This window comes from Sapajus apella, unplaced genomic scaffold, assembly GCF_009761245.1.
Source record: "Sapajus apella isolate SASKATOON/1434 unplaced genomic scaffold, GSC_monkey_1.0 scaffold26, whole genome shotgun sequence".
Taxonomy (NCBI): Eukaryota; Metazoa; Chordata; class Mammalia; order Primates; family Cebidae; genus Sapajus; species Sapajus apella.
This window is the reverse complement of record NW_022436966.1, coordinates 17,486,316-17,558,404: the sequence shown is the minus strand read 5'-3', so window position 1 is coordinate 17,558,404 and position 72,089 is coordinate 17,486,316. Positions and strand designations below refer to the sequence as shown.

The 72,089-nt window shown below is 38.9% G+C and overlaps 1 protein-coding gene across 3 annotated transcripts; it reads right to left on the bottom strand.

Annotated features, from left to right (window-relative positions):
* Positions 1–15,187: 15,187 nt before the first annotated feature.
* Positions 15,188–65,585, bottom strand: PNPT1 (polyribonucleotide nucleotidyltransferase 1). 3 transcript variants are annotated; one of them, XM_032292082.1, is made up of 28 exons: positions 65,341–65,585; positions 59,675–59,735; positions 59,012–59,086; positions 57,574–57,679; positions 56,685–56,734; positions 54,734–54,797; positions 54,590–54,637; positions 53,583–53,696; positions 48,165–48,351; positions 47,304–47,355; positions 46,615–46,672; positions 42,865–42,961; positions 42,311–42,413; positions 37,019–37,089; positions 35,575–35,611; positions 32,476–32,542; positions 32,266–32,355; positions 30,814–30,867; positions 24,978–25,084; positions 24,066–24,137; positions 23,920–23,983; positions 23,035–23,118; positions 22,636–22,719; positions 21,661–21,767; positions 21,504–21,559; positions 19,597–19,675; positions 16,735–16,782; positions 15,188–15,587 (listed from the first exon to the last, which is right to left on the bottom strand). In XM_032292082.1, exons 1-28 carry the CDS (start codon positions 65,499–65,501, stop codon positions 15,429–15,431), a joined length of 2,355 nt encoding a protein of 784 aa, XP_032147973.1. In that variant the 5' UTR covers positions 65,502–65,585; the 3' UTR covers positions 15,188–15,428. The 3 variants fall into 3 exon arrangements, with proteins under 3 accessions (XP_032147973.1, XP_032147975.1, XP_032147974.1); XM_032292084.1 differs by having other exon boundaries at positions 59,012–59,082; positions 65,341–65,516; XM_032292083.1 differs by lacking the exon at positions 30,814–30,867.
* Between the last annotated feature and the right edge of the window lie 6,504 nt (positions 65,586–72,089).

Below are 72,089 nucleotides of genomic sequence, written 5' to 3'. Positions count from 1 at the left end.
CTACTAGTCCGGGGAGCTGTGTTTTTTCTCACCATTGTATCTCTATTTGAACATAGGGTGTCAAACATAGCCGGTTCTCAATAACTATTGAAAGAATGAAACTTCCCTTAGAAGTTTACTACTCAGTTTGACATTCCCTTTAAAAGGCAATTTAATAGCTACCATATCAGACTTATATTACATCTTTGAAAGTCCCAGACTGATATCTCTTAATTTCTATCTCCAGGCAGTTAGTTCTTGACACACCAGTAAGTAAGATTCATGGAATAAATCTGACCATATTATATTTCCTTGGCATCTTTCAAATGTTCCTGATTTCTTTTAGGATAAAGTTTTTTATGATGGCATTGAAAGCTCTTCATGGTTTGGCCCCTGTCTGGCATTCTGTTCTCAAGAGCAAGGCTATAGACTTCTGGCCTTCTTCAGGGTGATCTTTCTCTTTCAGTCATAGTCCATCCCCAACCACTTATCAAATATCAGTTTTTAGAATTCTGTTCTCTGGCAGGGAGTAGAGAGGGGGCAGTAATAGTTTGTTCAGGAATATCCCCATATCCTTCCCGGGTAAAAGTATTCTAGAAGGAGGCAGAGGAAGGTTAGAGGTCCCACTGTTTAGCATTCGGCTTTCACTTAATGCTCACTTTAGCTCTGCTTCACAATCCCCTACTATCTCCTGTGACTAATATTCTTAAGTCAGGAGTCTCTCCCTTTCTAGACAATAAATCAGGTTTCTGGGATGGTGGTGGTGGTGGTGTTACCGGGGCATGTGTTGGGGGGGGGCGGTAGGAGGTGGCTGTCCTTTGGTCATATGGAATTGGGGGCTAGACCCAGGGCTGTAGCTGTTCTTTATGTAGACTCTCACCCTCCCCTCAAATTTTCTGCCATGATCCTTTCCAATTTTTTGTGGAAAGAATTAGCTCTCTGTTCTTCTTTAATCACCTCTGGGGGCTTTTATATTGTGCCTTTCGCTGTTAAGTGTACTACTACTCTTCCATCTGCTTGTCATACAAGCAACATTAGTTGAAATTTCTTTTGTATTTTGTTTGCCTTTTGGACTCTATACCTTTTAAAAATTTTATTTAGCTGTCAAAGAGATGACATGCTTGTGTGTGGTTAATTTTCCATGTATTCTAATATATTTTTATGGTTTTTAAATGTTTAGTTCTTTAATCCAGTTGGATTTTTAAAAATATATATGAAGTAGGATGCTAATTTAAATTTTTTTTTCCAAATGGATATCCAGTTGTCTCAACATCATGTATAGAAAAAACAATTTGAAAATGCTATCTTACATTATTTACCAAATTTACATGCACGCACATATACATACATACATATTTCCGAGTTTGAGTCTGACTTCATTACTGTTTCAGCTGCTGTCGCTGGTCAATTCTAGCATGATACAATTTTAATTGCTACAGTTTTGGAGTGATTTTGGGGTTATTTTTGAGACAAGATCTGGCTATGTTGCCTAGACTGGTCTCAAACTCCTGGGCTCAAGAAATCCTCCCATCTCAGCCTCCTAAAGTGTTCGGATTATAGGTATGAACTTGCCCCTGGAGTCTGTTTTGACTGTGGCCATAGAAGTTTCTACTCAGATCTTCAAGAGAACCTACTTTGGGGAGAACAGGTGACTGACAGCCAGCTGCCACCCCTTTGGACCTACCATGTATTCACGTCAAGGCCACGTATCTCTTGAGTTGCCTCCAGATAGTGGTAGAACACAGCAAGAGTACTAAACTTGTTCTTTCTTGCCCAATGCAGAACTCCTTTAATGGGCAACTTTGGCTTGAGGAACTTCTCATTGGCCTGGATGTGACTATCTTAGAACTACAGTGTAGTTGAGGCTCTTTCTACCCAATATTTCCTTTTCTTCCTTTTACAGAAGTCAGACCTGCACCATACTCTGAAGGCTTTCTGCCAGTTCCTGAGCCTCCCCACTTTATCCTTCACAAACATTTTCCCCAATAAATCCCTTACTGGCATCTGCTGCTCTGAGGGCCAGAACAGACAGGTGGTTTACCAAGTGGTGCAAGAAAACGGACAGTAAGATGGGGTTTGGGGAATGGCTTACTTGGTCCCTGGCACAAAGCAGCCATTTACGTCCTGATTTAGCCAGTAGTGACCTAGGAAAACATCCCAGAGAAGGGGAATACTCCTGCCTGTGCAATTCAGGCATTTAAAAGATACAGGGAATACGATGCCTACAAAGAGAGCAGAGCTGGCCAATTGTTACTAAGACAAGTAATGCCTTGCAGATGGATAATGAGAAACTGAGAGCACTTAAACAGTTAGAGGCTAAGTGCGGGAGCCAGGTGGCTTCTTTGGAGCTTAACAGAGGAGGTTTTATTTCCTGCAGTGGAAGAGCAGAAATGGGATTTTATAGTGACAGAGCTCTAAAGCTATCTGAATGCTCAGCATAGGGAGATCCACTATGTAGTCAGGGCCCTGGTTGGGGAAACCAGCCTGAAAGTTTGAACACAGGATGGGTGCCCCTGAGAATTTTGGCTCTGTAGATACCTCTGGACACTCAAAAGCTTGCAGAACTGGCTTATACCTCCTAGGAAGAGCAAGTTACAGAAAGACCTCTTCCATAATTGTTCTCAGTTCCTCTCCTGGCTGCCAGGCCATGGTAATTAGAATTACATCTAGCATAATCTGCTTAGGAACTGTTGGCCCTGATAAGAAAGGAAAAATTACACACTGAGAGAATTGAAATAAGTTAGCATGACTGTCAGGAACCAGAGAAGTACGCTTAGGATTGGATTTTAAGGTTGTTCAATTAAGGGAACTGGAATTTAAGATGAGATAAGCAAGACTTCATGGACTTGGGGTACATTTTTGCGACAGATTTAACCTCAGCAAGGACTCCCAAGGTTAGCTTTTCATAGCCTGGAAAAAGTGATGGCTTTGAAAAAGTGGGAATGAATTCACACCATGGCAGCTTTTAACTTGTGGAGAAGCTAGCTATTTATTTTGGCATACCTATGTGGTTACTGCTCACTTATGAGTCCCAATTGTTTTGTAACCTTTTTTTTTTTTTTTTTTTGAGGCAGTCTCATTCTGTCACCTAGATTGAAGTGCAGTGGTGTAATCTTGGCTCATTGCAACCTCTACCTCCTGGGCTCAAGCCATCCTCCCACCTCAGCCTTCTAATTTTTGCATTTTTTTGTAGAGATGGGGTTTTCCCCATTTCACCCAGGCTGGTGTTGAACTCCTGGACTCAAGTGATCTACCCATTTTGGCCTCCCAAAGTGCTGGGATGTACAAGCGTGAGCCACCACGTCTGGCCTGTTTTGTACCAATTTAAAAAGTGTTTGTTAGGCTTCACATGGTGGTTCATGCCTGTAATCGCAGCACTCTGGGAGGCCAAGGTGGGAGAACTGCTTGAGCCTAGGAGTTTGAGACTAGCCTGGGCAACAGAGTGAGACCTCATCTCTACTAAAAGTTAAAAAAAAAAAAAATTAACCAGGCATGGTAGTGCATGCCTATAGTACCAGCTACTTGGGAGGCTGAGGCAGGAGGATCCCTTGAGTCTAGGAGTTGGAGGCTGCAGTAAGCTATAATTGCGCCACTGCACTCCACCCTCAGTGACAGTGAGAGACCCTGTCTAAAAAACAAATGGTGGTTTTTAGATGATCATCTGCAAATATTTTTGTTCTTTCCCTGTATCCCTTTTTAATCTCATCACATTGATTAGGGCATCTAGAACACTGTTGAGAGTAAGAGTGGTGATTCTTGTTTTGTTTCTGACTTCAATGGCCATGTTTCCAGTATTGTATACATGTTCCTAATTTTTGATACATATCACTTATGAAGTTAAGGACATTTCCTAATATTCTAAACTCTCTAGGAAATGGATATTGAATTATAAAAAAATGTCTCTTTTTAGCCTGGGCAACAGAGTGAGACCCTGTCTTTACAAAAAGAAAAAAAGTTAGTTGGCTTGCTGGTGCATGGTTGTAGTCCCAGCACATCAGGAGGCTGAGGCAGGAGGATTGCTTCAGCCCAGGAGTTTTAGGCTACAGTAAACTATGACTCTGCCACTGCACGGCAGCCTGGACAACGGAACAAGACCTTGTCTCTAAAAAAGAAAAAGGAAAACAGGGCCATTTTTTGCATCTGGTGACCATATGGTTTTCTCTTAATGTTATGACATTTATAACTGTTCTCATACATGATAATGATCTATAAATTTTTATGCTTGCTTTTCTTAAAAAAAAATCATCTCTTCTAGGTTATGAGTCCTGGACAATAGCATTATATTTTATAACCACAATATAAAAACATTTATAGTCAACAACTCAATTTTGGTTTTCATGAAACACTGGGTATTTTTCAATGCTTCCCATCACATGAAGGATAAAGTCAGAGTTCTAAGTCTCATATTCTAAACTCCCGCACAATCTGACCTCTACTTATTGGCTTCTTCATCCAATGATAAAACTGTCCCTACTCCACAAGCTGCCTTTCCCTTTATAATCATCCTTTAAAGCTCAGCTCAAATATTAGTTATTATATTGAAACCCAGTTCAAATTCCACTTCTTAGAAACCTTCATTTTTCCTTCTAGTTTACCTCTTCTCTCACTATCTTAATAGCATGACCTTTTAAAAACCTTCATTAGAGTGCTCATCAGCCTGCCTTTCATTAATTAGTAACTCTATATTAGAATATATTTAAGTCCCTGAAGGAAACAAACTATTCCACAGCAGAATACTGTGCTTATAACAGGTAGTTTGAAAGTTATTACATTAAAATTAATTTTGTAAATTTCAGTTATAGTGAAACCTCTTGCGGTGATTTGAGATATGCTTGAGATGGCAAAACTGGGATTGCTTTAAGTATTACTCCTACAAAAGTCACTTATTCCAAATTGCTCTTTAGGTCATTTTACCTATATGTTGGTTGATGACTTCATTCTCATACTTAATGAAGCAGACCTCTCTCTCTCTCTCTCTCTCTCTTTCCCCCTCTCCCCTCTCTCTCTCTACCTCTCTTTCCCTCCCTTCCTCTCTCTCTCTCTCTCTCTTTCTCTCTCCCTCTCCCCCTCTCCCCCTCTCTCTACCTCTCTTTCCCTCCCTTCCTCTCTCTCTCTCTTGCGCGCGTGCTCTCTCGCTCTGTCTCTCTGTCTCTCTCTCTACAGGGTCTGGCTCTGTCGCCCAGGCTGGGGTGCAGTGGCACAATCACAGTTCACTGCAGCCTTGAATTCCTGGGCCCAAGTGATCCTCCCACTTCAGCCCTCAGCCTCCCAAGCAGGTGAGATTACAGGTGCACACCACCACACCAGGCTAATTTTTAAATTTTCTGTAGAGCAGGGTGTCACCATGTGGCCCAGGCTGATATTTAACCTCTGGGTTCAAGTGATCCATTTGCCTTGCTCTCTCAAAGTGCTGGGATTACAGGATGAGCCACCATACCCAGCCCATCTTTATCTTTAAAACTATTTTGTCAGGCAGGCATCATGGCTAACACCTGTAATCCTAGCACTTTGGGAGGCCGGAGGTGGGTGGGTCACCTGAGGTCGAGAGTTCAAGACCAGCTTGACCAACATGAAGAAACCCCATCTCTGCTAAAAATAAAACATTAGCTGGGCGTGACGGCATATGCCTGTAATCCCAGCTACTTGGGAGGCTGAGGCAGGAGAATTGCTTGAAGCCAGGAGGTGGAGGCTCCAGTGAGCCAACATCACACCATTGCACTCCAGCCTGGGCAACAAGAGCAAATCTCAAAAAAAACAAAACCAAAAAACTATTTCGTCCCTTTCAGTTTTTATTCATGTAACAGATCCTATTGTCCTCACAATCCTTGGGCTGAAATCCTTAGTCATAACTGCTTCTCTCTTTCCTTCACTTTCCATTCACTTCCCCCTATCTGTGTTATGTCTATCCATTATTCCTTATATTTGCTCTGCAACATCTTGGTATCTGCCCAGCCTGCTTTTTCTGAATACGTTCTCTTCTCAGAAGTGAGCTCTTGGTAATTGTCTGACTAGTTGTTTATACCAGGTTTAGGGCTACCAGATTTAGCAAATAAAAATATAGACAATTGTCTGACCAGTTGCTTGTATCGGGCTTATGGTTACCAGACTTAGCAAATTAAAATATAGGACATTCAGTTAAGTTATTTGAACTTCAGATAAACAATGAATAATTTTTTAGTATTGCATGGGACATACGCTGAACATTTGTTTATCTAAAATTCCAACTTAATTTGGCATCATTTTATCTGGCAATCTCAGTCAGGTTTAACACCTTTCCCAAGCTGAGCTTGTCATTTCCTCCAGAAAAACACAAGCTTAAGGACAGGTAACGTCCTGTGGGACAGACATCCTTTGCCCTATGCTGAAAAAACAGGTTTGCAGAGAATAAAAACAAAGAAATAAAAATTTAAACAAGCAGTCATGTGGAAAGAAGCACAAAAGAGAGGCCATGAGACTCCATCTTAAGCGGAAAGGAAGAACTACCTTGTTTGTTAGTCCTCATTCCAGTCTACCACAGGGTGTGACTTGGCTTCCATAAAATAAATTCGTGGTCCTGTGATCATTTCCCCTCTTGGCTTTGGCAAGAATCTTTAACTAAAGCAACTCTCTTTACATTTCCACTGTCTACCACTCTAGTCTCAACTGTCATGAGCCTGGAATTTTGCAAAAGCCTAGTAAACTTATCACGTGATTCCAGTGTCTACCCATTCCTTGTAAGTAACCAAGATATTCTTTCCTGATTAAATGCTTTGAAAATATCATCTTGTACTGACCATCTCGTTTAATATTTGTTAACAAACGTAGCTTTCTAATTTCAGTGAAGAAAAAGCACAAGTTTAAGTAGTAAGACTATGTGAAATTGGGTTATAAATTGAAAGGCTATTGGCTGTTGTATATTGTAAACATACAACACAATGTCAAGTGAAAATGAAGTTCTTAGTCCCTCTATCTGGAATTCTTTCCCAAATAGCTGGACATCTTTTTCCTCTGTTTTATTTAATTCTGTGCTCAAATGTTATCTACTCAGAGAAGCCATTCTGGATCATTTCATATTAAGTAGTAACTTTTCTTTATCACTCTCTCTCTCTATCCAGTTTTTTTGTTTTTTGGTTTTTTTGAGACAGTTTTGTTCTTCTTGCCCAGACTGGAGTGCAATGGCACGATTTTGGCTCACGGCAACCTCTATCTCCTGGGTTCAAGTGATTCTTCTGCCCGAGCCTCCTGAGTAACTGGGATTACAGGCATGTGCTACAATGCCCGGCTAATTCTATATTTTTAGTAGAGATGAGATTTCTCCATGTTGATCAGGCTGGTCTTGAACTCTTGACCTCAGGTGATCCACCCACCTCAGCCTCCCAAAGTGCTGGGATTACAGGCTTGAGCCTCTGTGCTCGGCCTTGTTTTCTTTCTTTCTTTCTTTCTTTTTTTTTTTTTTTTGAGACAGAGTCTTGCACTATCACCTGGGCTGGAGTACAATGGCACGATCTTGGTTCACTGCAACCTCTGCCTCCCAGATTCAAATGATTCTCCTGCCTCTCAAGTAGCTGGGATTACAGGCACCTGCCACCATGCCTGGCAAATTTATTTTCAGTAGAGACAGCGTTTCACTATGTTGGCCAGGCTGGTCTCGAACTCCTGACCTTGTGATCTGCCCACCTTGGCCTCCCAAAGTGCTGGGATTACAGGCTTGAGCCACCGCACCCAGCCTTAGTTATTTTTGTTTAAAGTACCTACCACCTTGTATGTTGTACAGTTAAGTCCTTACTTAATGTCTTTTATAGGTTCTTGCAAACTGTGACTGTAAGATAAACCACATAAAATGAAACCAAATTTACCATAGGCTAATTGATATAAACGAGTTAAGATCCTATGGCACATTTTGGGCCAAAAAAAATCATCAAACTTGCTAGTAAAGACCAAGGCATTTGTAATGTTAAACAATGAGGTAAATGTTAGCTGGACATTTAAGAAGGATGAATAAAAACAAGATGATTTATCAAATTATAACAGTTCAGGGTTATGGGTGGTTGGGGCTCATCCTGGCAGCTCATTGTGCTAGGTGGAACTGATACTGGGCAGGACAGCCATCCCATTGCAGGGTGCACTGACACAGACATCCACACTCACTCAGACTGGGACCATGTAGACACACCAGTTCACCTAATGTGCACAGCTTTGGGAGATGGGAGGAACCAAGAGTATGCAGAGTAAACATGGCTCCCCACATCCCAGTTGCTTCAGCTCCAGCCATAGCTCAAAGGGGCCCAGGTACAGCCTGTGCTACTGCTTTGAGAATGCACACCATAAGTCTTGGCAGCTTACACATGGTGTTAAGCCTCTGGATGTACGGAATGCAAGAGTTGAGGCTTGGGAGCTTCTGCCTAGCTTTCAGAGGCTGTATGGAAAAGCCTGGATGTTCAGGCAGAAGCCTGCTGCAGGGGCAGAACCATAATGGAGAACCTCTACTAGGGCAGTGTGGAGGAGAAATGGGGAGTTGAAGCCCTCACACAGACTCCTCACTGGGACACTGCCTAGTGGAGATATGAGAGGGCAGCCACCATCTTCCAGATCCCAGAATGGTATATCCGACAGCTTGCACCGTCTGCCTGGAAAAGCAGCACTCAACACCAGCCCTTGGGAGTAGCTTTGGGTACTGAACCCTGCAAAGCCACAGGGTCAGAGCTTCCCAAGGCTTTGGGAGCCCATCCCTTGCATCTGTCCTCAATGTGACACATGAAGTCAAAGGAGATTATTTTGAAGCTTTAAGATTTAATGACTGCCCTACTAGGTTTTGGACTTGCATGGGGCTGTAGCCCCTTTATTTTGGTCAATTTCTCCCTTTTGGAAAGGGGATAAATTTACCCAATGCTTATACCTGCATTGTATCTTGGGAGTAACTAACTTGTTTTTGACTTTACAGGCTCAAGGTGGAGGGAACTTGCCTTGTCTGAGACTTTGCAGTTAATGCTGGAATGACTTAAGACTTTGGGGAATTGTTTAGGCATAATTGTATTTTGAAATGTGAAAAGGACATGAGATTTGAGAGGAGCCAGGGCCAGGGTGATATTGTTTGGATCTATATCCCCACCCAAATCTTATGTTGAATTGTAATCCCCAATGTTGGAGGAGGGACCTGGTGGGATGTGATCAGGTCATGCAGGCAGAGTTCTCATAAATGGCTTAGCAACATGCATCCTTGGTACTGTAGAGTGAGTGAGTTCTCATGAGATCTGGTCATTTAAAAGTGTGTGGCACCTCATCTCCCCACTCTTCCTCCTGATCCAGCCATGTAAGATGTGCCTGCTTTCCGTTTGCCTTCTGCCATGATTAAAAGTTTCCTGAGGCCTCCCTAGAAGCCAAGCAGATGCCAGCATCATTCTTCTTGTACAGCCTTTGGTACCATGAGCCAATTAAACCTCTTTTATTTATAAATTATTTGGTGGTAGGGCATGGTGGCTTAAGCCTGTAATCCCAGAACTTTGGGAGGCAGAGTCGGGTGGATTACATGAGGTTAGGAATTTAAGTCCCGCCTGACCAACATGGTGAAACCCCATCGCTACTAAAAATACAAAAATTAGCTATGCGTGGTGGTGCATGCCTGTAATCCCAGCTGCTTGGGAGGCTGAGACAGGAGAAACACTTGAACCTGGGAGACAGAGGTTGCAGTGAGCCAAGATCGTGCCATTGCACTCCAGCCTGGGCAAAAGAGTGAAACTGTCTCAAAATAAATAAATAAATAAATAAAATAAATTATCCAGTCTCAGATTTTTTTTTTCTTTTCTTTTTTTATTTTTTTGAGATGGAGTCTCCCTCTGTTGCCCAGGCTTAAGTGCAGTGGAGCAATCTCAGCTCACTGCAACCTCTGCCTCCCAAGTAGCTGGGATTACAGCACATGCCACCATGCCTGGCTAATTTTTGCATTGTTTTTAGTAGAGACAGGGTTTTGCCATGTTGGCCAGGCTGGTCTCAAACTCCTGACCTCAGGTGATCCACCCGCCTTGCCCTCTCAAAGTGCTGGGATTACAGGTGTAAGCCACCATGCCCGACCTCAGGTATTTCTTTATAGCAATGCAAGAATAGACTAATACACTCCTGCAGACATGGGGAAAAGTGCAGACTCCACACAGACAGTAGGCCTGGCCAGGAATCAATGTTTTTTCCCTCTCAACATTGTAATGCAAATAGTGTTGAACAAAACAACGTTATTCAAGGACCTGCTGTATACTTATAATTTCCAAAAGCTAGAATATCAGCATTGGAACTTTAGTTGTTTTGTTTTTGTTCTTTTGAGATGGAGTCTTGCTCTGTCACTCAGGCTGAAGTGCAGTGGCACGATCTCGGCTTATTGCAACCTCTGCCTTCCGGGTTCAAGTGATTCTCCTGCCTCAGCCTCCTGAGTAGCTAGCAGGCATGCGCCACCACGCCTGGCTAATTTATGTATTTTTAGTAGAGATGGGGTTTCTCCATGTTGGCCAGGCTGCTGTCGAACTCCTGACCCTCAGGTGATCCACCCGCCTCGGCCTCCCAAAGTGCTGGGATTACAGGAGTGAGCCACCGCGCCTGGCCTAACTTTAGCTGTTTTATTTACTGACACATTCCCTGCATATCTTATAATGTCTTGCACATGTCAAGTGTTGAATAAAAGAATGCTATGCTTGGCTGAACTGAACTAAGAAAGATGCTGATATTCATAGTTTCATCTTAGATCCAAGAACGTAAGATATTCTATAAGAGAAGAAAAAAATGATTATATAAAAACTATACTGTCTTATCTAAATGGTTTTGGCTTTAAAAAAAACAAAAACAAACAAATTACTGGCTGGGCAGAGTGGCTCATGCCTATAATCCCAGCACTTTGGGAGGCCAAGGTAGGCGAATCACCTGAGGTCGGGAGTTTGAGACCAGCCTAACCAATATGGAGAAACCCCATCTCTACTAAATATACAAAATTAGCCAAACATGGTGTCGCATGCCTGTAGTCCCCACTACTCAGGAGGCTGAGGCAGGAGAATTGCTTGAACTGGGTGGTGAAACTTGCAGTGAGCCGATACCGTGCCATTGCACTCCAGCCTGGGCAAGAAGAGCGAAACTCCAACTCAAAAAAACAAAAAACAACAACAAAACTATATTGTGATAGAACAGTAACTTATGGAGTGTGTGAGTGTGTTTGTGTGCGTGTGTGAAAACAAAAGTCATGAGAAAAAAAAGTTTTAAAAGTACTTGTAATGAGCCATCCACCAAATATGGCACTCAGTTTGATCTGAGTCACTATAAATTAGTTTCCAGCATATAATATAGCTGTCATTTTCATTGGAAAGTAGGGAAAACTGCCAACACTTAAATGAAGACAAAAATAAGAAAAGTTCAGAATAAACTGTAGGCTCTTGGTTTAAGCAGAAATGGGGTTCTTATGGTGGTTTGCAGTTAGCAAACTATATTTGTACTTTGTGTCACTACAGGTTTCTAGAATTTAAGTACTGGCTTCACTAAGGCTGCAGTGAGCCAAGATTGCACTACTGCACTCTAGCCTGCGTGGACAGAAGTGAGATGCTGTTTGTAAAACAAAAAACAGTCAAACAAAACTTCATACAATGTTATTTAAAAAATACTGAGGGGAGACGAAGTGGTAAAAAAGGGAAAACTTAAAACTATCCATAATCCTACTGTTAGAAAATTACATTAAATATGCTAAGTGACATTCTCCCCTCTGAATTTCCAATTCCATTACTTGTAGTAAATATCTTATTCCACAAACTCAGATGTGCAAAAAAAATAGCACTTTACTTTTTACAAAAAATTAATTCTGAGCCTATAGCAACTCTCTTTATCCTATTAGGTAATTAGGAATTTAGTCTCAGATATTGCCATTACCCTTAGGGATTGGCAAGGGTCTCAGGGTTTTATGTAGCACCAAACCCTAATGAGATCTCTTCAGCCATTGAACTTAGTCTACAATGTTAACTGCTGAGGTGTCCATAGTTTTAGACCACATGGTCTCTTTTGGTTCTGGTTCCTCTCCTGCCACTTTTAAAATCAGGAGAATCTTCGGTGAGGCTTTGGAATTCCCAGCTTCCTAGCCCAGCCTCCCTATGGTCCTCTTCTTCAGAGTGCCCCAGAACTCAGACTAGGATCCTGTTTATACTCCAGACACCTTCCCTTCTCTCTCCAGTTCCTCCAGGACAGCAAGCACAATCTCAGTGGGTTTAGATTTTATAAAATTCAGGACCAGAATTGGAAGTGTCTTGCAGACAACTTTGGCTTCTGGCCCTATGACAAACATCTCCCTTGTGGCAAGAGGCCACAAAAAGGTCTGACCATCTACTTACAAAGGAGGGGAAGAAAACACTGGGAACAAACACAAGTTAATGTTCCAAAAATTATACCATAGACTGTTGACAGTTTGGTGAGTCTCTTTCCAGAATGTTTTTGTGCTTATAAAGCAAAAATCTGTCTACACATAAGCTTTTCTTTTTTAAGCAAAAAGGGGATTGTATTATATATATGTGTGTGTGTGTGTGTATACATATGCAGTTATAGCTTCCTTTTTTTTTCACATAGGATAGTGTAAGTATCTTCCTAGAGTGTCCTTATTTTATTTATGACATTGGGTACTCCTCCACTGATGGGTACTCTGGTGATTTCTATTATTTTGCTCTTTCACACAATGGTGTACTGTGCACACATATGTATGTCTCTGTGTTATTTTTCTATCATCACTTTCTAGAAGTGAACTGATGAGGCTGACCAAGTGGCTAGTGAATCAATACTCGGGTTTATTTGCAAACTGTAACATAGTTCTGTTTTTCTGTACTACGGGCCTCAGCCAACTGGTGGGTTGGATAGCCCATGGTTTTAGAGAAAGAGCCTGAAAATGCATTTCTCAACATCTTAGTCTTCATGCATTTGATAAAGTTGGTGGAGTTGGTGCAAAGATTACTCTAAGCATCTCTCTAGCTTGCCTCAGTGAATAGGACTCTCACTATTAATGTATAGGAAACAATAATCTGGGCTTTACAACTAACCAGTTAAGAGACCCTGGACAAATCGTGTCCCACTCAAGGTCTCGGGTAGATCATTTGTAAAACGGAGATGGGACAGACAGATGATCTCCTAAAGACTTTCTGAAGTGATATCATATGTATATCATATGTCCTCTGTGTTCATAAACATACACTGTCCTGGACAGGTAAGGAGATCTGTCTGTGATTGATGACAAGACTTTGGGCTATATTGACTTTGCTATGCCTCTTCAGTTTCCTAATTCGTATTTTACCAACAGTATAATACATTTGTATGAGCTTGTGTTCCTCCAAAAGCTGACCCAGTGACAAGGGTTCAAGTTTAAGAGGTGTGTGTACATATATATGTATATGGCTGGCTTCATTTTCCATATTATTAGGAGTTGGAAGTTCCTTTGAAAAACAAAACAGAAAATTTAAGAAAAACATAAATTACAATTTTGAAATTCTACCATTTAAGATATCTTAAAGTAAAAATTATGTATTAAACAGAAAGCAGAAGAAAAAATTGTTACTGTTATTAAATAATCTATCAACTATAGAAAGCAAATAGTTTAAATTTAATCTTTCAATTAATCTTTAATATTTCAGAAAGCATATCAACATTGCCTAACATGCTGTTTTACACACAAGATATATAATCAATGTTTATTGACACAAATATACATATCTTAAAAATCTTTGGTTTAGCCAGCTAAATTTTTAATATTTTATGAACTAGTTAGTCCTGAGTCATGAATTTACCTATTTTTTTTTTGGAGACCAAGTCTTGCTCTGTCGCCCAGGCTGGAGTGCAATGGCGCAATCTCAGCTTACTGCAACCTCCACCTCCCAGGTTCAATAGATTCTCCTGAGTAGCTGGGATTACAGGCGCCCACCACCATGCCTGGCTAATTTTTGTATTTTTAGTAGAGATGGTGTTTCACCATGTTGGTCAGGCTAGTCTTGAACTCCTGACCTCAGGTAATCCACCTGCCTTGGCCTCCCAAAGAGCTGGGATTACAAGCATGAGCCACCAGGCCTGGTCCCGCCCCCCTATTCTTTTTTGAGACATCAAGTTTCACTCTTGTTGCCCAGGCTGGAGTGCAGTGGTATGATCTTAGCTCACTGCAACTTCCGCCTCCCAGGTTCAAGAGATTCTCCTGCCTCAGCCTCCCAAGTAGCTGGAATTATAGGCACCCACCACCATGCCTCACTAATTTTTGTATTTTTAGTAGAGATGGGATTTTGTCATGTTGGCCAGGCTGGTCTTGAACTCCTGACCTCAGGTGATCCAACTGCCTTGGACTCCCAAAGTGTTGGGATTACAGGTGTGAGCCACCATGCCTGGCCAGATTTACCTATATTTTTATGAGATTTAAATTTTTTTTCAGAGATAGAATCCTGCTGTGTTGCCCAGGCTGGAGTACCGTAGCTATTCACAGGCATGATCATTGCACACTACAGTGTTGAACTTCTGAGCTCAAGTGATCTTCCCACCTCAGCCTCCCAAGTAGCTGGGGCTATAGGCACATACCACTGAGTTTGGTGTATTTTTATAAGATTTTAAAAAGGATTACACCTTCTAAATTATGATGTCCACATACCATTTACTTTTGTATGGAATTATAAGGTGGTATTTTAAATGATGGGAATGAACAACTTGACATGTGTATCAGTAACTTCTAAACATCGAATTCAAACATGTATTAGCTGAAAGTGATGATTCCTCCAGCTCTTATACTAAGAACTTCCATACAAGAGAGCAATATACGTCTTCAAAAACTGACCTAGTTCAATTTGACAAGTAAATAATTTTTCTATGTTTAGGTAAATTTGAAAAACATACATCATTACTACCTCATCCTAGTTAGAATCTCATTTATATTTATTCCACTATGTTTATGATTTTGTGACCAATTTGAAAGGCATCATATTATTAAAAGTGTATCAGATTAGCTCCCTCAACTCACTGTATCTAGTAACTGTTCTGAAGAAATAGGCACTGGCTTTGAATATGGCCTGTTCCAGTTTGTGAACAGTTGTAGGCAAGTAAAAGTGTTGGGCAAAGAGGTGAGCCGTAGGATGACTGAGGGTAAATTATCACTACTGTATATAAAGAAAAATAAGATGTGGGAAGAGATTTGTTATAACATATATGACATATCTAAGTTTTTTATATATTTCAGAATTATAGAAACAAAAGTATGTCATCTTTTCTAAGATGTACTTTTAATAATAAATATTTCTTGATTTATAATGTAAATAAGATTAAACGAATATGGGTTACTCTTGAATTAAAAAAATGGCACATGTAAATGAGCATTTTAATACAAATAATTGGAATATATTTATATATAAATCTACACAATGGTAGATAATACTAAAACTTTGTTCTACAGCACATTACCCTAGACAAAATAGAATTCTAGAATTCTCTTAAAAAAAAAATCACTGAGAAGAATTAGATGATGACTGTGAAATAGGTTCTCCCATTACAATACCACTTCTGTCATTCAAAGTTCTGACAACAGTTGTAGCTGGAGACTGAAGCACTTTACGAGAAAGCCTCATTCTTCCATCGGCTGGGTCACGTCCAAAGTATTTCACCTGTGTTAAAGAACAGATCTCCCTTTAACGTTACAGCACATTGAGTGACATCTCAATTAATAGACATTTAAATTTACATGGTCCCAATAAGGCAATCGTTGTTTTTACTTGTTCACTGAAAGCACAGTTCAGTGCTAAGTGGAGGTATACACTTAATATATATAAGTAGTCATTATAAAAAAAATTAGAGACGGGGGCAGTTAGTTGTTCAACTATAATCTGCTGTTATACACATTTGTGCCTTTTTATTCTCACCAGGCCAAGTCCTTATACTGGGGGAACAGTCACAGACACAGTGAATGATTCTAGACAAGGATTTGTGAGCCTAATTGTGTTATAAAGTATACAGGATTATGCTTGGGTCACTTGGATTTTCACTGCTGCTCAAAGGACTATCACATTAGTGTTTATTTGGCTTCACCTTGGAAAGCAAAAGTCGGGGAAATGCGAAAGGTTTAAAGTTCCTTCTGATGTGAAAACAACAACAAAGAAACCAAAAAATCAACCTCATACAGAGATATTATGTCTTAGCACTCATCTCCCTCTGGAGTCTACTGGGACAGTAAGACTACAGATTGGGAATAAACTAGAAGCCTTAGTTTCTCAGGTCATGAGTATTAGGCATAAGTGAAAGAGAACGTGGAGAAGCCAAAAAAACCAGCCTGGCATTGACTTCTTTCATCCACTCATAAAGGACTACAAAGAAAGGGCCTATTTTGTTACATGAATTCTAGGCCTGAATAACATGGCTCTTACCAAACTCAAAAACTTTTAGCTTTAAGTAGTAGAGAAACAAAGTCTCGCCTCCTCAAAGATGACATTCAAGAATTTCAACAAGTTACCTTATCAGAGTTCTTATGTCAGTTTCCAAATCATGGAATCTGCATAGCTAACACTGACATGCTCATGTATGTTTTAAATCCACTAAAGGGGACTACCATTTCGGCCAAGCTGTAACGTCCTTGAGGGAAGGAAGTGTGTCTTCAATCCTTAATGAGTCTGTTTAAGGACTTCTAAGATTAAAAATGAAGTACTGCATATAAATAATAAACATCATAGATGGTGACTCTTTCAACTTTTTGAAAAAAATAATGGAAGCTTCAAGAACAATTTACAAATTTAAGGCTAATAGGTGGAAAACAAGTACCTGAATTTCTTGGCCAACTTCTAATCCTAGGGCAGTAGGATGTTTAATCTGAAAGAAACCATGTTAATCTATTAGTTGTTGTGCATAATTACCTAGTGTCCATGGAAGTACACATTTTTTTCCCAAGCTTTGTTTGTTTTTCTAATTTAAAAAATCAGTTGGCCGGGCATGGTGGCTCATGGCTGTAATCCCAGCACTTTAGGAGGCCAAGGTGGGCAGATCACTTGAGCTTAGGAGTTTCAGCCTGACCAAGTGGTGAAACACCACCTTTACTGAAAATACAAAAATTAGCTGAATGTGGTGGCGCATGCCTGGAGTCCCAGCTACTCGGGAGGCTGAGGCAGGAGAATCACTTGAATCTGGGAGGCAGAGGTTGCAGGGAGCTGACATCGCACCACTGCACTCCAGCCTGGGCGACAGAGTGAGACTTGTCTCAAAAAAATAATCATCATCGTCATCCAGCTGGGTGCAGTGGCTCACACCGGTAATCCCAGCACTTTGGGAGGCCAAGGTGGATGGATCATGAGGTCAGGAGTTCGAGACCAGCCTGGCCAATATGATGAAACTCTGTCTCTACTAAAAATACAGAAGTTAGCTAGGTGTGGTGGTGAGCGCCTATAGTCCCAGCCACTTGACAGGCTGAGGCAGAAGAATTGCTTGAACCTGGGAGGCGGAGGTTGCAGTGAGCTGAGATCACGCCATTGCACTCCAACCTGGGTGACAAAACATGCCAGGTATAGTGGCTCACATCTGTAGTCTCAGAACTTTGAGAGGCCAAGGTGGAAAGGCTGCTTGAGCTCAGGAGTTTGAGACAAGCCTGAGCAACATAAAGAAACCCCATCTCTACAAAAAAAATCAGCTAGCTATGGTGGCTTGTGCCTGTGGTCCCAGCTTCTCCAGAGGGTAAGATGGGAGAATCACTTGAGCCTAGGAGGCTGAGGCTGCAGTGAGCTGTGACTGTGCCACCATACTCCAGCCTGGGTGACAGAGAAAGACCATGTCTCAAAAACCCCTCAAGTTTTAAGTAACTACTGCTAACATGCCAATGAGTATCCCTTGAGATGTCTATTTAGTGTATGTGTACTGTATTTATAAAAAAGGAACCTCTGTGCTTCTTGTATGTATATATTTTTTTGAGACAGAGTCTTGCTCTGTCAGCCAGGCTGGAGTGCAGTGGCATGATCTCTGCTCACTGCAAGCTTTCTCCTGGGTTCAAGCGATTCTCCTGCCTCAGCCTCCTGAGTAGCTGGGACTACAGGTGCGTGCCACCACGCCCAGCTAATTTTTTGTATTTTTAGTAGAGATGGGATCTCACTATGTTAGCCAGAATGGTCTTCATCTCCTGACCTTGTGATCTGCCCGCCTCAGCCTCCCAAAGTGCTAGGACTATAGGTGTGAGCCACTGCACCCGGCCTTCATTTGCATTTTAAAAAATTGCCGTGGATATTAAATATCTTGGTTGGCTTCTTATAAAAATAATTTGTTCATGTTCTTTACTTATTTTTCTATTGATACTCATCATTCTTACTGATCTATAAAAGCTCTTTGTAATTAAGCTTCTGTCATATGTTATAAGCATTTTTTCTTTAGGTTGCTGATTATCTCTTAACCTTATTGCAATTTTTGTCATATAATTAAAAAGAAATTATGGGGTCAAATTTTATGAATTTATTTACTTTTTTGGCTTTGATATAATGCTGAGAAGGAGTTCTACAGTACTAATCTTATTAAAACATCCAATTTTCTTCTAGTAAACCCACCTGCCCCAACAAAATTATCTTTTTCCACCACCTTTAAAAAAAAAAACACATTTAGCTCTTTGATCCAGCCAGGATTTTGGTATAAAAATGAATAGAGATCCTGATTTTTTTTTTTTTGCACACAGAAAATAATTCAGTCCCAATGCAGAGATCTTGTTTTAAGATAACCAGCAGTACCAATATAATTTATTAAGTAATCTTTAACACTGACTATAATACAACTTCTAGCATATATTATAATCCCATGTATACTATTTCTGGTCTTTGTTTTCTTGTTGCATGGATTATCTATTTCTGGGCCAGTAATATACTGTTTTGTTGTCTATGGCTTTATAGTATATTTTAATATATGGTAAAACAGACACTCTTATTACTCCCCTGACCCCATTGTTTTCTATAGTTGTGTTAGAGATTTTCTGGATGTATGAATTACAACAAAGATTAAATTTAAAAATATCCTAACAATTATCTTGCCATAATTGATTGGTTAGTAGAAAATTGGGGAAACAGAGCTATAGGTAGGTGTTTTTAGTAACTGCTCCTCTAGATGTTCTGCTTCAAAACAGTCAGTGTTTCTATTCCATCATGGAAAGAAAAATATACGTTTTTTTCTTTTTTTCACATAAAGTCTTGCTCTGTTGCCTAGGCTGGAGTGCAGTGGTGTGATCTCAGCTCACTGCAACCTCCACCTCCCGGGTTCAAGCAATTCTCTGCCTCAGCCTCCTGAGTAGCTGGGATTACAGGCACCCACTACCATGCCTGGCTAATTTTTGTATTTTTAGTAGAGACGGGATTTCATCATCTTGGCCAGGCTGGTCTTGAACTCCTGACCTCGTGATCCACCTGCCTTAACCTCCCAAAGTGCTGGGATTACAGGCGTGAATTACCACGCCTGGCCAATTTTTCTTTATGCTGGAAAAAAAGTCTAAAAAAACAAATATGTATGTTAAACATTGTAAAACTTTTGCCAGCAGCATCTCTGCCACTTTTGTTTTCTGTGTCTAGCTAGTAGTAGGCAAAGTGTATAATTCTTATCAACCTAGGTGATTTCAAAAGGGTAGTTTTAAGAGAGTTATAAAAATAATAACATCTGTCCTTTTACCTTTCGTTGATCAAGTTGTGTGTTATGAAGCAGTACTGCAGTCATATTTGGATATAATTTTACCATGACACCAGTATCTCTACAAAAAAGAAATAAGAAGCCTGGTTAAAACAATAAGTATCCGTATATCCATTGACAAATAAAACTGATTATGTTTTCACAGAAGGAACAAGTAGAAAAGAAATCCATTCTTTTATGTTTTTAGAACTATAAAAAGTATACTTTTCAACTGAAAATATACCCTATAAATATGTGTGAATCAAAGTGAAGAAAAGATAAAAAATATGCAGTAAAAAAGCTTTTAGACTATATATTCTTCTGTATTCTACTGTATTTCATAATTTCCAAAAACATTTTTTTTTTTTTTTTTCAGTTGCCCAGGCTGGAGTGCAGTGGTGCCATCTGGGCTCACTGCAACTTCCACCTCCCAAGTTCAAGCCATTCTCATGCCTCAGCCTCCCAAGTAGCTGGGATTACAGGCATATGCTACCATGCCCAGCTAATTTTTGTATTTTTAGTGGAGATGATGTTTCACCATGTTGGCAGGCTGGTCTCAATTTTCCAAAAAATTTCTGAAATGACATAAATATTTTTTAAATAGTGCAAAATATCATAGCATTAACCTGTAAGGTGGGGATTTAAGGGGTGGTCAGGTAAAATGGGATACTTATTTCATTAAAAAAACTAATCTTCCCTTTTTTCTCTAGTCTACAAAAATAACCCATACCATTTCTTATTTTTCACCTGCAATAGTAAATAAATTATCTCATTGCCCTTTTTTGTTTCAAATAGCTCTGAACATTTTTGCTATGCTTGATAATTTCTTTTTTCTTAAAAACGGGATTTTCTGATCCTGAAAATGCAATCTCTTTTAGCTGGTAAAAAAAAAAAAAAAATTTTGAGATTAACATTGGCACTTAAAAATATGTGCCAATTAAGCATTCAGACTATGTTTAAAACAAGCCATCAAAAGAAAAAAAAAGGAAAAACGAAATATTGCTAGGTCTATTTTGGGCCTATTTAATATTTACTGGTAAAATTAAAATGGTGGAAAAATTGGTTAAAGAATTCAGACTGGGTGTGGTGGCTAACGCCTGTAATCCCAGCACTTTGAAAGGAAGCCAAGGTGGGCGGATCAAAAGGTCAGGAGTTCGAGACCAGCTTGGCCAATATGGTGAAACCCCATCTCTACTAAAAATGCAAAAATCAGCTGGGCATGGTGGCGTCCACCTATAGTCCCAGCTACTCGGGAGGCTGAGGCAGAAGAATTGCTTGAACCCAGGAGGCATAGGTTGCAGTGAGCTGAGATCACGCTACTGTACTCCAGCCTGGGCAACAGAGTGAGACTCCGTCTTAAAAAAAAAAAAAAAAAAGAAAAGAAAAAGAATTCAGTTAGAAGAATGTATTATAATTAGAACCACACAACTATGTTACTAAAATTCTACAAAATGACATAGAAAATATACTATACCTTAAAAAGTAATGATTATATGGCAATTGACATACGTAATCTAAACACCTTATGATTTCAAAGTAAATAAAGTAAATGTGAAATTAAATTGGGATTGTAATAGAAATCTGTTAAAAACCAAAACAAGGCTGAGCATGGTGGCTCATGCTTGTAATCCTGGTACTTTAGGAGGCTGAGGTGGGAGGATCACTTAAGGCCAGGGGCTTAAGACCAATCTGGGTAACATAGTGAGACCCTGTCTTTACAAAAAATTAAAAAGTCAGCAAGGTGTGGTGGTGTGTGCTTGTGGTCCTAAATACTCAGGAGGCTGAGGTGGGAGAATTTGCTTGATCCTAAGTGTTTGAGGCTGCTAAGAGGTATGATGGCACCACTGCATCCCACTGTGGCATAAAAAAATAAAGGAAAAAGCTCAGCAGAGAATATTACTTGATATTACCTGATTTCAGTTATTGTGGCAGTATAAACTGCTCCAAATTCTAATTGCTGCTCCTGCTGTAAGTGCAAAATAAGCCATGAGATTCATAAAGAAAACATCAACAAAAAGTAGACAAAACAAATATATCTATATGATATGTAATATGATCTATACTTACATCATCCTTGCAGATTTCAGTAATGAAGTCTCTTGCCTCATGCATAGCACTAGGTGTTGGTGCAAATACAGAAAACGTTTCTTCATCCACCTGACTAACAGTTACACCTTTTAAAAACATAATTTAACATATTAAAGTTAACTTGGCTGGGCATGGTGGGTCACATTTGGAATCTCAGCATTCTGGGAGGCTGAGGTGGGAGGATCAGTTGATCTGAGGAGTTCAAGACCAGCCTGGGCAACACAGGGAGAGCCTGTTACTACAAGAAATAAATTAAAAAATTAGTTGGGCCCAGTAGCATGTGCCCAACTACTTGGGCATCAGAGTCCAAAGGATCACTTGAGCACAGGGGTCAAGGCTGCAGTGAATGGTGATTGTACACTGCACTCCAATCTGGATGACAGAGGAAGAAAAAAAAAAAAAACAGTTGCTCATTCCAGTGATACTAGGTAGGCCCTGGGGATACAGTGGTGAGCCAATATGCTTGATTTATTGAAGCTCACCACCTGGTGGAATCAAATATACCAATACAAATTTTGGAGAGTCTGGTTCTGCTCTCTTAATTACAAGTAAAAGCTATAATAGAACACTTTCCTCACCATTTTTCTTTCTCCTGCTTACTCTTTAGAAGGGTAAATAAATGAATAATGGACAAAATCCCATCAGTTTCTCAATCTTAGCAAATGGCTAAGGTGACTCTGCTTCTCACTCTCTTGCAATAACCTCAAACCTTGAAGTACTAGGTAATTCAAACATTGCTTCAGGAAAAATAAATTGTGTATACTCTTTAAATAAAAGAGTATAAATAAAATTAAGTGAAAGCAGAATAACAAGAAATAACTAAGTAATAATTCCTCTAAAGTTAAAAACTAAAAATTATTCTAGATAGTCAACTATAAAATGTTACAAAAAAAAAAAAATCCTGATATGGTCTAGCATTGAATTAAAAAACCCCAAACTTCATACAACTCTTACCTGCTTCAGCCTGAAGTTTTTTTAAGTTATATCCACCTGGTCCAACAAATTTTGCTCGTTTTGACAATGGAACCTGAACAGTTTCTGGAATATAATACAGACAAATATGTAAACAATTCAAATAGATTACATGAACCTAAAAACATGTCATGGTCACTTGAGTTTTTTTTTTTTTTTTTTTTAACCTAGACACATGTATTTTACTATAAAACAGAAAAGTAGATGATTAAAATTACTGAAAAGTGTTAAAGAATATTCCCTAAAATTTAAAGCATTTTAGCTACAAAAGTATTTAAAATATTTTTATTTTGTGTGTTGGGTAAAAACAGTTTAAAAACAGTAATATTCGTTCATATGTTAGTGTTTCTTACAATGATCACTAAAATTTTAATGTATTACCTACAATAGGTCCATTTTCTTTTCTAGATGCTCGAGGTTTTGAAATAGTTTTGTTCATGATCTGTAATATCTCCTTTTTTGCCACTAGAAGAGATAAAAACACAATAAAAGTTGTAACTACATAAATATGATCTGAAATAGCTGCACTCTTAGTTTTTATGATGTAAATAATTGAAGCTCTCCACATCCTAATTACCTTGAAAATTCACTCATATTCTTTTCTCCATAAATCCTATCTTAAAGAGAGTTACCTTATTTGCAATAATTGAAATTTCACTGGTAACCGACTTTGATGTTTATTCATGTGCCTCCAAAACTTAGTTCTTTGTTTTTTTTTTAAAATAGATATGGGGTCTGTGTTGCCCAGACTGGTCTTGAACTCCTGGGGCTCAAGCAGTCCTCCTGCCTTGACCTCCTAAAGTGCTAGGATGAGCCACCATGCCATGCCTGGCTACTTAGTACTTCCGTTTTTTGAGATAGTTTCCCTGTGTCACCCAGGCTGGAGTGCAGTGGCATGATCTCAGCTCACTGCAACCTCTGCCTCCTGGGCTCAAGTGATTCTCTGTCTCAGCTTCCTGAGTAGCTGGGATTATAGGCACGTGCCACAATGCCTGGTTAATTTTTGTATTTTTAGTAGAGACAGGGTTTCACCATGTTGGCTAGGCTGGTCTAGAACTCTTGACCTCAAGTGATCCACCCACCTTGGCCTCCCAAAGTGCTGGGATTACAGACGTCAGCCATCGCACCTGGCCAGTACTTCATCTGAGTTAAGTCATTTGAAATTCCACTTTTTAAAGCAATGTTTTATAATAAGCATAATGAGAACTATAGTTCCCATTAGCAAACTGGAACAGAATTAAAGGAGAATCAAATACACTGGCTCACCTGAAGCTTGTTGAATAGCCTCCATTGCAATTTTTACTGGTATTCCAGGTAATTTAATATCAGCCTAAGATAGAGAATTATATAAATATTGACTCATGGCATTATTTAAATGTTACAAAAATGAAACAAAATGAGTTTTAAAATACCTGTAATGCAGTTATTCCTTTATTAGTGCCAGCCATTTTGAAGTCCATGTCACCATTGTAATCTTCAATTCCCTTCAGGAATTAAAAAAGTTATGACGCAGTTTTAAACAAAACCAAAATCAACATATTTGCTATAGAAACATTTCAAAAAAAAAGTTTTAGAAATAAACCATATCCTCTAAGACAAAACACACAGCAATGTTTTTTACATTAACTATTGCTTCCAATTTGTGACTTTTTAAGCTACAATTATTTTCACCAGAAACATCATTTTTAGATCATTTCTTTGCCTCATTAATGCATATGGATAAATTTATGATCATCCTAAAGTGAGCCATTATGAAAACTTACACTGTACTACTGTAATACTTAAGTGTAAGTATTACTATTGTTTAAAGTAATCATTTTATTTATTTATTTAGAGACAGAGTCTTGCTCTCTTGCCTAGGCTGGAGTGTAGTGGCGCAGTATTGGCCCACTGTAACTTCTGCCTCCTGGGTTCAAGCAGTACTGCCTCAGCCTCTCGAGTAGCTGGGATTACACGCCCGGCTAATTTTTGTATTTTTAGTAGAGATGGGGTTTTGCCTCATTAGCCAGGCTGGTCTTGATCTCCTGACCCCAAGTGATCCATGCGCCTCAGCTTCCCAAAATGCTGGGATTACAGGTATAACCAACTGTGCCTCGTCTATTACTATTAATATAATATCTATTTTAAACTCACATCCTTTAAGAGCCAAGATGAACCTGCAGAGGAGGAAGAGAAGAACAAGTGCCTGCTCTTCAGATACTAGCTTTCTTCTAAGAATATGCTATGTCCAAAGTACATATAGTCTTCACCATTATTTGATTTGCTTTTATCTTTTAATTTATATTTATTCTTCATTAAATATTTAAAACCGGGAATATACTTGCCAGAATATCTGTCAGCAGACGATAATCATCTATTTCACCCTTCTCAGGATCGGTTTTGGTGACCAATCCTATTGCTACGCCTGCGACAGCAGATGAAATTGGAACCCCTATAATTGGGAAAAAGAACTTTTATGGGCAATATGTACATCAGCTTAAAACACATTATATCTATTAACTTTTTTTTTTTTTTGAGAGGGAGTCTCACTCTGTTGCCCAGGCTGGAGTGCAGTGGCATAATCTTGGCTCATTGTAGCCTCTGCCTCCTGGGTTCAAGAGATCCTCCCACCTCAGCCTCTTGAATAGCTGGGAATATAGGCACCTGCTACCATGCCTGGCTATTTTTTTTTGTACTTTTAGTAGAGAGGGGGGTTTCACCATGTTGGCCATGCTGGTCTTGAACTCCTGACCTCAGGTGATCCACTAGCTTTGGCCTCCGGAAGTGTTGGGATTACAGGCAAGAGCCACCGCGCCCAGCTGACATTTATTTTTAATGTAAGTGATACTGTTGTCTAAATTGACAATCACCAAAGCTGAGTTGGAAAAGTCTTAAGAGGTCATTTGACTACTTCATTTGTTTTCGAACATATAATGAAGTTCCCTAAACAATGTAAACAAGTACCATATCCAGCAAAAAACTCCTCTAATAATAGCAAACTTTGTAACTCTTAAATTATCCATTGCTTTGCTCTTTTGCTTCTGATGTCTTATTCTTTTTGTTGGAAAGTAAGCATCTATTTGGTAACTTCTTCCAGCCTGAACCCCTCAGTTTACCTCCCCATGGCAGCTACCATTAGTGTATCCTCCTAGAAAATTTCTGTGCACAAGCATAAATGTAAATATAATCTTTTGTTTTCTTTACTCATGGGAGCATACTGTATGCATTTACTGTTCTGCACCTTGCCTTTTTCCACTTCATAACATGTCTTGGATATTGACACATACCACCACACAAAGCTCTACTTTATTCCTTTGAATGGCAGCATAGTACTCCCTATATGTTTTTTAAGTCACACACAGAAAAGTGACTGCTGAGTCAAAATGCATGTGCATTTACATTTGTTACACTGTCAAATTGCCTTCTAAAGACAGAAGTTTAAACTTTTACTACTAGTATAAGAAGGTACATGCTATCCTATATTCTTGTTATTTCTTGTCAAATCTTTTGATTTTTCTCAATTTAAAAGGTAAAAAATGGTTGATTATTTTAAATCTGATCTGTTTTTTATGATTGAGGTTGAAAACTTTTTCATGTTCATAAACATATTAGTATGTCTTATTTTGAGAACTCCCTGTTCATGGCCTTCAACCATTTTTCTACTTGGTTGGCAGTCTTTTTATTATTGATTTTCTTTCAGTATGGATAGATCTTTATTAAAATATAAAGATAATATGTTTTATAACATATAAATATATTTTATTTCCTAGTTTGTTGACTTTGCTTATGGTGATTAGTTTTCCGTGTAGAATTTTTAGTTTACACAATCATGGTTCCTGGGTTTTGCTTAGCAGAGCTTTTCTTCTCCAGGATTTTGATAAAACTTAACCATCTTTCATTTGTTTAAAAATGTTTAAGTTTTGATCACTTGGAATTTACTTTGATAAAAAGGAGTATGGATTTCATTTCATTTTCTCTAAGCAATCTTATCTATACTCATGGTTTCAACCACTGTCTATAATGTTGATGACTTAAAAATCTATCCATTCTGTCCAGCTCTCTGTACCAAAGCCTGGACCTGTGTAAGTAAACTGCTTGTCAGACATCTCTGGCTTCATGTCCCCAAAGCACCTTAAAAATGTATTCCAAATTGAGCCAGACCTGGTGGCTCATGCCTGTAATTCCAATGCTTTGGCAGGCAGAGATGGGAGGATCTAACTCAGGAATTTGAGACCAGCCTGGGCAACATAGTGAGACTTTATCTCTATAAATAATAATAATGGTAACAAAAGAAATATACATATGTTCAAAATTGAACCACTTTCAAAAAATCCTTTTCCTCCTGCATTCTTTGGTTGAAACCAACTAAGACACACATGCCAGAATCATCATTTCTTTCCTCATTTCTATATCCCATCAAATCACAAAGATCTGTTTATTTTTTAGAAAGCTATCCTTTACCCTCAATATTAAAATACCTATTGCTACTTTTTAGTCTGAGTCCACATCATTTCCTGCCCTAGTAACAATCTCCCTGTATGGCTTCCCAGATTTTAGTTTCTCTTTACTTCTTAGTCTCTCTCATCTCATTCCCCAGGGCCATTCATCACTTAAGCTGGGAAAAACTGTTTGGAAAAAACAAAAGCAGATTCAAATTATGCCACTGTTTTTCATAAAATCCTCCAAGTTCTCCATTGCCTGCTTTCAGGAAATTTTTTTTTTTTTTTTTTTTTTTTTGAGACGGAGTTTCGCTCTTGTTGCCCAGGCTGGAGTGCAATGGCGCGATCTCGGCTCACCGCAACCTCCGCCTCCTGGGCTCAGGCAATTCTCCTGCCTCAGCCTCCTGAGTAGCTGGGATTACAGGCACGCACCACCATGCCCAGCTAATTTTTTGCATTTTTAGTAGAGACGGGGTTTCACCGTGCTGACCAGGATGGTCTCGATCTCTTGACCTCGTGATCCACCCGCCTCGGCCTCCCAAAGTGCTGGGATTACAGGCTGGAGCCACCGCGCCCGGCCTAGGAAATTTTTATACATATTCTGTGGTCAAATAAATTTGGAAAAATATTACATGTCCTATTCCTAGAGAGTCAGTATTCCAATTAGCTTATTAAAGTCTATTTAACCCACATTAAATAAACCTGCTTACCCCTGCTGAAACTTACTTTAAAACAAAACAAATTTTTTCATGGCATACAATAATCAATGTCCTGTGGAACACTATTCCATGGAATACTGAATTGGAAAAATTCTGGCTTTAAGTCCAAACTCCTTAGCATAACAAAGACCTTCAACATCTGGTTCTAGTTTATTACCTTAACACCTCTTCGAGTATATTCCTGAAACATACTACACTGTTTCATAACTTCTTAACTTAGCACATGCTGGTCATTTCATGTGAAATATAGGCCTTGCTCCTAATATGCCTAGTCAACAACTACTCGGCCTTTAAAACCAGATGAAATGTAGTCTCTCTCAGCCAGTTATGCTCAGCCTAGTTCATCAATCACCTTGTATTCCTCATACATATTTGTATTACTACTTCTTTGATCTATTGGTATCTTTTTGCTTGTTTTCAAATCTTTAAGCTTTTTCAAAAACTGGGTACAATTTGTATCCCTGGAGCATAGCACAGTGCCTCACTTAGGGCAGGGAAAGCACTCATTTTTGAATTGAACTGTATACGTGTATTGGACCATCCCACAGGATTTGACATTCATTCTTATAAAATTTAACTTTTTTTGGGTTTTTGACTCTTCAAATTTAAACTAATAAGCTCCATTTTTTTTTTATCCTGTTCAATTTTGTCATTTAACAAATCAGTCACTCATTCCTTTTAATCAATATCCTTTTTATTGGCAGGCCAGTGTTCTCAGTCTAGTCAACACTGAAAGAGACAGGGCTGAAATAAGCATCCTCAAGTCTTCAACTTGAGATCCTCCTCTGACCTGCTGATCAGATTAAACGGTCCCTTTGCTCATCCCTTAATCAGTATGATTGGTGCACCTCTTATCTAGTCTAAATTTCTGCATCATTTACACAAGATATCATAAACGTACAGCTGATTTATACATACCTCGCACCAACAGTAACACCTTCTACTGCAAGTCTAGTAATTTCTTCAAAAACAGAAAGTGAATTAACAATGGCATGACTTATTTTGGAGGAGTGTCTTCTGGCTTCTCTCTCTAGTCCCTTTTCTTTGAGACAGAGTCACTGTTTCCTAGGCTGGGGTGCAGTGACGCGATCTCTGCTTACCGCAACCTCTGCCTCGTGGGTTCAAGCGATTCTCCTGCCTCAGCCTCCTGAGTACCTGGGATTACAGGTGCCCACCACCATGCCCAGCTAATTTTTGTATTTTTAGTAGAGAGAGGGTTTCAGTATGTTGGCCAGGCAGGTCTCAAACTCCTGACCTCAAGTGATCGACCTGCCTCGGCCTCCCAAAGTGCTGGGATTACAGGTGTGAGCCACCAGTGTGGTGGCCCCTTTCCTTTCTAAGCTACTTATAAACCATTATTTTTATAAGTTCTTAAAAGTCTTGTTGAGGGTCACTGTCAAGTTCACTGGGTTATACTTTATAGAAAACACTTTTCTTCTCTTCCAATAATAAGACTATTTTCCATCCTTAAGACTATTTACCAGTCTCCATGATTTCTCAATGACTGCCATTATATTTCAGTAATCTAATCCTGAAGTTCTCATTATAATCAAGGATGAGTTTTTGTCTAGACTAAAAGATATGAATTCATTAAAAAATGGCAAGTAAAGACTCTCCTATGATGTCGTCTTTTATTTTTCAGTTCACCTTTTTCAGGATTTGTTCAGTGTTTTCCAATATGAGATTTAGAAGGCTGAGAAACAGAAGCCATGAAGACAAGGGCTGTTTTGTTCATCACCATGTCCTAAGAACTTAGATCACTGTTTGGCACATAGGTGCCACAGAGTAAAGATTTGTAGAGTGAAAGAATTAAGATGAAAATAGTAGCAGCAGTATTTTACCAGCTGCCTCAAATATCAGATTATGTTTTCCTCCGTTGAATAAATTAGAAAAGTACCCTTAACATTTTTTGGTTTGGCCTGTTTTTAAATTTTTCTAGATAATATTATTACATATTCACACCATTTTTTTTTTTAAATAGAGATGGGGTTTCACTATGTTGGCAGGATGGTCTCGATCTCCTGATCTTGTGATCCGCCCACCTCGGCCTCCCAAAGTGCTGGTATTACAGGCGTGAGCCACCTTGCCCAGCCTCACACCATTTTTTATTTCATCCTTTGTTATGGTCCTCCTTTCTGTCTTTCATGCTAGTACTGTAAATGTGTGAACTTATCAGAGAACTCCTTCTGTGGCCTTGTTAGTATCTTTACTAACAAGTAAAGACACTACTAACTTCTTGAATAGCATCAGTGGTGCTATTCAAGAAGAAAGAGATTCCTTCTGTCTTTCTTCTTCAATAGCACCACTGATGCTATTCAAGAAGAGAGAGAAGGAATCTCTTTCTTCTTGAATAGCACCACTGATGATGGTTTGGCACAAATTGGTTTTAAGAATCCCCTAGCATGATAATGCTTTCCTGTTTGCTGTTTTAGACCCGGGGATTATAATGAACCATTTGTAGTCTGCCTTCCTAAAATTCTGTGTACATGCCTGAGTGGCACTGTTCTCTTGGCTTGTATAAATCAACTGAAAGATTACAGTTGCTTTCTCTTATGAGTCCTAATAGTACTTACTAATCAAAACTTCCTTGGTGATTGGAATCAATTCTGGAGCTCTCTACCTTTTGGAAGGAAATAAAGTTTACTAGGTCACCAATGCAAATAAAAGTTTTTCAGTGTACTGCTTTTAGCTAAAAATAAGAATTCCAGCAGTTATCTGGCTATCCGAAGCTCTACTTTTCAACCATTTTGTCTCTGGCTTGATTTGGTCAACTGTAATCTGACTTTGAGTTTTACTAAAATCCAATTTAAAAGAAATCTTATGTTTTATAGTAACAGGTGTATATAAAAGGCTAGCATTTTTTTTTTTTTTTTAATTTTTTTGGTAGAGATGGGGTTTTGCTATGCTGCTCAGGCTTGTCTTGAACTCTTGGCCTCAAGTGAGCCTCTCTTGCCTTGTCCTCCCAAAGTGCTGGGACTATAGGCATGAGCAATATTAGCAGTTTTGAGACATAATTCTTTTACCTGAGTCCATTAATGCTAAACTTCCACCACATGCAGATGCCATAGAAGATGACCCTACAGAAAGAAAAACAGCTGCTTTATACTACACTGATTTTTTAAATGTAGAAAATGTTATCGGTTATTTCCTTATAAATATTCAATTACAATACAAATATTCAATAGTCTCTCCTTCCTTCTTATTAAAAGCACCTAAGGCAAACTCTCCTAAGCTATAAACTATGGGGCTGCATGGTCCAATATGGTAGCCGGGCTATTAGCCACAAGTGGCTACTTAAAGTTAAATCAATTAAAATAAATTCAATTCCTCAACTGGACAGCGCAGATAAAGAGGATTTCTATCATCACAAGAAGTCCCCCCCCCCCCAAGATAGAGTCTCGCTTTGTCACCCAGGCTGGAGTACAGTGGCACAATCTTTGCTCACTGCAACCTCCATCTCCCGAGTTCAAGTGATTCTCCTGCCTTGGCTTCCTGAGTAGCTGGGACTACAGGCGCCCACCGCCATGCCCAGCTATTTTTTTGTATTTTTAGTAGAGACAGGGTTTCACCATGTTAACCAGGATGGTCTCAATCTCCTGACTTCATGATCCACCTGCCTTGGCCTCCCAAAGTGCTGGGATTATAGGCATGAACCACTGCACCCAACCCATCACGAAAAGTTCTATTGCACAGTATTGCTACAAAGATTCTTTTTTTTGAGATGGAGTTTCGCTCTGTCACTCAGGCTGGAGTGCAGTGGCACAATCTCGGCTCACTGTAACCTCCATCTCCTGGGTCCAAGTGATTCTTCTGCTTCAGCCTCCTGAGTAGCCAGGACTACAGGCATGTGCCACCACGCCCAGCTAAATTTTTTGTATTTTCAGTAGAGACGGGGGTTTCACCATTTTAGCCAGGATGGTCTGTATCTCCTGACCTCATGATCCACCTGCCTTGGCCTCCCAAAGTGCTAGGATTACAGGCATGAGCCACCACGCCTGGCCTGAAATTTTTATTTAAATGTGACCTTTTAGCCTAGAATCCATCTGTGATGTTCACTTATTATTCATGTGGATATGTGACAGGTATCCCCTGCCTAATGATCACTTTATTTTGGCCCTTCCTCTTCTGCTAACCTTGTTCTGTAGTTAGAAATAAAATAAACAAGCCAAATTGGATCTATTATAATAGATAAAGAAAAATATTTGTAAATTTTTAAATTTATTTGTAAAAATAAATAAGCCAAACTGGATCTATTATAACAGATAAAGAAAAATATTTGTTTTATATTGCTTTCAAAGCAACTCGTTAGCTAACAACAGAGTTTCAGACAAGTATATGATTAATTCAATACATTTTTCTCTTGCAATAAACTTGGGTTCTGTAGTAATAAACATAATGTAACATTACATTTGAAAACTTAATAACAGAATAGGGAATTTGGTCTTTACTATGAAAGAAGTATTTCAGTACCATACCATTTGACTCTAGGACTTCAGATGTAACTCTTATGGTGAAAGGAAAATCTTTGGGAATAACAGGATACAAAGCTTTCTCAGCAAGAGCACCTAAAATAGAAAAGGAGACAATAAGTAAAAAATGTACTAAGTCGGGTGGTGGGGCAAAAAAAAAAAAAAAGTACTAAGTCTCTGTAAGAATACCATGTAAGTTTACAGATCTGTACTTACCATGCCCAAGTTCTCTTCTATTTAAACCGGTGACTTTGCCAATTTCATTAGTTGCATAAGGAGGAAACTTAAAAAAGAAACACACACACATATACAATTGACATGAAAAGATGTCCAAGTTATATTACCAAAATATTAAAAAAAACTTCTAGAACAGTGGAGTCTCATTAAAAAAAAAATACATTAATAAATACACAGAAAATATATGATGTAAATTTAACATACATTACCAAATTGCTATAAGTAGCTATTTCCAGTGTGTAAATAGCTTGGGATGTGGGAACTGGAAGCGTATGCGGATTTACACCATAAATTTCCATAATGTTTAAATTATTAACAATAACAAAATGTTATATTTTTGAAAGAAAACATATACATATTTTAAAAGTATACACTGAAAATTCACAGCTTTTTCCATAGCAAAGCCAACACTGATTTCACTAAATTGAAACTTAATTTACACTGATACTTTTTAGAATTGTCTCTCTCCACCACCTCTTTCAGATATGAAACAAAACACATGAATGGGAAGTTGCATATTTTGAAGTATTTTTCAAGCAAAACATAATGCCAAAAATGTATGGAGGAAACAGCTCTTTTCTATAAGAGTTTTATTTTAGCCAGTGGTTGCAAACTGTTTCATTTGATGGATATGTTACCTTGAAGGAATGTGAATTCATTGTGATCATTTGAGAACTGGAAGATTTTCCATAAAAATCTGTAATTTCAGGCTGGACGCAATGGTGTACGTCTGCAATCCCAGCACTTTGGGAGGTTGAGGCAGGCGGATCACTTGAGCTCAGGAGTTTGAGACTAGCCTGGCCAACATGGTGAGACTCTGTATCTACTAATACAAAAATCAGCCAGGCGTAGTGATACACGCCTATAATCCCAGCTACTTATGATGATGAGGCACAAGAATTGCTTTAACCCAGGAGGTGGAGGCTGTAGTAAGCTGAGATTGTGCCACTGCATTCCAGCCTGTGCAACAGAGTGAGATCTTGTTTCAAAAAAAAAAAAAAATCCCCCCCAAAATCTGTAATTCCAGTTTAACAAGAAAATTTTTAAAAGCAGTGATGGAGCAGGAATCTGATTAAACCTCTGAATCTAGCAGTCAATTTGCAGGAAATAGAGGGCAAAGGAACATGCTGAATTACACCATGAGTGTGCCATCAGCAATACCCAGACTGTGGGATAGGAGACTATATGTCAAATGCTTATGGGGCTTCAACAATAAGACTGTTAAAAAAAGGATGTAATGGAGGAGAAATGTATAGATTTAAAAAGACTTAAATATCAGGCTGGGCATGGTGGCTCACATCTACATGTAATCACAGCCCTTTGGGAGGCTGAGGCAGGAAGGCTGCTTGAGTCCATGAGTTTGAGAACAGCCTGGGCAACGTGGCAAAACCCCACCTCTACAAAAATATAAAAATTATCAGGGTGTGGTGGTGCCCGTAGTCCCAGCTACTTGGTGGGGAGGGGGGGAGGTGGGGCAGGTAAGGCAGGAGGATCATTTAAACCTGGGAGGTGGAAACTGCAGTGAGCCAAGATGGTGCCACTGCACTCTGGCCTGAACGACACAGTGAGACTCTGTCTCAAATAAACAAACTAAAACAAAAAAGGATATACCAAACTTTTAAAATAAAAAACCCCACTAAACTATAGTATCTAGAAATGGAGCCAGGCAATCCTAGACGATTACTGTAAAACTTAGGAGAGTAGTTACTTTTAGGAGAGGAGGGTATTGACATTGGGATGAAGAACATGAAGGTGCTTTTGAGGTGGCTGGCAATGTCAAATTTCCTGACTTGGGTGGTGGTTAAAAGGGTATTTGCCTTATAAAAACTTATTAAGCCATACTTCGTTTTATATGGTTTTCAGTACCTGTGCTTTATATTATAATAAAGGGATATAGCTAGAGCTCCATTTTATACAGCTGCCCTTTTTAGACTGCCATGTGCTCTCCAGCTCATGACAAAGAACCTGACTTACTCAATTACAATTCCTCTCTGGCTTCTGTAGCACCAGGGTGTATCTAGAGAACAGGATATTTATAAGGGATTCAAGACCTGTGTGACTCTTGATGTTTATGGATATTCTGTAGCATGTACTTTCCACAAAAAATGTTCTCTATTGATTATAACAGATTCAACAAAAGTGAAATGCTGAGACTCTGGGCAGCCAACAAGGGTTCTACAAAAGCGAAATGACTTGCTACTCTCATGTTGTATTCTTTTTACTTTTATTTTTTGAGACAGGGTCTTACTCTGCTGCCCAGGCTGAAGTGCAGCGGGGCAATCATGGCTTGCTGCAGTCTCAACCTTTTGGGCTCTAGCGATCCTCCCTCAGCCTCCCGAACAGCTGGGACTATAGGCATGTGCCACCATGTTTGGCTAATTTTTAGATTTTTTTTGTAGAGACAGGATCTCACTATGTTGCGCAAGCTGGTCTTGAATTTCTGAGCTCAGCTATTCTCCTGCCTCGGCCTCCTGAAGGACTGGGATTACAGGTATGAGCCACCATGCCCTGGTCTCCATGTATATTCTTCAAATAACAAAATTAAAAGTACTTTATACTAGGTCTGGTCCCTTAGGATTTGTTGTGAATGAAGTATCTAAAGTAGTACTAAAGTATTCTCTAAAATACTACTTATGTCTCTCTCTACTTATCATTCTACACAAAGCTTGCCATGCCTTCTGTAAACAATAAAATAGTAGCCCCCAAACTGACCTTAATAGATATATGATGAAACTAGCAAAGTAAAATATGATTATTGGTAAAATCCAGATAGTGGGTATATGAATAGTCACTGAAAAGTTCTTTTAACTTTACTGTATCCTGGAAGTTTTAAAAAATAAAATGTTCCAGCCTGAGCAACATTCTCTAGAAAAAAATAGAAAAATTAGCCAATCGTGGTTGCACATGCCTGTAATCCCAGCTACTCAGGAGGCTGAGGCGGGAGGATATCTTGAGTCTGGGAGGCAGAGGTTGCAGTGAGCTAAGACTGCACCACTCACTCCAGCCTGGGCAACGGAGTGGGACCTTGTCTCACAAATATAAATAAAATAAAATTTTGGGGAAAAAAATTCACCTTACCTCATAATGCAGCATGAAATTTTTATCTTTTATCCCACTACAAATAAAAGGCATCATATTAAAAACATCATAGGAAAAAAATGTATTTGTTTCAATAAACAACTAAAACATATTTAAGGGGATTTTACAAAACATCTAGGTATTAATAAATATTAGACTGAAACTGAAAACCACAGAATTAATTAGAAGGATGATTGTGAGATGATATTTTCTCCTGGAGCTTATGAATAAATTGTACAGATTTAGAAAGCCAGTTTTGCTTTAAATGTAAGTCCTTAAATCCAAATTTTAATACTAAGACAAGACAATAGATGTATTTTTAAGCATTAACAACTACTGAGAGAATCCTAAATGCTGTAACCACATTAGTTAAATCTCAGAGCTATAATGCTTCTCCCAGTCAACATGGGAAATGAAGAAAAAGTCCTGGGATGGGGCAGAATCTGCATGATCATAAACTGTAACTATGAAAAAGAAATCTAAAAATCAAACTCCTTCAAAGGACTAAAGGAATCACAGAATAGGGCAGCTAGAGAGCATTATAGTGGGTCATTGGCCCTGTTCATTTTTCAAGAAATAGAAACCAAAGGCCAGTGTGGCTGAGTGACGACATGAACCCCTTTATTTACGTAGGTTATAGACCTAACACTAGAGTATGTGGAGGTTCCCTGACCAAGCCCAGTGCTCTGCATTCCACCTTCACACACACAGCTGCACTGTCGATTTTATCAGATACATGGAAATCAATTACAGGGGCTATCCCGAAGATACTGGGAATTATCCTCATCAGTTGGGCAGCAGGAAAAGGGAGGCTGAGCCCTGTGGTCTTCTGAGACCCTTAACTAGGGAACTGAAAGTAGCCCTACTAGGCACTGACGAAAATAAAGAACTGGCTATGAATGTCAAGACTCTGATGCAATAATGCTGGTGAGGACTGCTATACAGATTCTTATCATCAAAATTCATCAGCATGATTTTATTGTTGACTTTTTAGGAGCAGAGGAGGACAGCCAAGTATTTCTGAACACAAAATCACAATGTATGTGGCTTGGGATTAGACAAGGCTTTTCATTAACAGCCTCCAGCTTAGTTTCAGCAATGGGAACTTTTGTCTATTTATTTGCCCTCTTGTTTCAAATAGAAAAACCAATCCATTCAAGATTACCAAGGAAGTCTGTCCTAAGAAATCATTCTAGAGACACAGAACAAACTAAATGTACTCACAGTAAAGAATTAATTGATGTACCAATATTTGTTGTAAACTAGTGATTTAGAAGACAATATAGCACACACACACACAATCCTTTGAAATCATGATGTAAACAGAAAAATGAAGTACAAAAATACAAGTTAAAGTAACAATGACTAATAATATATCACATAAGCTTTAATTATATACTAGAACATCATAAAATATAACAAACATCATAATAACATAACTTACTTTATAGCTGTTATAACTTGATCCGACTTAATACTGGATTCTAATGAATCAAATGTAACAGTACAAAGCACCTAAAAAAGAAAAAAGAATTTCTCAGGCTTTAATATACTAACCACAAAGATGAAAACTAAAAATATTTGAAGAATCCAACTAACTCTTAAAAAAATGGGCTAAGTACATCCTACACAAAGCTTGCCATCCTACTAAGTGCAGTAAATGCTTATTTATCCTATAAATATTCAAACTATGTGTAAACCTCAATAATCCAAAGTTCTAACATCACACAGACTACAAATGTAAAGCACTGCACTAGGAGTGCTGGGGAAGGAAGTCAGGAAGAAAAAGCAGTATTTTTAAGAACTATGTATGAGAGTCCGCTGAGAAAGCCTCAATACAGGTTCAGCCAATAAAACCGCCTGCTTAAAATTTTAAAAAATCAGGCCAGGTGTGGTGGCTCATGCCTGTAGTCCCAGCACTTTGGGAGGCCAAGTCAGGCAGATCACAAGGTCAGGAGTTCAAGACCAGCCTCACCAATATGGTGAAACAGTCTCTACTAAAAATACAAAAATTAGCCAGGCATGGTGGTGTGCACCTGTAGTGCCAGATACTCAGGAGGCTGAGGCAGAATCGTTTGAACCTGGGAGGTGGAGGTTGCATTGAGCCAAGATTGCACTACTGCACTCCAGCCTGGGCAACAGAGTGAGATTCTGTCTCAAGAAAAAAAAAAAATCAGTCTTCTTTGTAGAGACATAATATAATCCAGAGACTCTACAATGTATCATTTACAACATCCAGTATACAACCTACAACGAAACAGGAAACAGGGAACATTCTCAAGAAAAAAGACAAGGAATGGAGGCTGATTCTGAGTTGATTAAGAAGGTGGATTCAGCAGGCAAAAGATTTTTAACAGCTATTATAATTATACTCAAAGGACATTAAAAAAAATGTATGTGGAAATAATCTCACAGTAGTGTAACAAAAAAAAAAAAAAGGAAAAAAGGACATAAAAAAGAATAAGTGAAAATTCTAAAACTGAAAACTTTAATATCTCATAATGGAAAGGAGATAGCATGAGTCAGTGAGCATGAAGATGAATGAACAGAAATTGTCCAATTTGCAGAAGACAGGGAAAAGAGAACATAGCTGCAGTCACCTGTAGGACTGTATCAAAAGGATAACATATGCGCAGTTACAATTCCAGAAGGCAAGAAGAGAGAATGAGGCAGGAAAAAATATTTGAAGAAAGAATAGATAAAAATTCTGAAGTTTGGTGAAAGACATGAATGGACAGATTTAGGCTCAGCACACTTTTAGCAGAATAAATTCAAAGGAAACCACACCTTTCAATTATAATGCTGAAAACCAAAGATAAGGAGCAAATCTTGAAAGCACCTACATGAAAACAATCATAATATATAAGAAACAATGATTTGATTGCATCCTTTTCATCAGAAAAACATGGAGAACAAAAAACACTGAAACATCTTCAGGTGCTAAAAGAAAAAAGAATCACCCCAGAATTCTGTACACAGCATAAAGATTCTTTGTACACTGAACATGCAGTATCTGGTTAAAAAAAAAAAAAAAAAAAAAGATTCTTTGTACATAAAGGCAAAATAAAGACATTTCTGAAAAACAAAAAATTAGAATTTGTTATTAGAAAACTCATAGGATGATATTAAAGGAAGTCTTGTCAGAATGACGAGAAATGATACTAGATCCATACCTGGATCTTCAGGAAGGAATAAAAGCACCAGAAATGGTAAATATGTGGGCCAATATAAAAGCCTATCTTTTTCTTATCACTTCCTTAAAATATATGATTGTATAAAAGTTATGACATTGCCTTGCGGGGGTTTATGACACATGTAGTTGTAATACATAATAAGACAACTGCAATATAAAGGATAGAAGCGATGGGAAATGCACCTAAATGGTTGCAAAGTTTCTTCATTTTATGGTAAGTGGTACAAAATTAATTCTAAAAAGACTGTGAGGGCCTGGCATGGTGGCTTATGCCTATAATACCAGCACTTTGGGATGCTGAGGCCTCCGGAGGACTACTGGAGCCCAGGAGTTCAAAACTAGCTTGGGCAACATGGTGAAACCCTGTCTCTACAAAAATTTTAAAATATATATAAATAAAATGACTTGTGAGAAGTTATGTATGTATACTGTAATTTCTATAGTAATCACTGAAAAATAATTCAGAGGTACAACTGAAAAATAAATAGGCAAATTAAAATAGTTATAAAAATATTCAATTAATTCAAAAAGAAGGCTGAAAGTAAAAAATAGAGAAACAAAAAACAACAGCAAAAGAAAGATAAATAATAAAATGACAGTAAATTCAATTATATCAGTGGTTAAATTTAACATGAATGGACTAAGTACTACAGTTACAAAGGCAGAGATTATCACAATGGATGACAAAAGTATGCAGAATATCTTAATGAAGGCATTTTAAAAACTTACTAAAGAGCATAAAAGAAAACCTTAATCAAAAGTGAGACAGACTATATTCACTCTAAAGACTATAACTTAAATTATAAAAGTATCATTCTTCTCTCAGATAAATATATAAATTTAGTGCAATTACTATTGTAAATCCTAAAGGGATATTTTGAGAACTTGATATGAACTAAATTTCAAATAAAGGAACAAATGGGGCCAGGCGCGGTGACGCACACCTGTAATCCCAGCACTTTGGGAGGCCGAGGTGGGTGGATCACGAGGTCAGGAGTTAGAGACCAGCCTGGCCAATATGGAGAAAACCCATCGCTACTAAAAATACAAAAATTAGCTGGGCATAGTGGCGTGTGCCTGTAATCCCAGCTTCTCGGGAAGCTGAGGCAGAACTGCTTGAAACCGAAAGGCGGAGGTTGCAGTGAGCTGAGATTGTGCCATTGCACTTCAGCCGGGGCGAAAGAGTGAAATTCCGTCTCAGAAAAAAAAAAAGAAAAAATAAAAAAAGGAACAAATGTACCTATATTTTAAAACAATTTTGAGGGTAAGAGAAAACAGGGAAGACGATTTGTTTCTCAGATGTTAAAATGTACCCCAAAATCATGATAATTAAAACAGTTTGGCAGTGGCTCCAAAAATTCACATAACAATGAAAAAACATATAGTTTAACAACGTTATTTATAAATTTTGACGATCATAAGGTGACATCACAAGTCACTGAGAAAAAGTATTAGTAAATAATGTAAAATTGGTTCACTATGGAGGTTTTCTTTCATACAACATGTAGGAATAAATTCAAAGATCAATTAATGGTCTAAATTTGACAGCTAAAACTAGAAAGCTAATAGAAAAAGTAGGTGGGTAACTTCGTAACTTTGAGGTACAGAAGAATTTCTTAAATAAAACTTCAAAAATACGAACCTCAAAAGTGAAAAGGTAAACTATATCAGAACTAAAGATTTCAGATTTACTCTAAACACAGTAGGCTACTGCAGGCAAAGTTAAAAGGCAATCAACAAAGAAGGAAACATATATATATAAAGTTTGTTACCAAAAAGAATATTTAAAACACTTATAAGAAATTACTGCAAAATAGCTACAATACAGTAAACCATATTAAAGAAAGAAAAACTGGCCAAAGGATATGGACAGAAAATTCATAAAAAAGCAAAGTTGAGGCAGGGCCACCATACTGCACAGCTCTAGGGATCAACATCCATGTGAAAATAATGCCCTGGTGGTGTGCAGTTTCCCAGGGCATGGTTTATGCAGTGACCATGTTGACTGGCTGTTATATAAATAATGCTCAGTAATCAGGAAAATATAAATTAAATCAACAAGATACTACTTGGTACCTATCAGATTGACAGAATTAAAGAAACAAATAAGAAAGAGGTATAAAGCATAATATGGTATATAGGACAATGAATACAGATGTAGGGAAGTGTTAATACATGAACAGAAGGAGAACCAGAAGGCTACATGTTAAATACAAAAAAGTGGGTGCCTATGTAAAGAAAAAGAACAGAACTGTGGCACAGGCTAAATGGAGAAAATAAATGAGGGCCCTGAATAGGTCAACTGACAATATGTCAGCTGGGTGTGGTGGCTCAGGCTTGTAATCCCAGAACTTTGGTAGGTCAAGGCAGGAGGATCATGACGTCAGGAGTTCAAGACGAGCATGACCAACATGGTGAAACCCTATCTCTACTAAAAATACAAAAAAATTAGCTGGGTGTGGTGACGTGTGCCTGTAATCCCAGCTAGTCAGTAGGCTGAGGCAGAATTGCTGGAACCCAGGAGGCAGAGGCTGCGGTGAGCTGAGATCATGCCACTGCACTACAGCCTGGGCAACAGAGTGAGACTCCACCTCAAAAAAAAAAAAAAAAAAAAAAAAAAACCCAAAAAAACAATATGCCATAAACTGGAGCCTGAGTTATCAATTTTGTATATCCAATATCAAAAGAAAGATACAACAGAAATACCAGATAATTCTAGAAAATGCAAACTAATTTATAGCAGCAAAAGCAGATCAGCAGTCACTTGAGGAGGTGGGGGCAGGAAGAAGGAATTACAAAAAGGCATAAGGAAACTCTTGGGGGTAACAGATATGTTCATTATCTTTTTCATTTTTAAATTTTTTAAGAGACAGGGTCTTGCTCGGTAGCCCAGGCTAGAGTGCAATGGCACGACCACAGATCAGTGCAACCTCAAACTCTTGGCCTCAGGCAATCCTCACTCCTGGGCCTCAGCAACCATGCCTGGCCTGTTCATTATCTTTACTGGTTTCTCAGTTGTATATATGAAAAGTTACCAAATCATACACTCTAAACAGCATAGTTTATTGAATAGCAAGTATACCTAAAACAAAACAAAACAAAAAACCTATTAAAATTATATAAAATACACCAGAGGCCAGGTGCGGTGGCTTATGCCTGTAATCCCAGCACACTGGATTGTTTGAGGCCAAGAGTGTGAGACCAGCTTTGGCAACATAGTACGACCTTGTCTACAAAAAAAAATTTTAAATTAGCCAGGCATGGTAACATGCCTGTAGTCCCAGCTACTCAGGAAGCTGAGGTGGGAGGATTGCCTGAGTCCAGGAGTTTGAAGTTTCAATAAGCTATGATTGTGTCACTGCACTGCAGCCTGAGTGACAAAGTAAGACCCTGTCTCAAACAAAACAAACAAAAAAGAACACACATTAATCTAACTAAATTATACTATATGACAAAACCTATAGCATCTACTAATGTATTTCTATTAAATCTAATTAAACAATCTTAATTTAGCAAATAATTAGAGCTTTTTATATAAATTACCTGTGTTTGTCCTCTTTGAAATAGTGCTGATCCATGAAGGGTTTTAAACGTATCTACCTCACAACTTATATTCCTAAGTGAAGTCAAATCCCGACCATCGCACCTGTAGTGATAGAAGAAATAAGTACTTGATGTCATGCTACAAATCAGAAAAATCACCTGTCTTTATCTCTGCCAGGATGTTCTCAACCTCAGTTGCGTATCACAATCATCTATGGAACTTAATAATACAGATACTTGAGCACTATCCTGATTCATTGAATCAGAATGTCTGCAGTTGAACTTATATACCTGTGTTGTTAAAGAGCTCCACAGGTAATCCTGAAATACAGTCAGCACTGGCAAGCACTCACTGCTTTACACACAAGGCCCAAGACAGATGGTCATATAGCCATATACTCTTTCTTCAATAGGTGCCCATTTATATAGCAAATATTATAATTCTTTACTGTTCAACTGAAAGAAAATAAACTTTCTTTGATGAAGTTTCCATTTTCAAGGCAACTTGCAGAGACAGTACATGCTTCAATTTCATCAAAAAAGGGTACGTTTACCTTTTGTATTCATTCAAAATAATACTTCTAAAAACCTCCTTTGCAACAACATTGAAGGATTCTATTATTTCAAATGGATCGGCCTCTGGAAATGTTTCTATAGAAAAGAAAAAACAAAATAAAGATTTTTACTTATAAGGAGACAAGATTTCTCTAAAGTCCATAGCATAAAATCAATTAACTACAGGAATCAACCAAGGGACATAACTCTGAACATTTAGTCCTCAGGCAAACAAAGTAGATAAATAAAATGTTCTCAAGCAACTGTGACACATCAAGTACCAAGTACCACAACTGTGTTGTTACTGTGAACTTAGTTTGCTTTAAAATCAGTTCCCTTTTCTTTTTTTTTTTGAGACAAAGTCTCACTCTGTCGCCCAGGCCGGAGTGCAGTGGTGTGATCTTGGCTCACTGCAACCTCACCTCCTGGGTTCAAGCAATTCTCCTGCCTCAGCCTCCCGAGTAGCTGGGACTACAGGCGTGTGCCACCATGTCCGGCTAATTTTTTGTATTTTAGTGAAGACAGGTTTCACCATGTTGCCAAGGCAGGTCTTGAACTCCTGAGGTCAGGGAATCCGCCCACCTCGGCCTCCCAAAGTGCTAGGATTACAGGCATGAACCACCGTACCCAGTCCATCAGTTCCCTTTCCTATTATGTTACCAGAAGAATCCAGCCACTCTTTATGGAAAGGTCTGACAGGTTTTTCTTTTTTGAGATGGAGTTTCGCTCTTGTTGCCCAGGCTAGAGTGCAATGGAGCGATCTGAGCTCACGGCAACCTCTGCCTCCCTGGTTCAAGCGATTCTCCTGCCTCAGCCTCCCTAGCAGCTGGGATTACGGGTATGTGCTACCATGCCCGGCTAATTTTGTATTTTTAGTAGAGATGGGGCTTCTCCATATTGGTCAAGTGGTTTTGAACTCCTGACCTCAGGTGAGCTACCCGCCTCAGCCTCCCAAGTTGCTGGGATTATAGGTGTGAGCCACTGCGCCCAGCCTAATGGACAGTTTTAAGAGTAGTCACCCTCACTCTTTCTCCTTTATCTAAATCTGCAAATTGGGGAACAATTTTAAAAATATGTTATGAATCCCTACAAATTGTTTTCTATCTAATATTTGTCAAGTGCCTTCATGAGCCAGGCATTTTATTGGTTTTTAAATACTTTTAACTTTCATAACAACTTATGAAACAAATTTTATTATTCTCATTGTGCAGAAGAAAAAACTGAGGCTTTAAGGGGTGGAGTATCGTATAGGAGATAACCAGTGAATTAAAAAAATAAAAAAAGAGGCGGAGTAAACTGCCTGAGACCACACAGCTAGTAACTGATACAGCTGTGACCTGAATACAGATCTGTCAGCCTCAAAGGCTTATGGTTTTATTTTATTTTTAGCTTATGGCTTAGATGTTAAGCTATTTTTTCCTATCAGTTAATTTATGCCAAGTTTTAAGTACTGTTCTCTCATGTGTATGGTTTATTTTTTTGAGACAGAGTCTCACTCTGTTGCCCAGGCTGCAGTGCAGTGGTGCGATCTTGGCTCACTGCAACCTCCGTCTCCTGGGTTCAAGCAATTCTCCTGCCTCAGCCTCCTGAGTAGCTGGGACTACAGGCGCACACCACCACACCCTGCTAATTTTTGTATTTTTAGTAGAGATGGGGTTTCACCATGTTGGCCAGGATGGTCTTGATCTCTTGACCTTGTGATCTGCCCGCATTGGCCTCCCAAAGTAGTGGGATTATAGGTGTGTGCCACTGTGCCCAGCCATGTGTATGGTTTATTAAATATAACTTCAAAGTAACCAAAACATGAGAAATGGTCACATAAGATATATTAGTATCGTATCTTCCTCAGACAAGAATAATTTTTAATATTAGGCTGTAATATCTTTATGCTTTCACTGAGTTGTACTTGTAAAGGAAAACAATCAGTACCAAAACATTTAAAATATTATCCTATCTACCCAGAGGGCTGTGAAGATATTCTACTATATATAATATATATATAGTATGTATATATATATATATATATACTATGTATATATACTATGTATAATATAAACAAAAAAATCACTTTTCTTTTAAAATAAGGCAATATTTGCTATAAAATTTCTTTCTTACTAGACAGAATGAAATGTAGTGAGAAAGGATTAAACTTATTCAATGACAATTACAGTTAATGGCCTTAATATTATCAATGCTAACAGCAGTTTTTTTTTTTCTTTTTTCCTTTTTTTCTAGACAGAGTTTTGCTCTATTGCCCAGGCTGGAGTCCAGTGGTGGATCTTGGCTCAGTGCAACCTCCGCCTCACAGGTTCAAGTGATTCTTGTGCCTCAGCCTCCTGAGTAGCTGGGATTATAGGTGCCTGACACCACACTTGGCAATTTTTGTATTTTTAGTAGAGATGGAGTTTCACCATATTGGCCAGGCTGGTCTTGAACTCTTGACCTCAAGTGTCTGCTTTAGCCTCCCAAAGTGCTGGGATTATATGCATGACACACCGTGCCCAGCCCGTTTTTTTTTATCTTAAATATTCATGTGAAAGTATATTTATTAGAAAAATTAACAAAAACTATGTCATACTTCATTCTTATTCGGTTTGTGTGAGATTGATATTACACAATATCATCCTTTTCTTAATAATTTCTGGAGAGCCAAATTACCTAAGATCTGTATCTTATAATTCTGCTAGGTATTAAGAATAAGAATAGCATCATTTAATATTTATTGAACACTTACTGTGTGCCAGGCACAGATGTAAATGATTCACTCATTTAATCCCCATAAACTAGGTATTATTAATACTGCAATTTAACAGATCAAGAACTCAAGAATTTTAAAGAATATCTTTGGGTTTTCAAATGAAAAGATACCAAGTTACACATCTTGTATGGTAAGAGTTTGATTCAGAAAAGATCAGGAACATTCACATTCAACATTTACTAGGTACCTACTCTGCATCAAATGCAGTGCTAGCCACATTCATGGAAGTTAATTTAGAAGTAACCCTGTGAGCTATCATTATAGTAAGTTTATTGAAAATAAAGCTGAGAGGCCAGGCACAGTGGCTTATGCCTATAATCCCAGCACTGTGGGAGGCCGAGGCAGGTGGATCAGCTGAGGTTGGGGGTTCGAGACCAGCCTGACCAACATGGAGAAACCCCGTCTCTACTAAAAATACAAAAAAATTAGCTAGGCATGGTGGTGCATGCCTGTAATTCCAGCTACTTGGGAGGCTGAGGCAGGAGAATTGGTTGAACCCAGGAGGCTGAGGTTGCAGTCAGCCAAGATCGTGCCACTGCACTCCAGCCTGGGCGACAAGAGTGAGACTCTGTCTCAAAAAGAAAAAAGAAAAAAGAAAATGCAACTGAGAAGCAATGAGAGTAACATTTATTTGAGATCTTCAACCAAAGTTAAAAAAAAAAGTCTATTATTTCTTTTAATGCTTTTTAAATTAAAAAATACATAGTAATTGAAGTTCTGTGCAAAGGGACTTTCTTTTTCCTTGAAACAGTTTAGGGAAGCTTTGGAGAAGAGGTGGCATTTGAGTCTTGAATTAGAAAAAGATCACCTGCTATGAGAGAGCATTCCAGGCCTAGGGAACAGCAGCTGTAAAGTTCAAAGTCCTTTGAACTCTCCTTTTCTTACAGACGTGATGCCCTTCCTCTTTGACCTTTAATCCCAAGAAGCAAGAGCCAAGCCATGCCTTATTAAGGTTGCCCTCAGCAAAAAAATAAAATAAAATAAAATTTACCTTTTAGTTGTTCCTCGGTATCTAATCTTATTTTGTTAACAGCTTCATCTCTGGAAATCTAAAAGAAAGTTGAGGTTCAGTTATTACAGATACATGGCAACATTTAACATTTCTGTTTTCTAATTATTATACAATGAATACATTGTGAGTTACTCAGATTTCTCTAACTGTAATATTCTTTAAAATATTAAAATTGGTTGATTTATGACAAATATTACCTGTTAATTCATTCAAATACATTTGTATACTCCCCTAAAACTTATATTAAAAAAGAAAAGAACTTTGGGAGGCCAAGGTGGGCAGATCACCTGACGCCAGGATTTTGAGACCAGTCTGGCCAAAATGGTGAAACCCTGTTTCTACTAAAAGTACAAAAGATAGCCAGGTGTGGTGGCGTGCATCTGTAATCCCAGCTACTTAAGAGACTGAGGCAGGAGAATCGCTTGAACCTGGAAGGTGGAAGTTGTGGTGAGCCAAGATCATACCACTGCACTTCATCCTGGGCTACAGAGTGAAAATCTTGTCTCAAAAACAAAACAATGGAGAAATAAGCAATTAGGCTTTTGTTAGCTTTTTGTTTAGAAATTTCTAATAAAAATAGGGCTAACATTCATAAGGAAAATTACATGAGTTATGACAAAAATGTATTCCTAGGACAATTATATAAGACAAAATTCAGGTATACCTACCTTATCATGTTCATAATTTGTAAAAACTGCATAGAGTTTCTCCATAGCGAGTCTATTTAAGCACAAAATAAATGTTAGCATAGTATTTGGAAACATGAGGCAGTTTTTATTATAAACAAAACTGAAATATTTAATAATAATCAGCTAAAACTTTAATAAATATTTCAGGAAGAATTAAAAATTTATATTGCTATTTATCATTGCTAATCTGTTTACTATTTATGGTACAGAACACAAATTTCTTTCTCCTATCCTCTGAGGGGAAATCACTTATGGTATCCTGCTCTCTTCTTTTTAATTGTTCAATTAATTTCACCTTTCACCTACTTTTTTAAACCTCTTCCTTTCTTCCATTCCACCCATTTTGGCTCAGTTATCACAGGAAACTCTTTTGCTAGGAAGAGTTAATTTAATTTCTAACTGATGGCTGTGCAACTGACATTGAGGGAAAGTATTAACCTTTTACATTTACAGAGTGTCTGCCTAACATTCTAAGCACTGGGCATGTAACAGTGATTACATCTGATTTCTTTTTGAGAATCTCAACAGTTTCCTTAGATATTCAAGTATCTTATGGTTTATTCTCTGTTTCCCAGATACAGAGAGATGTGGGGATTACCTGAATCTTGACCAATAAACACAGTCTTTCATTTGAGATTCAAAGTTAGGCCTTACAAGAGTGATGTGGGCTTATCCTTTTTAAGGGAATTAACAGATATTTATTTATGGGAATTACTCTTAAAACAGAAAATACTATTTATGAAGTAATACATGGGCAGTGCTTCCATGGGAAGTTTTTCTCCCAAGAGGAAATTAAATCTGATGACAATTTCATATTTTCATTTGCACAGATGTTCTTACTTATGAGCATGTTTCACAATCTCTGGTGAAGGGGTAAATAACTTCTGAGGTGTCCTCTTGGTAACACCAATTTCTTTTACCAACTGCTGGATGCCCTGAATTATTTGTTGGGTATATTTCACTCCAATTTTGATAGCATGGCAGAAGTCCTGCTGTAAAATGTTCTCTGCAGAGGCTTCCAACATCACTATTTAAAGGGGGAAAAAAAAATTGCCATCAAAGCTCTTAGTAACATAACATTTTCAAATACCATGACATGACATAAATATTAAAGATCAATTTTAGTTCTTAGTGATAGGTCCACCATGATTTCTTTCCTCAGAATCGACATACTTCCAAAATGTATGCAGCAGTAAACGAATTAAAAAGAAACCTTGGTATCTGTATTTAGGTTTATATTCTTTTTAAGCTTAAGGAGCTACTGCCCATAAAAAATGAAACAAAAAAGAAATTATGCATATATTTTAAAAATAAGTTTTATTGAGCTATAAGTCACATAAAATAAAAAATTCAATCTTTTAAAGTATACAAGTGCATTTGTTTTTAATACATATTTTAAATAAAATTTTAAAATATGCAACACAGTAGGAATCTAATAAGTATTTCCTGTTTAACAATTGTCACATGATCTAATTCTTGCACAGACAGGGAAATTTTTGCAGTGATCCTTTTTCAAGTAAGCCAACTAAAGGACTGTGATGACCATCAGAAAAAGATAGCTTTTATAACAGTGAAACTCCTGTGTAGTGCAGGTAAAAGTTGGGCTCCTAAAATCCACGATTCAGCTTCAGTTTTGCATTCTGAAAGGCTGACTAGCCTCCTGCCTACTTGTGTGTCATTTCTGGTGTTTTGCAACTCGTACAAAGTCAAAGATGATGCAACTTGAGTTATCAACTAACATAAATGCATAGTTATCAACATATATTTAACCGCATCCTGTTGTCATTAAGATTTATTATTATCAGACTCATCACTTCTAAGGTTTCTAGGTTTAATTTATAATAGAATGAACGCCTTCACCCGCTCAGTGTGCTTTATATGTTAGAATTCCATCAGCCAACTGAAGTAGACCCATGAAAGGATCTAATATTTAGGTTATCAGAGTCATGGAAGAATAGGAGAAAGAGGTCAGGGCTGAAAAAGTACTAGAAAAAATAATTGTTGAGGCCAGGCATGGTGGCTCATGCCTGTAATCCTAGCACTCTGGGAAGCCGAGGTGGGCGGATCACCTGAGGTCGGGAGTTCAAGACCAGCCTGATCAACACGGTGAAACCCCGTCATAAAAAAAAAAGAAAAAGAAAAAGAAAAAATAATTGTTGAAAACTCCTCAAATTTGACAGACACAAATGTACAGATTCAAAGTAAATTCTAAACTGGGTAACTCCCAAAAAAGCCAAGCCAAGAAACATCATAATTAGACTTCTGAAAACCAAAGATAACAACTTGAAACCAGCCAGAGAAAAATGACACCTTACCTACAGGGGAAAAGCAATTCAAGTAACAGCAGATTTGCCACCAGAAACCAGGGAGGCCAGAAGGAAGTGGCACAATATTTTTCAGGTGCTGACAGAAAAAACTGTCAGCTGGGCGTGGTAGCTCACACCTATAATCCCAGCACTTTGGGAGGCTGAGGTGGGCGGATCACCAGGTCAAGAGATTGAAACCATTCTGGCCAACATGATGAAACCCCGTCTCTACTAAAAATACAAAAATTAGCTGGGTGTGGAGGTATGTGCCTGTAGTCCCAGCTACTTGGGAGGCTGAGGCAGGAGAATCGCCTGAACCTGGGAGGCAGCGGTTGAAGTGAGCCAAGATCATGTCTTTGTATTCCAGCCTGGTGACAGAGCAAGACTCCGTCTCAAAAAAAAAAAAAAAAAGAACTGTCAACCCAGAATTCTATACCCAGTGAAAATACTAAGGAATGAAAGAGAAATCAAGACTCTCTGATGAAGGAGAGATAAGAAAATTTGTTGCCAGCCAACCTACCCTAAGAGAATAACTAAAGGAAGTTCTCTAAACAGAAATAAGTAAAGAAATCGTGGACTGTTAGGAAAGAAAATCAGTATGCAAACTAAGAATAAATACAGAGGCCAGGCATGGTGGCTCACCTGAGGTGAGGAGTTCGAGACCAGCCGCCCCCCCCATGGTGAAACTTCATCTATACTAAAAATACAAAAAAAATTAGCAGGGTGTGGTGGTTGTGGTGGTAGGTGCCTGTAACTCCAGCTACTCAGGAGGCTGAGGCACGAGAATCGAGAATCACTTTTACCCAGGAGGTGGTGGTTGCAGTGAGCTGAGACTGCGCCACTACACTCCAGCCTGGGCAACAGAGTGAGACTCCATCTCAAAAAAAAAAAGAGTAAATACAGAGCAATAGGCTTCTCTTGAGTTTTCTAAATTATGTTTGATAGTTGAAGCAAAAGTGAAAATTATAACACTGCCTAATATGGCTCTAACTGTAGAAGAAAATGAAAATTGCATTCCAAATGGGGGAGGGTAAAGGAAAATAAGGTTCCCATATTTTACACCAGTCATGAAGAACTTTCCTCTGATACAGGATATGAGATGGCTATATTCTTTTTCTCATCTGTATTTCCAGGATATCCTCTCACTTTGACAGAATTAAACAGGAGATTTAAAAAAAATTCATTTAATGTTTGTAAATTATATCTCCATAAATTGCTTTTAAAAATAAAATATGTGGCCGGGTGTGGTGGCTCACGCCTATTGTCCCAGCACTTTGGGAGGCCAAGGTGGGAGGAGCAGCCTGATCTCAGAGCAACACAGCAAGGTCCTGTTCCTAAACAAAATAACAACTAGAAGATAAAAAACTCGGTTGTGGTGATGTGCCTGTAGACTCAGCTATTCTGGAGGCTGAGGCAGGAGGATCACTTGAGCCCAGCAGTTTGAGGCTACAGTGAGTCATGATCATGCCACTATACTCATACCTATAGTCTGGACAACAGAATTGAGAACCAGAATCAAAAAACAATATACATATTTGGCTGGGCATGGGACTCATGCTTGTAATTCCAGTGCTATGGAAGGCCAACACAGGAGGATTGCTTGAGGCCAGGAGTTTCTAGCCTGGGCAATATAGTGAGATGCTATGTCTAATACAAATAATAATAAAATTTAAAAAATAGAATATGACAAAGAAAAATGTATACCCACCCAAATAAATTTTGTTTTTACTCATTAAACTTTAATGCAATTCCTTTTTAAAAATACTTTATAAGAAAATTCCTTTAGCCAGGTGTGGTGACATGTGCCTATAGTTGCAGCTACTTAGGAGGCTGAGGGCAGAGAATCACTTGAACCCCAGAGTTTGAGGCTGTAGTGACGTATAATCACACCCCCGCATTCCAGCTTGGGTGACAGAGAGAGACTGCATCTTAAAAAAAAAAAAAAAAATGGCCGGCATGGTGGCCCACGCCTGTAAACCCAGCACTTTGGGAGGCCGAGGCGGTAGATTACGAGATTAAGACCATCTTGGCCAACATGGTGAAACCCTGTCTCTATTAAAAATACAAAAATTAGCTGAGCATGGTGGCACGTGCCTGAAGTCCCAGCTACTTGGGAAGCTGAGGCAGAAGAATCACTTGAACCTGGGAGACAGAGGTTGCAGTGAGCTGAGATCGTGCCGCTGCAGTCCAGCCTGGCTACAGAGCGAGACTCAGTGTCAAAAAAAAAAAAAAAATTATTAGTTCATTCCTCTAATGTCTACTTACAATTAGAAGGGTTTAAACTCTAAGGAAGATAGTGGCTATATGACCAATTAGCAGCAGGTTTATTTCTGTGTCTTAATAACAATAGCAGGTGCTAACTGTATGCTTCTTAGGTACCAGTAACATAGTAACATGCTGGGAACTTGCAAACCTTGACTCTTATCTTCATAGCTACCCTGTAAAGTAACCAGACCAGTTTACTAACAGAGAATAAATGAACACTGTAACTTTCAGCAAAAAATTCAGATGTAGATGAACAGGAAACCAGTACTTTGCTCAAGGGTCTGAGACGCTCAAACATGAGGTAGATGTCATCTATTATTCATGGCTTCCCCATTCTTTGGAATATCCTCTCTACATTTTGACAGTTACCCACAGTACAACTCCCATCTTCTGGCAGAATATAAAAATCATTTCCTTGCCTCCCTTGCAGTCAAGGGTATGGTCATGTGTCATAGTTCTGCTCAATGAGATGTAAATGAAAACTGCCGTGTGGGAATTTCTGGGAAAGTTGCTTAAAATGCAGGTTGACTCACTCAACTCACTTTTTTGCCATTCCCTTCTTTTTTCTTTCACCTGCCTTTAAGTCAGATGAATTGGCCAGAGCTCTTCATGTCAGTTCATAAGCATGAAGATGAGGCCACATCTTGAGGACAGCAAAGGAGAAAGCTAAAAAAAAAGGAATCTAGACTTCTTAAGATGGCATGGAACCACTATCACTGTCCTAGATTTACCACCTCTCAATTTCTTTTACCTGAGTGAAAAATAAGTTTCCATCTTAAGTCTTGTTTATTTGGTTTGACAACACAACCCCAACTAATAGGTGGGGATTTTTCCATCTTACAGAACCTCATTTTAACTTCCTTCACTGACTAACGTACCAGAAGCAGAAGCTGGAAATGAGATGTTTCACATATTACTTGTACAAAAAAAAGCAGTAAAAGCTGAATAGTTTATGTTTCATCAAAATGTTCCCACATTAGAAAATCCTATGTCAAAAAGTCCCACATGTCAGACATCACATAGAATAAATCAACAATAAATGCCCTTAAATAATTTATACAAGATCGCATGATTATAGTGGCAGAGACAGGTTTTAAATCTAGGTCATTCTGATGGCTAAAGCCCATTTTCCTTCCACAGAACAAGGACCTGATTTTCATTCATGCAAGGATGACGTTTCTGTTACAAGGAGTAAGTGAAAATGGCCCATGGCCAATGCATTTCCTTATTTTATTACTAATTTTCCACCTGGTGGAAATGGGTCATTTCTCAAGAGGATACCAAGCAGACTGAGAATGATGTAGCTAAATTATAATATTTAAGCTAATAAAATGGTTACTACCAGACTTAGAACTTCTATTTTTAAACTAAGTTATTTAGATTAATAACTTATTTGTTTAAACATAATTACTGAAATTATTTTTAGACTATAAATAGTCTAAAAATAATTACCGAAAGTATCTTGGTAAATATTTTTGTATATTTTATATAAAGCTGAATAACATCCTGTAATTTTAGGTATCATTTGATATGAAGCAAGATCACTACAAAAATAGGACAGAGATGAAACATAACAAAAATTTTTATGGCTGCCAACAAAACATACACACAAAGAGTTTAAATTCAGTTTAAGAAGTCAGAACTTGTAAGTAAAATCCAGAACATATGTGGTATTTAAATAACTTACCAATCTGACTTTTAGGTGCTCCAGCAACCACTAAATTTAAAGTACTAGAAGACATTTCTTTTCTTGTTGGGTTAACAACACATTCTCCATCAATCATTCCTATTCGTACTGCCCCTAAAATGTATTAGAATATTGAAAACCGTTTAATGGAAATTCACAGTTTTCAAGAATTCCAGTGATGGTTTCAATCCCATCTTTGATTGTGACCACAGAATAAAATCCGTATTTCTACCATGGTATTTAAGACCCACAGACCATCCTATCCCGCCCTACCTTCTGGCCTCACTGGACCACTCTGAACTGCTCAAATATACCCCTCTCCCCACACCTCCATGATTATGCTCATGTCTGCCCCCTGGTCTAGACAGTACTCTCTCTAAGGCAAATGCTTAACATCAGATCCTACTAAGGTTCAGCTTATAATATGAATACTCCAAGGAGTTCCCTTTGACAACCTGACCACACAAAATCACACCTGCTCTTCTCTATCACATTCTTAGCATTTTGACTCTCTTTATAATAACACTGATTATAAATAATTATCTGTCTCCTTTATGCTGAAATCAAGAAATGCATCTTTCACCATTGTATTGCTAGGGCCTAGTCTGCTTAGGACACTTGATAATTATTTACTCAATGAGCTATTTTTAAATTGCATGATTATGACTTGTAAGAGCTGTAAGTTACATTAATTTTACCCTGAAAGAGTATATACTCTGATCATTTCCCAGTTTAAAAATAAAAGAAGTCCTCTAACAGAAAGAGACAATTAAGAAGTCAAAATATCTAGGGACATGAAATCTATAACACCATAACATACTGCTATTAGAAACAGAACCCAAGACAAACATGATAATGTCTGAAAGATCTGAAAGGAGACTTAGAATGTCATCTAGTTCAATTCCTGAAGAGGTACTAAATCAGAGCCATATGCAGTTGCTATTAACATGCTCACTTTTACTAAAAAAAATATACACATGATTTCTTATTTTTAAATCCTAACTTACCAACAGGTCCATTCCAAGGAATATCTGATAATGAGAGGGCTGCAGAAGCTTAAAAAAAAAAAGAGAAAAATAGGGGCTGAAATTAAAATTTCATTGCTTTAAAAAAATCAACAATGAAATTTTAATCTCTACTTTTATACTTACCGCCATTAATTGCTAGGACATCAGGCTCATTAATACCATCTACTGCTAACAGATTACACAGAACCTGGTGTAAGGGAAAAAATTTAAGGCACTTAAAAGAATCTGTTTGATTTGGAAGGATTATCATTTAGGTTAACATCCTGGCCTAACATACAAGAGCATTATATGGCTAAAAGGACATCTTGATTTTGCTATCATTTAACTAAATGCTTGACATTGGATAAACTACTTAAACCTCAAAAGCTTCATCATCTTTAAAAGGGAAAAACAGGACAGTCATGGTAGTTCACGCCTATAATCCCAGCACTTCGGGAGGCTGAGGTGGACAGATCACCTAAGTTTAGGAGTTTGAGACCAGTTTGATCAACATGGTGAAACCCTGTCTTTACTAAAAAGACAAAAATTAGCCAGGTGTGGTGGCCCACACCCGTAGTCCCAGCTAACCAAGAGGCTGAGGCAGGAGAATCTTCTGAACCCAGGAGGTAGAGGTTGCAGTGAGCTGAGATCGCACCACTGCACTCCAGCCTGGGCAACAGGGTAAGGCTCTGTCTTTAAATAAATGGGAAAAATAATGGCATCTTCCCAAAGGGTTCCTGTGAGAATTAGAGAAATACCATAGATAAAGCATTTACGACAGTCCTCACATGTTGCAAGTATTCAGTAAATGTTAGCTATTTCTGTCATATAAAAATATTTTCTGCTGGCCAGGTGCGGTGGCTCACACCTTATAATATCAACACTTTGGGAGGCCAGGGAGTGCAGATCACAAGGTCAGGAGTTCAAGACCAGGGTGGCCAACATGGTGAAACGCTGTCTTTACTAAAAGTACAAAATTAGCCGGGTGTGGTGGTGGGCACCTGTGATCCCAGCTACTCGGGAAGCTAAGGCAGGGAGAATCACTTGAACCCGGGAGGCGGAGGTTGCAGTGAGTCAAGATCATGCCATTGCAATCCAGCCTGGGCTACGGAGGAAGACTCCATCTCAAAAAAACAAAACAAAACAAAAACCACAAAAATTTGTTTATAAGCATAGATGAAACAAACTTTACACTGCAATAATGTGCCCATGTCATGCACTAAAGAAAAAAACTTCCCTGACCAGGCATGGTGGCTCATGCCTGTAATAACAGCACTTTGGGAGGTCTGAGGCAGGAGGATCGCTTGAGACCAGGAGTTCGAAACCAGCCTGGTTTACATACTCTCTACAAAAAACAAACAAACAAACAAACAAAAAAAAAACTTAGCTGGGTATGGTGGTTTGTGCCTGTAGTCCCAGGTACTCAGGAGGCTAAGGTGGGAGGATCATTTGGGCTCAGGAGTTTGAGGCTGCAATGAGCCATAATCATGTCAACTCTACTCCAGTCTGGGCAACAGAGGCCTTGACTCAAAAAAAACCACCATCACCAGCAACAACAACAAAAACTTCCCTGAGGCTGAGGCTGTGATATTCTTGCAAAGGCATAATTGTAAGGTGTGTTTATTTATTTCAAATGAATAAAATGGTTACTTAAGTTTATGAGACATTATCCTAAAAGAGAATACTATTCTACTAACATACAATATAGATTCAGAGGATCCAGCAATAAAATTAGGTAATAAAAATTAGTTACATTGGTTGTCCTATACTGTAACTAATATGACCTACAAGGCCCAGCCTGATCTGGTCCCCACTCACTCTAGTCACGCTGACCTTCTTTTTAAACTCACTAATTTCTTTCCTGCCTGTGGGCTTTCATGCTTCCCTGACACACCTTGGTTGGCTAACTCCTACCCATAATTCTGGTGTCAACTCAAGTAGAAAAGTACTATATTTTTTCAAAAAATTAATGTAAAATATAATATCATAAAAAATTCTTATGTTCATTATAACGTTTAGTCTAGGAAGTATTATAGAGATTCATTAGGTAATTTTTGACTGATCTGGCAACTAAAAAACCTAAAGCAGAACCTACCTGTGTATCATAGAAGTAGCCAACTGGAAAGAGAGGTCTAATCGAGCGATCTGCCAAAAGAAAAGAAAGACATTACACAGTACTGAAAGAGTTGCTTTACAGTTCAAAACTTTTGAACTAATATAGATAGCTGTTCAGTATGTTTTCAAGAAAAGTCCCCCTGGACTGATTTACTAAGAGGGACACAGATAAATGTTAGTGCTTCCATTAATACATACCATTCCCTAACAATAAGACACAAACATGGAAGGAGCACATTAACTATAAAGATTGGATAGCAACTTTTCATTCTGGTTCCATAGGCATCAGTTATATATGTAATCAGAGCAAAGAGACTTCAGACCAATAGCAGACCAAAAGAAAATGCTTCCTTGCTACTTTGTGTCTGAGGACTGTATATAAATATACATAAAATAGCAAGTTCTGGATAGAAGAGCTATAAATTACACAATGATCCCACCACATGTAGGGATGTTAAAGACTTGAAAGGTATGGACATTATTTCAGTAGCTGATGACTATAATGTTTAGGAATTACTATACTGAACATTAAAAAGGTACTGGAAATAGATTCAGCGGAGTAGAGGCATGGGCCATAAAGTTCATATGCTTGATAGAGATTTACTCATTTAGTCAACAAATATTTATTGAATGCCTATTCTGTGTTAAGCAGTATACCAGGTACTAGGGATTCAACAGTGAATAAACAACATTTTTTTTTCTCTCATAGAGCCCATATTTTAGTAAGGGAATAGAGAGAGTGAATAATCTTAGGTGGTGTTAATGCTATGAAAGAAAACTTAAGACATATTCTAGAACACAGACGAAAAAGAAGAGATGCTAACATAAGTATATAAGAGATGATGAATGCCTCTATGTTAATATCTTACCTATTATTCGACTTGTAAGAATTTCTTTATCAGAAGTACCAATCTCTCTTCTCAGATAGTTGGTGGGAATTCTACCTGCTGCAGCAGCCTTTTGTCTGTAGTCAACCTGAAGTAGCAATAAAAATGAATTCATATAATTCTTTTTGCAGAAACAAACTATACCGTAAGAACTACTGTATGAATGCTAATTCTCCTAAGGTTGCTAACAACATAGTCAAGACTCAGAGTAGAGAATGTTATTTATTTAGCATTTTGTAACTCTTGGGGAAAGGAAAGTTAATAGAAGTGTTTCTGTAAAGTGATTTAAAAAAACATTCAGGTGCAGTGGCGCACGCCTGTAATCCCAGCACTTTGGGAGGCCAAGGCAGGAGGATCACTTGAGGCCAGGAGTTTCAGACCTGCCTGGGTAAACATAGAAAGACCTTGTCTCTACCAAAAAAAAAAAAAATTCGTTGGGCACATGGCCTGAGCCCATAGTCCTAGCTACTCAGAAGGCTGAGGTGGGAGGATCTCTTGAGCCTAGGAGTTTGAGGCTGTAGTGAGCAATGATCACACCACTGAACAACCCTAGCCTGGGTGACAGTGCAAGACCCTGTCTCTAAGAAAAAAAAAAAAGTCTTCTACTCAATAGTTGGAGCGGAAGAGTCACTATTTCCTACAGTTTCTCATTCTGATCAAGTCAAACATTGCTTTTTCTTGTTATCAACTCTGTTAAATGTAATTGTACTCCCCTCTTTTCATAATAGAAGCTGTAAAATTCTAATGAGCTCATTACTAAACATATACAGTTGTCTCTTGGTATCCCTAGGGGAATTGGTTCTAGGACCTCTTGAGGATATCAAAATCCATGGGTGCTCATATCCTTGATGTAAAACACCATAGTATTTGTTTATAACCTATATATATCCCCTCATATACTTTAAATCATCTCTAGATTACATATACTCCTTAATGCAATGTAAATGCTATGTAAATAGTTTTTATACTATATTGTGTAGGGAATGACAAGAAAAAAAAGTCTGTACAATGTCAGTATAGATGCAATTTTTCCCCAATATTTTCGATCCATGGTTGGTTGAATCCATGGATGCAGAACCCGAGGATATGCAGGGCTGACTATACTTGCAGAGTCATATTGAAGGGAAACTATGAAGGCAATGAATTCACTGCTTATTCAATGTCAAAGTACTCATGCACTTCCAGTCTTCTTGTCAACGTATGCACCTGGACATTCCAAATTCTAAAATATGCTTAATACTAGTATTTGTTTATTAAGCAATCAGTTTAGACTCTTTTAATGACTCAGTATCAAAAAACTAAAAAAATTCTCTGCTGTGCAAGTTTGTATTTCCCCCTCACTAGACACTGGACAAAAATATTACACATTCTACACTTACTTACACAATATTACAGTTCAGATAAACCAGCAAATACTTACCACCAAAGGCATAAACTGGGAAGGTGAAGGTTTTGTTTTACTGACCGCTGTGACCATTACTGCAGTGTCACCTGACTTAAATATAAATAAGAAAACTGGTAAGTTCCTTTGAAATCAGATATTAGTATCTACGTAGAAACTGAATGAATCCTTATTCCAATTAAACTCAAGAACAGATATGTAATTCTATGACATGATTATGAAATGAAAATAGTTATTTGCAAGTAGTCCAATCTTGATCTCTGAGCTTTTCAAAAGCTATGGAATCAAAAGAAGGAAAGGCTAACAGGTAATTTAGTCATATCCAATGAACTGAACAGTATATTCTACTTCTTATGTGGCTATACATAATGAAAAATCCCCCAGTTATTACTATAGAAGAAAATACCAAAATCACTCTCTAGAAGAGCATAACAATTTACTAAAAGCATAAAACAGAAGCCCAAGTTTGGAAAGGATGTTAAAGGTCACTTAATATATTCAGCCCTCTAGACTCTGATTGTCTGGAATGATTTTTACAATAGAAATGTAAGGGAATGTAATAGTATTTGAATTAATTTCCAGTACCAAATCCTAAGTAGTTACATGGTATTATAGATGCATATTTAGTATGAGTCTCCATAACCATTTTTAAGATGAATTTTTAAAATCTGAACTTTTTACCTGTACTACAGCAGAGCCATCTGCAAATCTGGCCAGTTTTCCAGAGGATATTTCCAATTTCCTATTTAAAAATAAAAATGCAATACAAGAAGACTTAGGTTATTGGTACAATTCCAGCTTAGTATAATAAAGGATTCTAACAAAAGATTCTTACCAACTACCCCCAGCAACAAACAAAAAGGGACAGAATCTGTGATCATTATTAAAAGTAAAAGGGTAATTTAAGAGTGGCTTAAAGCAGAATACACAAACCAAGACACAGGATTGATCTGAAAAGGAAAGTATTTTGGAGATTCAGAAGTTAACTGCTTGCCTAAATGTTAATTCCCATTTACCATCTTTTTTTTTTGGGCGGTGGGGGGTCATTTTGCCTTGTATCTTTTTTCTTTTCTTTTCTTTTTTTGAGACAGAGTCTTACTCTGTTGCCCAGGCTGGAGTGCAATGGCACAATTACAATTCGCTGTAACCTTGAACACCTAGGCTTAAGTGATCCTCCACCTCAGTTTCCTGAGCGGTTGGGACTACAGGTGCACACCATCACACTTGGCTAATTTTATTTTTTGTACAGATGGGATCTCACTATATTGTCTAAGTTGGTCTTCAACTCCAGGCTTTAAGCAATTCTCCTGCCTTGGCCTCCCAAAGTGTTGGTATTACAGGTATGAGCCACTGTGCCTAGCTCCATTTACCATCTTAGTACAGTCTTTTATCATCTCTCACCTTGTTGCCTACAGTAGCATTTTAACATACAAATAAGATCATTTCCCTATTTAAAAATGCTATAGCCAGACGTGTGTCTCACACCTGTAATACCAGCACTTTGAAAGGCTGAGGCAGGCCAATCACCTGAGGTCAGGAGTACAAGACCAGCCTGACAAACATGGTGAAACCTCGTCTCTACTAAAAATATCAAAATTAGCTGGGCATGGTGGCACGTGTCTGTAATCCCAGATACTGGGGAGGCTGAGGCAAGAGAATTGCTTGAACCCAGGAGGGGGAGGTTACAGTGAGCCGAGATTGTGCCAGTGCACTCCAGACTGCGTGACAGAGTAAGACTCCATAATCCAAAAAAAAAAAAAAAAAAAAGCTTTAGAATTTCTCTCAGACCTTTTAGGACAAAATACAAACTCCTAAATATTGCCTTCAAAAACCTTCATGTTCAACAGAGGGGAGAGAATCATCTTCAATTCAATGAAGAAAGAGTAGTCTTTTGACACAATAGTGGACAACTGTATGCGAAAAAGAATGAATCTTCATAAATTAACTCAAAGTAGATCCTACACCGAAACATAAAAACTAAAACAACAGAAGTCTTACAAACAAAATGCAGGAGCAAATCTTCAGAGACTTGAGCCAAAGTCTTAAATGTGACATCAAAAGCATAAATGACAAAAGAAAAAAACAGGTAAGGTAGATTTCATCAAAATCAAAATCTTTCATATTTCAAAGACCATTAAGACAGTAAAAGAAACACCATAGATAAGGAGAAAAATATTTGCAAACCATATTAACTGATAAGGGATTTGTATTAATATCTAGAATATGCAAAGAATGCTTACAATTCAACAATAAAGACAACAAAATTTTAAAATCTGGCAAAGGACTTGAACAGACATCTTTTGCCATACAAATGGCAAGTACATAAAAATATGCTAAATGTCATTAGCTATCAGAGAAATGCAAATCAAAATCACAATGAGTACCATTTGACATGTTATAAATTGTAGCATTATTCATAATATCCCCCAAATGGAAACAACCCAAATGTCTGTCAACTGATGAATAGATAAGCTAAATGTGGCATAATACATACAACAGATTATTATTCAGCTATAAAAAGGAACAAAGTACTAATACATGTTACAACATGGATAAACCCTGACAACATTATGTTAAGTGAAAGAAGGCAGTCACAAAAGACTATGTTTCCACGTAAGAAATGTTCATAATAGGCAAATCCACAGAGATGGAAAGTAGATTAGTGGTTGCCTGGCCTGGGGAGAAATGCTAAGTGACTACTACTACTGAGTTTCTTTTAAGGTTGATAGAAGTGTTCTAAAATTGATGGTGGTAATGGCTACAAAACTTTGAATATAGTAATACTCACTGAACTGTATACTTTATTTATCTGTATTTATTTATTTTGAGATAGGGTCTTACTCTGTTGCCCAGGCTGGAGTGCAGTGGTGCCATCACGGCTCACTGCAGCTTTGACCTCCCAAGCTCAAGTGATCTTCCCACCTCAGCCTCCTGAGTAACTTGGAGTACAGGTGTGCACCACCACACCAGACTAATTTTTAAATTTTTTGTAGAGAAGAGATCTCACTATGTTACACAGGCTGGTCTCAAACTCCTAGACTCAAGCAATCCTCCTGCCTTGGCCTCCTAAAGTGCTAGGATTACAGACATGAGTCACTGCCCTGGACGAGTTGTACACTTTAAATGAACTGTATGTATGATATGTGAATTATATCTTAATAAAGTTGTCTTACATACATGAAATAGGCAGAACTATTAGCCTGATTCCCCAGTTTCAGCAGAGAATGCAAAAAGAGGCTACTGAAGTCTGGAAACAGACCAGCAAAAAGCTCAAGATTCATCAAAAGGTGTTTTGAGATGAAACCAAGTTAGTTACCCCTGAAGATATGAAAGAAGAGGGTCTATCACATGAACTCAGCTTCAGGAACATTCTATCATAGTCTGGTGCTGAAAATGCACAAACCAAACACAAGCATGCAGAGTCCAAATGCCCTGCCCCAAATAAGATTATTTGTCCTTCATATACCAGAGAGACAAAGGAACAACACTTAATATTTCCAACTGTTAAATACCTTTGCCAGAACCCTGAGTTAAGAAAAGCATATTACGGGCTGGGCATGGTGGCTCATGCCTGTAATCCCAGCACTTTGGGAGACGGAGTTGGGTGGATCACCTGAGGTCAAGAGTTCGAGACCAACCTGACCAACATGGAGAAACTCCATCTCTATTAAAAAAAAAAAAGAAAAGAAAAAAAAAAGAAAAAGAAAGAAGAACGAAAGAAAGAAAGAAAGGAAGGAAGAAAGAAAAGCATATTTACCTATTCAGTTAGACTCATTTTGTTAAGTTTGAAAGTCAGAACAAAACATGTACATTTAAAATATGTATGTTAACAAATACAATGATTTTGCAGTATTGAATTCTTGACTCTGAAATATTAGTTTTTTTTTTTTAAATCAGGAACTTTTTGAGAAATTCTAATTGGATTTCTACTTATTCAACAAAGATGTTATAATGATGAAAGACTACAATAAAATGGGTCTCCTCTGACTGATGGGAAGAGGAGTCTGGTACTGGAGTAATAGGTGGAGTAGATGGAAGGAATGAGATACACAGAACCAGTCATACTGTGTAGTATCACACAGACCTGCAACAACTTATAGCTGAAATCAGTATTAAGTAATGTTTTCATGTGGCAAATGTAAATTTGGCATCTTGAAATTTTGTTTAACCTTGATTAAGATACTACCAGTACTTCTCAAAACCTACCAGGGACTGGCATTCCATCTACCAATGTGAATTCTGAATACCTAAGTGATTTCTGTGAAGGGAAGTGGAGGATTTTTAACTGGATCAAAGCAGGCCCAAAACACAGGGAAGAAGAGGTGTGAAAGCTACAGTCCTACTCTACTACGGGGCTACTGTCTTAGCATTTTGCCCACAGTGGTATACTCTGTTGAATATCCTCAGTGATTTGATGCATAGTAGATTCTCAGTAAAAGCTTGCTGAAATGAAAATTAAACACCTGCCTCAAAGGTTACTGTGAGCATTAAATATGCTATTTGAAAAACACCTACAAAATTATATAATCTTCTAGAATGCAGTAAAAAACATATATGGTAGCAAATATAATGTGCCCGGTACATAGCAGTCATTCAATAAATATTGCCAATGGCGAACAAGACAAAAATGAAAGAATTTATCCAGCAGGTATGCTATGAATCTAGTTATTTCAACACATGACATGGGTTTAAAAAGAACCACTTATAAAAGAGGTACAGGTTGATTAATAAATGAAAGAGTCAAAGTAGATTATTTATGGAAAACATGGAGTAGGAACTACATCTTGTTTTAAGTATCTAGTGCCTATCTCACAGTAGGTGACTGTTGAATGAAATGTTCTGGGCATTTCATCAAAGAATGTGCACTCCTTGAAGAATGGAAGAGATGCCCTTTTCCCTAAAAAATCAGAATTAATGAATGCTGGTAATGGATTGAGCCTTAGAGATAACCTAGTCTAGGGGCGACCAAACTACAGCTAATGACTTTTTTCTGTAGAGCTCTTCAACTATAAATGTTTTTTTAAAAAAATATGTATTTCTTTTCTTTCTTTTTTCTTTCTTTTTTTGAGACGGAGTTTCACTCTTGTTGCCCAGGCTGGAGTGCAATGGCACAATCTTGGCTCACTGCAACCTCTGCCTCCTGAGATCAAGCGATTCTCCTGCCTCAGCCGCCCAAGTAGCTAGGATTACAGGTGCCCACCACCATGTCCAGCTAATTTTTGTATTTGTAGTAAAGATGGGGTTTCACCATATGGGCCAGGCTGGACTTGAACCTCCTGACCTCAGGTGATCCACCTGCCTCGGCCTCCCAAAGTGCTGGGATTACAGACAGGTGTGAGCCACCGTGTCCGGCCATTTAAAAAAATATTTCTAAAGAGTTTGAAAACACATACAGTGTGTACCTCAAAAAGCTTAATATGTATATTATCTGGTCCTTTATAGAAAAAGTTTGCAGACCCTTGATGGAATCCAGTCTTCACATTTTGCACAAGAAAATAGTGAAGTAACTTGTTCAATGTCAATTACTTATCCAAAGTTAGGGTGGAAGACCTGGATTCAAAACTAGATTTTTTTTTCTTTTTTGTATGAACTGGGGTCAAAATTTTTTTCAAAATACACACAAAAAATTTAGATATATGAGGTTTGCATTAGCAATTCCATTTATTCTAAAAACAAAGCGTAAGTTTTTTTTTTTTTTTTTAAACGGTTTCATAAAAAAAAGTACGGGCTTTATAAACAAGAATCAGAAATTCAGAAACCACCTAGTCCTATAATACTAACTTTTTAATTGACTTTAGAAAGTTATCTAACCTTTTATGAGCCTCTGTAGTCTTCACTGTAACATGAGGGTAATAGTACCTTTACTACAGGTTTAAAAAAATTGCGAGGATCATATAACTGGCGTTCAAAAAAACTGACGTTTCCTTTACCTCCTAGCCCAGGGTCATAGTGGCCACACTTTAGGCAATCAATTAGATTGGATGATATGATACATCCACGTCAACTCGTTATCCCGAGGCGGAATGTTTCCCACTTAAGAGCCCAGTGGTCCCCGAAAGTAAAGAATTCGGAAGTCAGGTGGACGGACAGAATCCGACAGAGCAAAGAAGCCGGGCACACAGCAACAAGGAAGATTCGAAAAGCAAAGGGCACGAGATAGTGCTGGAAGGAGGGTCCGAGAGGAGACACACTCCAAATCCGGAAAGGGAAATTTGGAATTCAGGTTTAGGGTAAAAAGAGATTAAATAGACCTGGGAGACCGGGTTCCTACCCTTGGAGATGAATACACTCAGGCTGGCTAGACAGGACGCCTTATGACAATCCAAGGAACGCACACCACTCCTTACCTGGTGCCTAAGTCTACAGCCACAGCTCGAGACCCTGCGCTGCCCCACAGTGCTCGCACTTGCAACTGGTTGAGTACCCGATTCCCCCCTGGCAGACGGAAGGGGCCATCGCTCCGCGGCCGGAGCCGGAGGCACGAGCAGCAGCGTCTGCAAGCCGCCATGACACCCGGCACGCGTTCAACCCGGGCTGTGTCCTGATTGGCTCAGTGCGACCGTGGGGCGGAGCCTGATGCGTTTTCGTTTCCGCGGTGCCTGAGGGACGCTGGGGTAGCGGAAATCTTGGCCACCTTCTACGAAGACTAGAGAGGGTCAAACCTATCAAAACGCGATTATGTTGTAAACGATCTTTGTATTCATCTGCCAATGAAAGGCAATTAGATAATGTTTTTTTTGTGTGTGCTATCGTAATTTAAAGGAAAAGTCCTAGAACAATGTAAATGTTTAATAAGCAGAGTAAATTTATATTTACTTTTAATGCTAGAAGTCCTAGAACAACACATTATTATTTGACTCTGTGAACTAGCAATTTGTGGTGGGCCTTGGAAAGATATTTCATCCAGCCTTTTCTTCTTCTTCTTCTTTTTTTTTTTTTTTAAGACGGAATTTCACTCTTGTTGCCCAGGCTGGAGTGCAGTTGGCATGGTTTCAGCTCACTGCAACCTCCGCCTCCTGGGTTCAAGTGATTCTCCTGCCTTAGGCCTCCCGAGTAGCTGAGATTACTGGCGCCCCCACCACGCCTGGCTAATTTTTTGTATTTTTAGTACAGATGGGGTTTCATCACGTTGGCCAGGTTGGTCTCGAACTCCTGACATCTGGTGATCCACCCACACCGGCCTCCCAAAGTGCAGGAATTACAGGCGTGAGCCACCTTGCCTGGCCTCATCCAACCTTTTCTGAATTCTCCCTTCAGTTTCCAGATATTCTGAACATCTTTCTATTCTTCAGAACTCCTTGAATCAGTTAGCATTCCTCCAGCTAGAATTGATGGAAAGCAGCATTTACCTATTAAGAATACCCCACCCCCATTTCCTCACATGAATCTGATATAATTGAAATAGTAGTAATTGGATCATAAACTCAAAAGCAAATGTAGGTACTAAAATCTTGTAGTAGAGCTTTGTTATAAAGATACAGGTGATGCAGAATACGTTTATATTTTTTATATTAGGCATTTTTAGATTAGCATAGAAACAAAAATATAAAAAGTTTAAATTCTTGTGGTTGAAACTACTGAAGCTATACCCCATGAGGTTCGGTCTGAGATGTCATTTTGGAAATAGATTTATGCCAAGTATAGTTCAATAGCCAAAATATGATTTAAAAGAGATTTCTTTACCTATGACTGTTGAAGGACATTAAAAATGGTCCAACTTAAATCCACCAGCAGCTTCTCAGATCTCCTTTTCCCTTCTAATTCCAATGAACCCGCATCAAAATAGTTAATACCACTGCATGCCCTGAATAAGCAATTACAGTTAAGTGAAACGCCATTGTATTGAATTATGTTTACCTACATTTCTTTCTCTTTTCTTTTTTTTTTTTGAGATGGAGTCTTGCTCTGTCGCCCAGGCTAGAGTGCAGTGGTGCCATCTTGGCTCATGGCAACCTCTGCCTTCTGGGTTCAAGCAATTATCTTGACTCAGCCTCCCAAGTAGCTGGGATTACAGACATGAGCCACAATGCCCAGCTAATTTTTGTATTTTTAGTAGAGACAGGGTTTCACCATGTTGGACAGGCTGGTCTCGAACTCCTGACCTTAGGTGATCTACTCTCATAGGCCTCACAGAGTGCTCAGATTACAGGCGTGAGCCATGGAACCTGACCCTTTAACTACATTTTAATTTAGTTTGTAGTTTAGTTTAGACAGTGTATACATTTATATTACTTTTATGACTAAAAGCTATAACAATATGGTAGTTATATTTTGTTATATAGTAACATTATAATTAAAAGTATCAGTAGACCCTGAAGTGTTCAGGAAGAAATTTTTCTCTTGAAAGAATGTAGCCTACTCAACTTTAAGAAAGACTGCTCTACACCACTACCAGAGGATCTTTCTCAATCACAAATATAATTGTGTTTCCATCCTGATTAATTTTTTTCAGTGGCTTCCTAAGTCTTTAATCTAAGGATAAAATTTAAACTGCTTTGCATGGACTATAAACCTTTCCTTTCCTATTGACCTTCCTCCCTCTTCTCACTTTATACTCCAAGTAAACTGAACTCCTTGTTCCCTTGCAACACTTTCTCTTGCCTCTCTGCCTTTGCGTGTATGATTCTCTGTGCTTGGCATATACTCCTCACAGGTATCAATCAGACAAACTCAGTCTTCAGTACAATCTTACTTCCCTAGGTAGACTTATGGATATAAACTATGTCTGTCCTTTCACTTTATAGCTTTTTTTTTTTTTTTTTTTTTTGGAGACAGTCTTGCTCTGTTGCCCAGGTAGTGGTGTGATCTCAGCTCACTGCAACCTCTCCACCTCCCAGGTTCAAATGATTCTCCTGCCTCAGCATCCTGAGTAGCTGGGATTACATGCATGCATTACCACACTCAGCTAATTTTTAAATATTTTTAGTAGAAACAGGGTTTCACCATGTTGGTCAGGCTTGTCTCAAACTCCTGACCTCGTGATCCACCTGCCTCGGCCTCCCAAAGTGCTGGGATTACAGGTGTGAGCCACCGTGCCCAGCCTTATTTATGTAGTTATTAATTCATCTATGTAAGTGAATGTGGGAATAGTGGGAATAGGTATTGCATAGTGGTTAAAAGTGCTGGTTTAGGCATCAGATTGCCTGAATTTGCATCTTCCCTCTTTCACCTCCTAAACATGTGACTCTTGTTAGGGTACCTACCCTTTTTATGCCTCCGTTTCCTCATTTGTAAATGGGAATGATAGTAAATACCTACTTTCCAGAATTGTTATACAGACTTAATGCAGTCTTATTTTTATGAAACTAAGCATAGTCCCTGGCACATGGAAAGCATGATAAGGTGCTCTAATATTCATTGAATACTTACTTTATGGCAGGCACTGTGCTAGGCTTGAGACCATAGAGATGTCAAGAGAGCCATAGGGCATAATCCTTGCTTTATGGGCTTGCATTCTAGTGAGAGACTGACAAAGACGCAACCAAACATATAAACAGATAAATTAGAATGTGGTTAATACTAAGAAGAAAATAAACTAGGCAAAAAGACAGAGACTAATGGGATGGAGAGAGAACAAACTTCAAAAACAGTGGCCAGGGAATGCATTCCTGAGGAGATATTTAAGGCAATCTGAAGGACGAGAAGAAGACATCTGAAACGTGAGGGCCAGGCAGGAGCAATGACTTGTAGGGGGAGGGGTGCCCCGAGTCAGGAGAGAATTTGGCTTCTCTGAGGATGTGGAAAAGCCAGTCTCGACAGAGAGCAGTAAGCAGGAGTGTGGTGGGTACAAAGTAAAAGAGGAAGGCAGAGCATAGCATGGGGTTTGGTAAAACATTGGAAAGTTTAAACAGGGAAGTAGCATGATTTAGTCTACATTTTAAGATGGTCCCTCTGGCTGCCAGGTCTAGAATGGATCAGAGGAGGACAAGAGAGAAATGTTGCGATTAGGAGTAATGTGGTGGCATGGGTGACAAGGAGAAAGGATGGGCAGATTTGGAATGTATTTTAGAGGTGGAATTGATCAGACTTGCTGATGAATTGGATACAGAGAGAGAAGAATTAAGACAATTAATAGGCTCAGATGGGTCAGAAATGCAGTGTCTGAGATACCAGAGAGTAGCTGTCAGCAGATAGTTGGATCTGAGTGCAGGATGCAGAGGAGAGGACTAGGGTAATGTAAATATAAAAATAATCATTGTGGGAGTAGAAATTAGAGAAAGAGAGAGTAGAGGCCAGGCGTGATGGCTCATGTCTGTAATCCCAATACTTTGGGAGGCCGAGGTGGGTGGATCACAAGGTCAGGAGTTTGAGACCAGCCTGGCCAATTATGGTGACACCCCTCTCTACTAAAAATACAAAAATTAGCTGGGCGTGGTGGTGTGTGCCTGTAGTCCCAGCTACTTGGGAAGCTGAAGCAGAATCCCTTGAACCTGGGAGGCGGAGGCTGCAGTGAGCTGAGATTTCGCTACTGCACCCCAGCCTGGGTGACAGAGCAAGGCTCTGTCTCAAAAAAAAAAAAAAAAAAAAGAAAGAGAGAGAGATTGAGAATAGAGAGAAACGAGAAGAGGGCCTGGTCTGAACCCTGAGGAGGGAGAGGCTGCCATGGCTCTGAAGTTGGAGCCAGTGTTGTGTTGATGCTGGAGGAGAATGAGAATATATTATGCTAGGTATTTGCCATTTGCTCCTATCCATCCATTCTCTACCTTCCTTGACTTTGCTCTGTGCCCCAGGGAACTGATCATTATGGAATGCAACACCCCAACTTCCTGGCCCTCTGGCTATTGGTTGGATCAGCCAAAGGGAAGTACCAGCAGGAGATACAAGAGGAGAGACACATTAAAAATTAGGGAGCCATAATTCCTTATGGGGAGGCAGGGGCTGTATTTGTCTGCCACTGTGGCTCCTACTAGGCAGGCCCCACTTGCCTGCTTCCAGCTCTCACTTCAGTTCTACTGCTCCTCCTCCTTGCTGCTCAGGCCTTAACAGCTCCCCATGGTTGCTAGTCCCTCAGTGCTGCAGCACCCTTGTTAGTCCTGGAATCTGCCTGCTACTCTGTAACTAGTACTTTCCTAAAATTCTCTTCAGAATGCACTTGAGTATGCTCTCTGTTTCCTTCTTCCCTTGCCACCTCAGAAAGTGTATCTCTATACTCTGTCCTAGCGAGAGATCATTGTTACCTGTTACTAGCAGCTTGTTAGCCTGCAGGTGGGAAGTCAGGGGCTGGTGTTGTCTGCTGTTCTGATTAACCCCCAGTCTCAGGCAGGCACTATGTCTCAGGGTCTTGGGTGCTGGTGGCATTCTCTGCATTCATGCCCTTGTCCCAGCTGTCATTCTGAGCCCATCATACATACATCCTGCCTCTTCCCAAGGGGTAGAGAGTCTTGTTCTGTTTCTTCTGTGAGCTGTAATCAGTTTCCACAGCTCTTCCTTTCCCCTTCCTTCACTTCCTTCCCCTCCTTCCCCTCCCACTCCTTCCCTTCCTTCCCTTCCCTTCTCTTCCTTCCTCTTTCTCTCTTTCCCTTCCTTTCTTCCCTCCCTCCCTCCCTCCCTCCCTTCCTCCCTTCCTTCCTTCCTTCCTTCCTTTCTCTTTCCTTCCTTCCTTCCTTCCTTCCTTCCTTCCTTCCTTCCTTCCTTCCTTCCTTCCTTCCTTCCTTCCTTTCTCCCCTCCCCTCCCCTCCCCTCCCCTCCCCTCCTCTCCTTGTTTTCCCTTCCTCACCCCTCCCCTCCACTTTCTCCTTTCTTTTCTCTTCCTTTCTGCCACCCTCCAACCTTTCCTTCCTTCCTTCTCTCTTTCTCCTTCTCTTTCTTTTGAGGGTCTCACTATATTGCCCAGGCTGGATTCAAATTCCTGTGCTCAAGGGCTCCTCCCACCTCAGCCTCTGGAGTAGCTGGGACTACAGGCATGCTCCACTGTGCCTGGCTGCTTTTCACAGTGTCTTAGGCTAATGATGTTTGTTGCCTTCCCACAGTGCCTAAGGTTTCTATTCCTTTGGAGAGATGGGGAAGAAGCATCCAGTGAGGCATTTGCCTTTTCCACAGTGACTGTGTCCTCCTTCCCCAGGCCTACACCATGAGGGACACTTTCTCAGGATTCTTGCCCTTACCTGAGTTTTTTTTTGTAAGGTCCAGTAAGGTCCATAGAGAAGAGCTATTGAGTGATTGCAAATTCCTCTTGTGTCTATGGTCCCCAAGGGTTCTATATTCTCTGGGTAGCTGTCTTAGTCACCTTGGGCCAGAATGCCATGGACTGGTTGGCTTAAACAACAGAAATGTATTTCATATATTTCTGGAGGCTGGGAAATCCAAGATCAAGGGGCTGGCCAATCCAGTTCCTGGTAGGGGTCCTCTTCTGGCTTGTAGTTTGTCACTTTCTCTCTGTGTCCTTACAAGGAAAGAGAGTAGGGTTATAGGGGAGAGAAAGAGAGGCAGGGAGGGAAGGAGAGAGAGAGAGAGAGCCAGAGAGTGAAGGGGAAAGAGAAAGCAGGGAAGGGGAAGGAGAAGGAGAGAGAGGGAAGGAGGGAGGGAGGAAGGAAGAGGAAGGAAGGGAGAGAGAGAACACATGAGCAAGTTCCCCCATCTTTTCTTGTAAGGTTATTAATCCCTGCATGAGGATACCCTCAGACATTCATCTAAACCTAATTACCCCCCAAAGGATCCATCTCCAAACACCATATATTGGGGAGTAGGGCTTCAAAATATGAATTGTGGAGGGACACAATTCAGTGCACAGTAGTAGCCCATACTTATGCTTTAGCAATTAAAGTATTTGGTTGAATTCTTCTTCTTGCCAGTGTTTGGTGATTACTGTGCCAGGTGGCAAGAGCTGATGCCCCATCTCTCTTTGCAGGTACCCATATTTCCTAAGGATTTCTGGTTAGTAGGTTGCTCTGTCACTTCAGCTCTCTGATGGGCTCAAGAAGAGTTCTGAATTTTCAGATGGTCTGGCTTTGTTGTTGTTACTGTTGTGATTATTTTTGTTGCTCTAAGAGTGGGATGCCCTTCTCAGATATCTACAATCTAAGCAGAAGCCAGAGGCCTCTCATGCAGTTCAAGATCTCTCCTCTCTGCTACTCAGGGAGGTGAAGAAAGTGTCTAA

Excerpts from the sequence above, each read along its gene's own strand:
- PNPT1 (XM_032292082.1), bottom strand. The coding sequence starts at position 65,501 with ATGGCGGCTTGCAGACGCTGCTGCTCGTGCCTCCGGCTCCGGCCGCGG. Across the intron at positions 59,087-59,674 it reads ATGGCTCTGCTGTAGTACAG|TCAGGTGACACTGCAGTAAT; the intron begins GTAAAAAGTTCA and ends TTTATATTTAAG. Across the intron at positions 47,356-48,164 it reads ATTGTGAAACATGCTCATAA|ACTCGCTATGGAGAAACTCT; the intron begins GTAAGAACATCT and ends GTGCTTAAATAG.